Source organism: Felis catus, chromosome A2 (genome assembly GCF_018350175.1).
Source record: "Felis catus isolate Fca126 chromosome A2, F.catus_Fca126_mat1.0, whole genome shotgun sequence".
Lineage (NCBI taxonomy): Eukaryota > Metazoa > Chordata > Mammalia > Carnivora > Felidae > Felis > Felis catus.
In genome coordinates, this window is record NC_058369.1 from 15,106,614 (window position 1) to 15,177,084 (window position 70,471).

Consider the following 70,471-nt stretch of genomic DNA (forward strand, 5'->3'; position numbering starts at 1 on the left):
ACACCATTAGTAAACTTTCTCTGGTTCAGGGGGGCACCGGGGGCAAGGAGGCTCGCTGAGGCCTTTTTTCCTTCCAAGGAACGCCTGTGGCAGTGTCTCGGGGGGGGGCCTGAGTCTGTGGAAGCTCCCTTGTCAGGCGAGGGGAGCAGGTTGTGGGGCGGCTGGAGGCAGGGCGTTAAGTGTAGAGGGCTTGAACTTAGGGAGGCTTCCCAGGCAGGGTTCCCCAGGGGACCCTCCTGTGATAGGCGACCCTGGTCATGGGTTCGGGGCTGGGGAGGAGCAGTAGCCCCGGGGAGCGGGTGTCACAGTGCTGTGGGTGTCCCCAGGGACCAAGACCGGCCTCCCCATTTTCCTGGGATTATACACTCCTCGGAATTTTGATAGAACCCAAAGGAGGTGTGGAGATGAGTGATCCGGGACATCGTCCAGGGAAAGATCTGACTCAGGAAAACACGGAACTGTGGTGCCGGGTCTAGGGACCCACGCAGAGCGCCCTGGGAACCGCCGTCTGTAGGGAGGCAGGTGGGGCGGGTGAGGGCAAGTGACAGAAAACTCGAGTAAACTGGTTTACAGCAAAGGTGGATGCGGGCACGAGCACAGGGGGTAACTGGCTTGCACGGTCCTCACGGCTGGAATGCTCCCCCCTCCCCCACCCCAGACCTATTCTGTTGTTTTACTTTCCCTGCACATTTGCTGGATTCTCTCACGGGCCCCCTCCCTGGACCTTGAGAAGGCTCCCCCTCCCCCCTCCCCCATGCCCCGGACCTTGAGAAGCTCCCTCCACTCGCAGGACCTTGAGAAGCCCTTCCCCCCCGCCCCCCCCCTCGCTGGGGACCTTGAGAAGGCTGCACCCACCTCCGGCGTCTCTCAGCTCCAGGTCTCCCGGCTCTTTCTGACTCAGCCAAAGCTGCCTGGAGTCTCACTGTGCGCGGGGGCAGTGCCGGAGGCCATCCTGGTGGCCAAGGGTGTGCAGTGCCCCCACCCCCCCACTGCAGTCCCACAGTGGGGCTGGTCTCGGCAGGCTCCGGCAGACCCACCAGAACTGGGGAGTGCGTCCTTCTCTGGAGGATGTAGGGGGCTGTCTCCCGAGGGAGAGGGAGAGGAAGCTGGGTGGTCAGATGAGCAACCAAAAAGCTATCCGGGAAGGCTTCCTGGAGGAGGGGATGTCTAAGCTGAAGAGTGAAGAGAGAAGTTCGGGTGATGATTGCAAGACCGGTTGGGGGAAGAAGCACCGGCCGGTCCCGGAGGCAAGCCACAGCACACTCGGGGAACATGTGGTACATGTGGCAGCGTAGTGAGAGGTGGCCTTCCTGAGGTCAGGGGGCCATCGCTGAAGGCTGCCTTTGCCAGGCCAAAAGCCTATCGTCTTATCCTGAGGACACTGGGGAGCCATGGAAGGTTTTTAAGCAGGGAGTTAATGTGGTCAGATTCGCTTGAAGGAAAGACAGCTCTAGGGGCGCCTGTGGCCAGTTGAGCATCTGACTCTCGGTTTCCGCTTGGGTCATGATCTCACCGTTTGTGAGTCTGAGCCCCGAGTTGGGCTCTGCGCTGATGGTGTGGAACCTGCTTGGGATTCTCTCCCTCTCTCTGTCCCTCCCCTGCTCTCTCTCTGTCTCTCAAAAATAAATGAATACATATACATATATGTATATACATATATATACATATACATATATACATGTATATATACATATATATACATGTATACATATATATGCATGTACATATACATATATATATACATGTATATGCCCCCCAATCCCTTCTTTCTTAATTGCTTGCTGCACAAAGACCAGGTCTTCTCCAGTGAGTTGAAATGGAGCATGGGCATGGATACTGGGATAATTCACATCCACAAAACGTTTTGGCCTGAAATGTTGAAACAAAACAGGCCAACCTCTGCCTTCCCTCACAAGAGTTGACAATGAGGAGCGTCTTCCACTTACTCAGCTGATGTGGTCTTGGCGTGAACCCCAGGAAGGGTCGAACAAGCCACCCAAACCTTCTGCCAGAGCTCATATCTTTTAAGGGACTCTGGAGTCAGTTCTAAGGTCTCCTGGGATCTCAACTCTCGCCTTCCTTTACCTTCTGTCCCCTTTACCCCTGAGACTAATCCTTGAAACTGGGCTAGAACCTTTCTGGGCTTCCTGTAATGGACATTTTCTTTCACCAAAAAATGTTTAAACATTTTTATTTATTTTTGAGAGACAGAGAGAGACAGACTGTGAGCAGGGGAGAGGCAGAGAGAGAGAGAGAGAGAGAGAGAAAGAGAGAGAGAGAGAGAGGGAGACACAGAATCCGAAGCAGGCTCCAGGCTCCGAGCCGTCCGCACAGAGCCCGACGCGGGGCTCGAACTCACGAGCTGTTGAGATCATGACCTGAGCTGGAGTTGGACGCCCAACTGACTGAGTCACCCAGGCGCCCCATGTGATGGGCATTTTCAAGGGGCTACGCGTGGCCGTGGTGCTCGGTGGCACCTGTCAGGCAGGCAGGGTAGACGCACAGCTGGGATACGTGTCCATCCTGGACAAGGTGGCTCACTGCCCCCTGTAGGCTAATTAGCTTCCCACCTAGTGGCTGCTTGCCCTCCTGCAGGGCTAATACCGTGTTGGGGTCTCGGTGTCTCGCTGCGGAGGCACAGCTCAGCAGCGGCAAGAGCCAGATGACCTTTGGGAAGCAGAAGGCCATGCGTAGACCCCATTTCTGCCACGTGACTACTTGTTCCCGAGCCCACTGTACAAACCCTGGGTGGTCAGGGACAGGCACCCCCCCCCCCCGAGGGGAGGAGCTTCCTCTAAGGAGTCACCCTGGCAGGTGCAGGGGTTTCCGGAGAATCAGAGGTCAGGTCTTTCAAGCGTCTCTACCTGCGCCCCAACCGGGTTACCGCTCTCGGACGTCAGCCTTCACCCAGCTACTGAAAACCAGGCAGAGAGAGGGGAAGGGGCCCGCCTGGGTCCCCTCAGGAGCTCATAACCATGCCAGCGCTGCTCGTCCTTCTTCGGGGCTCTACTGCGTCACAGCGTGGGGGCAGGGGAGGGGGCGCCCCTGATTCCGAGAAAAACAAACGCCCTCAGATTCCCTTAACTAAGACAGACTACAGTTCCTGCAAGGAATCGCCCACTCGGGAAGCCAGGGAAACCCACGTGGTTCTGGGAAAACCATGAAATTGGGTCCCCCGAGGCCAGAAGCCATATAAATACCTCTGGGGACCCCAACAGGAGGAGCTAGACATCTCGACCCCGGGAGGGGGCACTCCCTCCCTCTGGGCCTGCCCTCCTCTCTTCTTCCGTTCGTTCGCTTGGCTTTTTACTGTTCCTACTGGAGGGTTAGGAAATTGGATAGGCACAACAAAGAACTGTGACTCCTGGGAAGACGTGCCATCAGAGGCGAGGGCGCTTTAGTGCATCTCCTCCTGCCCTTCCCCTCCCCACGTGGTAAGTATGACGAAGCAAAACGTGTCTGTCCCCCCCCCCCCCACCCCAGGGTAGTCTCAGCCATCGTCTTCCACTTTCTGTTCCACGCAGCACTCACGCCTGGCAAAGTGGCCTCTCTTTCCGGTCCTCTTTCTGCCAAGGGGGAAGGCCGCAGGTTCCCGTGTGTTGAGAGGCGACGACCAAGCGTCCACGCAGGTTTGCTAACTTGAACCGCCTCCCTCCAAACCAGCTGGTGCCCTGGGAGCCTCGGCCGAGCCTCAGAGGATTCATCACCCAAATCAGGCGTTTTGAGAGAGAAAGGGAACTTATCATACTGACCCCAGGAAAATACATACACACTGGGCACCTTCCGGGCAAACCAGGGCTCGAGCTCCGTGTTTACCCAGCAGTACCCGATTTCCCGGTTGGCTCTCCTTTCTGGGGAGCACAGCTCCCTTGGTGAGAGATCCCAGAGGGGGAAGCAAGCGACGTCAGGATCTGAAAACCAAAACCCAACCTTGAATACCTTACACAAATGATAGAGTTTTGATTGATCTGGGCGCAAGCTTAACGCACGTCGCTGAATTATTGCACAGGGACGATAAAAACCAGCAGGGAAGGGGCGCCTGGGTGGCTCAGTCGGTTAAGCGTCCGACTCTTGATCTCGGCTCAGGTTCATGATCTCACGGTTCATGGGATCGAGCCCCTTGTCGGACTGTGTGCTGACAGTGCAGAACCTGCTTGGGATTTTCTCTCCCCGCTCTGTGCCCCTCCCCCATTCTCTCTCTCTCTCTCTCTCTCTCTCTCTCTCTCTCTCCTCTCAAAATAAATAAATAAACATTAACAAAAACCCCAGAAGATAATATTGTGGAAATACCAGATATCAGTAGTGAAGGGAAAACAACAAAAAAGAAAACGTTGAAAACCTCTTTCTTTCCTTTGACGGATCTGAGAATGACTCGGGACCCCAGCTCATCACTTGTGAACCGTGTCCCTCTGGGCACATGGTTGAACTCAAGGCTGTGTGTGGTCTTGGTACCACTGGGGCCTCCCTGCCCCCCCCCCCCCCCACCATCCCATTTCTTGAATGAAAGCATCTAGAATAGATCGGGCACACGGCACCATGACCACCCTTGCAGCTGTAGGGATTCTCAGTAGGGATTTCTGAGCCTCTTTGACAGCTTTCGCCTAACGGGCACGTTGTGTGGGTGCACGTATTTTCCTAAGGCGCTACTCCTTAGCTCTGACCAGATTTTCAAAGGCGTTTGTGACCTCTGAAATGAGAGCCCAGGCTTTGGAGTTTGATGTCCCACTTTACTTTAAAGCCTAAATTCTTGGGGCACCTGGGTGGCTCAGTCAGTTGAGTGCCTGACTCTTGATTTCAGCTCGGGTCATCCTCTCACGGTTCGGAGCATCGAGCCCGGCGTCGGGCTCGGCACTGACAGCAGGAACCGCCTGCTTGGGATTCATTCTCTCTCTCCCTCTTTCTCTGCCCCTCCCCCCCCCCCCCCCCGGAAAGAAATAACCATTTAAAACTTACATTCCCTATTTCTATGAAAGAGGTGCAAGGTTGAGCTGTCACCTAAACTCACCAGCAATTAATAGGGCCCTGTTTGGATTCACAAAAGGAACCAAAAAGGAAAAAGGTGGACGCAGAGCACCTGTACCCCCCTTTCCCCAAGACAACCGGGCGCCAGCTGGAGGAACGGGAAGGGACGGAAGGGAAATGGCTAGGTCACCGAGTCAATTTCCAAATACGAGCAACAGAAACACCAACTGGAAGTGCATTAAGCAATAAAAGTAGCCAAGCTCGGATGTCTCCAAGGGTGAAAAGTCAGCAGCTCAGCGATACTACGGAAGACCCCGGCTCCTTTCCGTCCTCAGCCCCGCCCGCTTCGCCCCCAGGACGGCTGCCTCAGTTCCAGCGGCGGACCGGCAGCAACCGGTGATAACAGCAGTGAAACACCGCCCCGAAGCTCCCCAGAACCCTTCACTCGTTTCTCGCTGGACGGAATCACCTTGCGTGGTGCCGCCTAAACCGGTCACAGGCGAGGGGGACAGAGCTGCCAACGTTGGCTGAGTCTCACGGATCAGGTAACTCCCACGGAGGGAGGTGGTTACCGGCACCGAACTGGGTTTCCTGGGAGGAGTGACTGGGCAGGCGGCCCCGGGGGCGGGGGGGGGGGGGGGGGCACAGAGAGACTCGGTTACTGGTCTTTGGGTGGTGGGTGAAAGATGGGGGCATGGAGGGCGTGGCCAAGGAAGGGGAGGAGCGAGATGGTGGGCCAGACAACTCTCCCTGCTCTTAGGAGGTCCTGGTTATTTCCTTACAAACCCCAGGGCAGGGCGAGGTTGCGGAGGGTGATATCTGAGCCGCTGAGCATAAGCTGTGTTGCGTTTGGCAGCTTCTCACCCGGGGAGACTCTGTCTGCATGGCCTCCTTTAACACGCATTTTATTTTTTTTTTAACGTTTATTTATTTTTGAGACAGAGAGAGACAGAGCATGAATGAGGGACGGTCAGAGAGAGAGGGAGACACAGAATCCGAAGCAGGCTCCAGGCTCTGAGCGGTCAGCACAGAGCCCGACGCGGGGCTCGAACTCACGGACCGCGAGATCATGACCTGAGCCGGGGTCGGACGCTTAACCGACTGAGCCACCCGGGCGCCCCTAACACGCATTTTAAAACCAAGCGGTATTGCAGATAACCCATTGTGGTTTTTTTTTTTTTTTTAATGTTTATTCATTTATTTTGAGAGAGAGGGGGCACGCACAGGGGAAGGGCAGAGAGAGGGGCAGAGGGCGAGATCCCAAGCAGGCTCCGTTCTGACAGCACAGAGCCTGACGTGGGGCTCGATCTCACAAACCGTGAGGTCATGACCTGAGCTGAGATTAAGAGTCAGACGCTTAATCGGCTGAGCCACCCGGGCGCCCCAGAAATAACCCTGTTGTTCTATGTTCTGGCCATGGCTGCTCCCACCCAGCATCTCTCGGATACGTGGGAGCTCGGATCTGTACGGGGTGGGGGAGGGATGAGTTTTGTTTGGGGGATGGGCTGGAGGAGACACAGGACGTTGGGAGGGATGCTAGGGAACTTGTTCTTTGACCCGGGAGAGAGAAAGGGATTCAAGACTGAAGCTGTTCAAGGGGGAATATTTGAGGCCTTGGATCTAAACACAACTGTCTCGGGGCCAGGGGGGAAAGGGCCCTGGCTGGCCTCTGCTCCGAACCACTGATGGCCCGCCCGTGGCCTGCACCTTGGTGTCTGATATGGGGCAGTGGCAGTGGGGAGGCCCCCAGAAGTGGGGAGGGGAGGGGAGAAGTCACAGCATGTTAGCAGGCCCGGAGGACACCCCCACGGGACGCCTCGTCTCTTACGTAGTGGTTGTGGGACAGTGGCTGGAACTTGGTGCTCCAGGGCTGAAGCCACGGGTGGCTGGCCGGCCACCTCCGTCCCTTCATGCGGCCTCTCCCTGCCGTCTAGTTTCGGCTTCCTCACAGCATGGTGGTCTCAGGGCAGTCAAAACGCTTGGAGTTGGTCGGAGGCTTCGCAGCGAGGACGGCAGGTGGAACACAGCAGAATGTGGATCATCTCTTACGGCCCAGCCTGGGAAGTCTCACGTAGCATCACTTCAAGGAAGCACACCATTCACTGAACCAGTCACAAAAGCTCCCCTCATGTCAAGGGAAGGGGAATTAGACCCCACCTCTCGATGGCGGCGGGGGACAAGATTCTAGAAGCACGTGGGGGGCGGGCAGGGGCGCGAGACGTTGTAGCAGCCATCTTTGGAAAACACAGCCACCACCGCGTCTTCCGTGCGGGGCGAAATCTTCTGAGCCTTCCTCCAAGGCCTCTTTTAAGACAGCCTCAGTCGGTGACTATGCTCCTTCCTGATCAGCATTCAGCCACCTTTGCTACCTGCTTGAATCTCCGCTCCTCCCCCGGGCTCATTTCTTCCTGAACCCTGTTTAAGATGCAGCACCTCAGACGGAAAACCTCTCCAGCTCTCCAGCTCACCCTGCTGGGTGAGCCTTTCCCCAAAAGGGGTTGAGCTAACAGTTCTCAAGAAGGAAGGCAGTGCAGAAATCCATCAGCACGCTGACGGGGATGCAGGGCGGCCCCGGGGACACTTGGCTGATGGGAACATCCTGCGTTCTTTGATCTGAGCATTGCACACACCAGTGAGATACTTAATTACACGGGGGCTGAGCAGACGGGGAGGAGGACAGGGAGAGTGGAAAGCTGGGGGCGAACCCAGGGAGATAAAAACGACTTGGAGACCAGCAAAGGCTCTCAGGCTATGTTTTCCAAGCCCGCAGGCATGTCAGGACTGTCCCAAGTCGCCTGTAAGGGAATCAGTGCCAGTTGTCACGCAGCCCGGTTAAGGATAATAATATGCAACAGGCCTAGAATCGGAGCCTTTAATAATAATCATTATTATAATTACAATAAATGTTCTTATGTTATCAACAGAAAATAGGTCCTGTTTAGAAGCCTGGAGAATGATGCAAAAGGGAAGGTGGGGATGGGAACCTTCAGAGGCAGGACAGCAGAGGGACAAGGGCGTTCCCATGTGGTTGTTAAGGAGAGTGGATTCATGGGCAAGCGAAGTGCTTCTGGCCAGGAGAGACCTGTTCATGGAATCACTTAGGTCCCCTAAGGTGACGCTGTGCTGCCACCCTCTCCTCCCTGCGGGTATTTATCTTTTTTTTTTTAGGTGGCAGTGAAATTACAAGACCCCACATGCCTTTTACTTCCTTGTAATGGCAGCCAGAGAAGGTGGGACTCAGACCGAGGCATGAATTCTGGCTCTGTCACCCCCGAGCCGTGTGACTTTGGGGAAGTCACTTAACCTCTCTGCATCTCTGCATCTCCTCATGGAAACTGTGAGGGGGTAAACGTTGTACCCACCTCTGTGTTCTGATAAAACGAGATAATATGGGGTCGCCTGGGTGGCCCAATCCGTTAAGCGTCCGACCCTTGATTTCGGCTCAGGTCATGATCTCACGGTTTGTGGGTTCGAACCCGCATCGGGCTCTGCGCTGACAGCATGGAGCGTGCTTGGGATTCTCTCTCTCCCTCTCTCTGCCCTTCCCCTGCTTGTGCCCGCCCTCTTTCTCAAAAATAAATAAACTTGAAAAAAGGAGATGATACGAATAAAGTATTTGGGAGAGCCTTGGATCCAATTGGTGCTTAATCAGGTCTGTTCTCTTCCTGGTTCCTCATCATTTACCCACCAAGCATCTTTATTTCATTGTGCAGACAGTCTCGAACTGATTTCTTTTGCCAGGTGTGCATTATTAAAGAAGCAAGGTGTTTATAGTCAAAACATGGTTATAATAAGGGCCAGGTAATTATCTCTCTGGGGGATTCAGCAAAGGAAGATTCCTTTCCAGAGTCGTCTTCTTATGTTTGGGCTTTCCAAACCAACTTTTCTGCAAGGGGGGAGTCTTCCCCTGGTGAGTTGAACGTCCACCTCCTCTCCCAAAGAGCAGATCTAGGCCACGAGTCAGGGACGTAATCCACCCAGCATCCTGGCTTTGGTTTTTGGATCCAGGATCGCAGATTTCCTAGCCGGTCACCTGCTACCATCACAGGCTCAGGAAGGGACGTCTGGCAGTTTTGCTGTGGAGTGTCGGTTGGCGAGGCACACGGAAGCCTTGGAGGGCGGACTCTCAATTCCAGCCCTTTAGGAACACACCCCAGAGATCACCTTACTCCCTGGAGAAAAATGCCCTCTGCATCCCTTCTCAGGCAGATATGCCTTTCTCCTCTGGGGGTACCTGGGACCCCGAAGCTCCCCCCCTGGGCATCGACACCCTGATGATTTCTGCCGGGCCCCACGCCCTGCAGACACAGCCACTCCCCTCCTGCTCACATTCCTAATTCCCAGCGGCGAGCTGGGCCCAGAGCGGTGCTCACTGGGTATTTGTTGACCGGAATCAAAGCGAGGCAAGGCAAAACCTCTAGCACTCTTCCAACCCTGATATTCCATGATGAATTTTTAAAAAGTGCCTACCCAGTGAACCTCATTTTCAGAATCTAATTAAAGTCTAAAATAGATGTTGTGGAGTTCGAAATTTCACATTACAACTCAGATGTACCTACAAATGTGACTGCGAATTTTCTCTCGAAATGATTCATTCTGCTTTGAAGCTTCATTTCTTTTCACTTAAAATTGCCTTTAAAACTAACAGCCTCTGGAATAGGGAAGGGTTGCTTAAACATAACACAGAAAGCACTAAGCAGAAGGGGGAAATTGCATAAATTGGACGGCACTAAAACGGAGAACTTTGGGTCATTAAAAGACGCCCTTTGCGGGGTGAAAAAGAAGCCACGGGCTAAGGGAGGACATTTGTACTACGTATATCCAACAGAGGATTCAGAGTCCATAAAGAACTCACATACGTCAATAGAAAAAATTGACAGCTCGATAGAAAATAGACAAATGGCTTCCACTGGCACCTGACAAAAGAGAATATTCAAATATTCAGTAAGTACACAAAGGGGGACTGGTCTTAGCTCCGGCTGCCATAGCAGACTGGGTGGCTTAAACAATAGGAACTTATTTGTCGCGGTTCTAGAGGCTGGGAAATACAAGATCAGGGCGCCGGCTGATTTGGTTTCTGGTACCAGGTCTTTTCCTGGCTTGTAGATGGCGATCTTGTTGCTGTGTCTTTACGCGGCAGAGGGGGGGAGAGAGAGGGAGAGGGAGAGGGGCCCTCTCTGGTGTCTCTTCTTCTAAGGACACACGAATGCCATTGCAACCAGGCCCCGTCCTGATGACCTCACGTAACCAACCTCGGTGACCTCCTTATGGGCCCTCTCTCCAAATACCGTCACGCTGAACGTCAAGGGACGTGTGCATCTGGAGGGAACGCAGTTCAGCCCCATTCAAGGCTCGACGGAGAACTCTAAGGAAACAGCAGCCTACATCCACCGGAATGGCTAAGGCAAAAGGCGACAATCCCGAGTGTTGGAGAGAACCTGGAGCATCAGCGTGTCTCCTGCCTTGCCCCCGGGAGGGCGAAGTTGGATAGCTCAGCAGAACTATTTGTCACTGTTTGCTGTAGCTGAACGTGCACAGACCATTTGGCCCAGAAATGCCACTCCTAGGCATATGGTGAACCATCATGGGTGCCTATGTTTGGGGAAATAAATGTACAAGAATGATCATAGCAGCCCTGTTTGTAATCGCTGGAAACCAAAAACGGCCCACATGCCTTTAGTGGTTACAGCGACACTATTGGGGGCTGATCCGTGCCCCCCACTCCCGCCCCCAATTCCTGTATGGAAGGTTCTAACTCCAGTAACTCAGAATGTGATTGTATTTAAAGAGAGGACCTTTAAAGAGACGGTTCCAATGAAAAGAGACGGGTGGCATGGACCCCGTGCCAGTCTGCCTGGTGTCCTGGTGAGAGGAAATCTGGACACACAGAGATGCAGTCGTGTGGGCGCACAGAGAAAAGCCTGTGAGGACGGGGCGAGAAGGCGGCCATCTTGCAAGCTGACAGGAGAGGCCTCAGGAGAAACTGGCCGTGCGGGCACCTTGATCACCGTCATCCAGCCTCCAGAATAGATGGCTGTGGTTTAAGCCCCTCCCCACCCCCCAACCCTGGTCTGTGGTATTTTGTTACAGCAGCCTGAGCTGACTGGGACAGGCACACTCGCTTCACTAGAAGACAACACACGGGCAATGGGAACGCAGGAGACGTGATGCGTCCAGCACCAGGTGAGATCCCACACACGCGATGGGCACCTCCCACGAACGTGATGGTGGGCCAGGGGAGCCAATCACGAAAGAATACCAAGTACACCTTCTGTGGTATAAAGTTCAAAACTGGGCAGAACCAGTCTATGCGGTTTGAAGCTATCATATATCATATCATATCATATCATATCATATCATATCATATCATATCATATCATACATATCACACATTCGTATCCTACATACAAAAATGTGTACAACTGACTTGGGGGTAAAGCCTGCAAGGGGAATTAGGGAGACACTGGGTGCGGGTAAGTCCTGATTCTTGATCTGGGTGCTGATTACATGGGTGTGTTTCCTTTATCATGAAAATGCACCAAATTGCGCACCTATGATTTATGTCCTTTTCTGATCCTTGAATAAACACTTTACCAAAAGCTTTGTATACACTATGTCCTTCAGCCAATTTAGAGCACACGCTCCCAAATAAAGCCCTTTGTCCTCAGGAAGGCATCTTCCCTAGTGTTTTTCCTCTCGATATGAGAGCAGTTGAGGAGGGTTCTGTAGGGTTGTCCTTCTCTGCAGGCTCCCACTGGTCTGGGTTGAGGGACAGCTCATCTGACCCATCTTTGGGTATTGGCTCTTGGTACCGCATCCCTGCTCAATTGTCTGTGGCTTGTGTCACCTGTAGTCTGTTTTCTCAACATGGGCAACACCCTGGAATTTCTTCCGGAGAGATGGGTTCAGCCCCACCAGCATGTGGTGTCCCTAGAGTCACGCAGTGCATAACCTACACAATGGTCCATGGCAGCCCTGATCCTCATCTCACTTCCCGGGGGTCCTGTGGAGCCTGTGAGACCTAGACATGCTCTCCATTTGCCCCCACCTCACCTCTGCCTTCGCCTACTGTTACCGCTGGGCCTGCTTCCCCCTTCTCTATGCCTCACAGAGACTTGAAGGTAGGCATTCCCTGGATGTCTTCTGGAACGGGCAGGTGTGGGGGGAGCCAGGATGAGGAGGACGATGGCTGTGAAGTTGGTTCCGTCCTTCTGGGGGAAGCCAAGGGGCTGAGAACAGCAGGGGTAAGGGACAGAGGGACAGAGGGAGAGAGTCATGAGTCTTAGCTCCTGTTTCCCCTGAGGCCTGGCAGGTCCCACCTCCTGGGCCTGAATTACTTAATCCAGAAAATCCCCCTTTTGGCCCAGGCTGGTTTGAAATAGCTTTATGCCCTCAACAATCAAAAAAGTCCTGACTCATACATCCATTAGTGTTTTTTTCCCCCCAAAAAAGCAGACTTCCTCCAAAGGTGAATTCAGACGTCTGGCTCCAGGAATGCAGAAGCATTTGTTCAAGATTTAACAGAGTGAGTCGGGTTGGGCCACCTCTTTGCCCACTTCCCTTCTGACCATCCAGGTCAGGGGTTAAGCCAGGCTCAGCCTCAGCCCGAGTTCCCCGATCCACAAATGTTAAGACAGGGAATCCAGCTGGTGTTCAACGAATATGCGTTGGCTCAATGAACAGCTCGAATGAACGTGACATAGAAATACCGGGAAATCTACTCACCGACCCAGGATTTATCGTCTTAGGCGCTGCTTGATCTTACGGTGATGATGAAGCGTTTCTGGGAATATGGGGCTGACAAAAATTCAGGCATTGGTGGGAATGTGGATTAAACCGTTTTGACGGCAGAGGCAGATCTAGTTTGCAATATTTCCCCATGGTTACAGCTGTGGATCTTGATGACCTGACTGTTGGCAGAAGCGCAGTCTTTCCAAGAGCCGCTGCGAGAGTCTTTTCGGGAAGGCCGTGTCAAGAAGCCACAAGGACGTGCCACCACAGGAAGTGACGTGCCCCGTGGAAACATGCAACAGACATCAGTGGAGGAAGTCACGTCTCTGGAGTGATGACGGTTATGGGAACACGTGGAGATGGTTCTAGAAAGCAGGAGGCAACTCTGCCTGCCTCCAGAGACAGGTAAGGCTTCCCAGGTCCCCCAAGTCCCCGCAAGGACAGCCTTAAAAGACAAGGCTCTGCTGGGCACAAGGTGCCCACTGCCATTCTCATGGGAGGGGTGAGTGGGTTTATGTCTCCTGTATACTCCCTCTGCAACCCCAAATGTTTTGAAGGCTCTGGTTACACGCCTGTCCACTCAGCAGGTGCATGGGGTAGTAGGAAACGACTTAGCACACGAGTATTCCCCCTGAAAATGGGTGAGGGCCTACTCCCAGGAATATCCACTCTTGCAAAGGGTATCCGTTCAACTTGGAGGGCTATGGATTGCTAAATTAGATCCCAAACGGCTTTCACAGATTTATGCTCTCACCAAATGCGATGCAGCACATTCTCACTGGCGTTAGATATGAAGATTTTAACACTTTTCCTTATTTGATAGGTACAGAGTGATATTTATTGTTGGTTCGTGTCTGTATTTCTATTTTTATTTAAAAAATTTTTTAATGTTTATTTAGTTTTGAGAGGGAGACAGAGCATGAGCAGGGGAGGGGCAGAGAGAGAGAGAGGGAGACACAGAATCCGAAGCAGGCTCCAGGCTCCGAGCTGTCAGCACAGAGCCCGACGCGGGGCTCGAACTCACAACCTGTGAGATCATGGCCCGAGCCGAAGTCGGACGCTTAACCGACTGAGCCTCCCAGGTGCCCCTGTATTTCTGTTTTTAAATAATGCAGTGGGTAATGTTTTGAACATCACCTACTATATATTCATTTCTCCATAATCCGTTCTTTCTCTTCTTACAGGCTTGTGCCAATCAGCATGGGCCAGGAGGCAGAGGCAAGACTCTCCAAGGCAGAGGAAGGTGGCTACAGTGTGAATCAAAGAGGCCATTTCTCTGCTCTGAGTTTGGAAGCAGTCTTAACATCTCATACAAGACGCTGGTCTTGCAAGTCAGACTTTTCAGAGAGAGAAAGGGTTTTCTTAAAACTCCCAAGGCTGGAGTTTTCACACATCAAAAGATCAAAGCTCAGAAAAGTTGGGCGATCGTTTGGTGAATCATAGAGGAGGGCAGAATGCAGATAGGACAAAAGGGAAGTTTCTACCTCACAGGAAGAAGAACAGGTATCTTGTGACTTGGGGAAAGAAATGAGAAATCGGGCAAGAAAAGGCAAGCGGGGTCAAGTTCTGAGTGTGCTGGTTCCCCCCACTCTACCCATTGGGATCAAACCCCAGTAGGGAAGGGAAGGTAGAAACACCCAGTAGTTTTAAGCACTCTGAGAACATCAGGGCTTGTGCCCCCCAGTCCCTGAGTGTAGCCTAAGGAGTCTTCTCTTTCAGAGGAGCCCTGGGGTCAGCCTGACATTGAATCCATCATGGCGCCCAAGTCATGGAGTAGAAATGGTTGAGAGAGGTGCTTGGAATGCTGGGTGTGAGATTAGAATCCCTGGTTCATGACATACGGTCCGGCACGAAATGTGGAGGAGGTCCAGAAGTTCCTGTGTGCCACAGGAAGACCCAAAAAGTAGCTGGGGTGCTACCTGGTGAGTTCACTAGGTTGTCACCATGGCAAATGGCAGAGTGACCAAAGCTGAAGGATGGACTTCTCAAACTGGGGATCAAATGGGGATCAGGCCTCGGGGAAGCAGGAGCCTCAGGGAGAACCAGGTAAGACCACGGCAGCCGGCCAGAGCCTCCAACCTGCAAGCATCATATAACTGAGTCAGAAGATCTGAAAATAAGGAACTTTCCCTTGCAAGAAGTCGCCATCTTGGAATGGCGAAAGGAAAAACTTTGTAGTTATGGAGAAACCCAAAGATGAAGTAATTATCCAAAAGGAGATATCCACCAGGAGGCTCTGAGATACCATAATGGCAAGAACAAGAATCTTTTGCCTGCGGTGATATGGGGCCTCTGGAGCTGATTTGGATTTTGTTGGCAGTCACATTACGTGCACTTGGGCAAACTCTACCTCCACAGATACTCATGACTTCTTTAGTAAGATACTTCATTTTTTTTCCAGTTGTAATGGTGATAGGGTCCTATTCTAGAGAGTTTGGGGAACAACACTGTAAAGAAGAAGGAAATAAATGTCAACCCGTCATGTCACAGAACAGAGATAACCACTGCTACCATCGTGGTTTATTTCCTTCCTGTCGGTTTCTATGTGTGTTGTGTGTGTGCGTTATTGTGACTGCACATTTGTACATCTTGTATGTGGACAGGATTCTTTAACGCATGAGGCGCTTTCGCTTGTGGGAAGGAATGCCCACCACTTTGTTACTTTATTATCTTCAAACCATGAACAATTCCAAATGTCCGCAGTAGTCATTACCACTGAAATGGAAATGTAAGAAATTAACAAATTTGATTTCCCCCAATGCTTAAACATTGAAGTATGACCAATTACACTTCCCTAGACATTTGATGACAAATCTCCAATACGTCAAATGAGCTCATGTGCTTTTAAGTGCCTTAAAATGGGGACAGAACATGACCACAATTTGACAAGGATTTCTGTATGGAACGGTGCTTATACTCACACACTTAACAAAGGTGCCAAGACCGTGGATTTATAGCCTCTCTTCATCATCATCTTCTTCCCGTGTTTATCTCTCCCCAGGGGCACAACTTTCCTTCCCTCAGCCTACAGAGCTGGGTGACTGTGATGGGACAAAGGACAACGGGTCAGGAACTTTTCAGATTACTGATGCCGACAGCTCTGTTATGGTTTGATTTATTGTAGACCTTGTCTTTGCCCCCAGAATGACACTTGCTCTGGTATGTTTCACTCCCTAGCCTGACCTGTTATGATCCTGTTTTGCAATTGTCCAGGGGAAGGGTGGTTGGTAGGGGGTGTTGCTGGCCTGATTTAGATAAAAATCTGTCACACTGGGAGCGCCTGGGTGGCTCAGTCGGTTGGGCGACCGACTCCGGCTCCGGTCATGATCCAACAGGTCGTGAGTTTGAGCCCCGCGTCAGGGTCTGTGCTGAAAGCTCAGAGCCTAGAGCCTGCATCGGATTCTGTGTCCCCCCTCTCTCTCTGCCCCTCCCCTGCTCATGCTCTGTCTCGTACTGTTTCTAATAAATAAATAAATGGTAAAAAATAAAAAATTAAAAAAAACCTGTCATACTGAAACTACAGTTTCTCATTCTCATTGACTATTTGACATATAATATTGACATTCTTGTTTTTTTCTCCTAATATCGTTTCATAATTTTAATGGCTGCATATCATCTGCCAGGATGGATGTGCCATCATTTAGTTAACCCGTTTCCTTAACTGTTGAGCATTTACATTGAACTCAGTTTGGTTTTCATTAAACTCATCTCCCTTTGAACAATGCTTGCTCGTGAATCTCAGCGCACCTTTCTGGTTTCTTGGGTTAAACTCATAGAAGGGAACCTCCGTGGTCGATGGTTACGAAGATATTCAAGGCTTTTGTAATGTAATGCCAAATTGCCTTCTAGAACAGCGCTGTAGGCCTCATTGTCGCGTGTGGGTCCCACACAGAATAGGAGAAGGCATTGCCATCTTCCTCGGAGCCAGGGGAATAAAGACACAGAGCAGGCTGAGGGGAGAGTTACTCCTGAAGGTTCTGGGGAAGGGCGGTCCATGCCAAGGTTCCAGATATCACCCGCATCACTCACATACGGTAAGGACAAATCTCGATCCAGCTTGACAAGGCCAGGCATCCTTAAGGGACAGTGGGAAAAAATATTTGGAATCAGGACTGTTCCAGAAAAGCTGGAACATACTATCATTGGCTCTTCATACCTCCATTGTCCAATATGGCGGCCACTAGTCACACGTGGCTATTGAGCTAGTGTGACTAAGGAATGGAATTTTAAATCTATTTTTTCAATTTTAGTTAACTTAAAAACGGATTTTTTAAAAGATTTTATTTTTATGCAATCTCTACACCCAACGTGGGGCTCGAACTCACAACCCCTAAGCAATCTCTACACCCGATTTGGGACCAAGAATTCACAGCCCTGAGATTAAGAGTCCCATGCTCTACTGACTGAACCAGCCAGGAGCCCCTAAAAATCGATATTTGATTCAGTTATTGAAAACCTTTTAGGTGTGTTTGGAACAACCCCAGTATGCGAATCTGTTTTTTAAACCAATTTTGTGAACCGTAACTAAATACCGATCAATATTTCCAAAGAAAACTTAACATTCAAACTGGGATGTGCCGAAGTATAGAATATACACTGCATTTCAAAGACTCAATATGAAAAAAAGAATATAAGCTACCCAATTAGTAAATACTTTGTATATAATTATTTTTATTTTTTGTTAATGTTTATTTTTGAGAGAGAGAGAGACAGAGAGAGACAGAGCGCAAGCAGGGGAGAGGCAGAGACAGAGGGAGACACAGAATCTGAAGCAGGCTCCGGGCTCTGAGCTGTCAGCACAGGGCCTGACGCGGGGCTCGAACTCACAAAGCGTGAGATCGTGACCTGAGCCGAATTTGGACGCTTAGCTGACTGAGCCACTCAGGTGCCCCTAGAAACTTAAAATCACACTTGTGGTGTGGATTATATTTCCACTGGACAGCTCTTATCCAGACTCTTTTATATGTAGGGACTTGATATTTAGAAAAGTCTTAATCTTGGGGCCAGCAAGAGGGTCTAAACCCTTAGGCATCTTAAACTTTGCATTCAGTTAATTTTCCCTCTTTGCTTTGGCTGCTGGGAAGCTCAGTGCCAAAACTGCAATTTTTTACAAATGTTTATTTATTTTTGAGAGAGAGAAAGAGAGCATGTGCGAGTGGGGGAGGGGCAGAGAGAGAGGGAGACAGAGGATCCCAAGCGGGCTCTGAGCTGTCAGCACAGAGCCCAACTCGGGGCTCAAACTCATGAACCATGAGATCATGACCTGAGCCGGAGTCAAATGCATCACCAACTGAGCCACCCAGGTGCCCCGTGTTGCAATCTTTGTCTAGCAATACCTTAATATACTAAGTTTCCTTCTGGATATATTTACTGTTGACCCTTTTTTCTCGTTTGCCTCAATTCCAACAATTCATCATTTTCATTTCTTTGTATTGTCCGTAATTTTGAATCCTTTATGGAATAAGACAGGTTCACAGGACAATGTTGATACTCTCTGCCCAGATCCTTCCGGTCCCCTTTTACTGGTGTGTGTGTGGTGTGTGTGTGTGTGTGTCCCTATTGCCACTTCCAACAGCCAATCCCTATGCCTTTTCTTTGGACACCCAGTCTTGGGCTATTAGGGGAGGTATTGCCTGAGAATTCACACCCCTCTGGGGTGACCCTGAACCAGTGACTTGTGGGGTGTGAGAAGGCACAGGTCTTGTGTAGGTGCACTGAGGGTGCGCTGTGGGAGGGGGTTCCGAGGGGCCACTTGCACTGTCCAGGATGGGACCACCCTGAAGCCACCCTCCACGGGATTCTGCCTGAGATGGCACCCCGGCAGGGGCTTCCCTGAGGGCACATCCCTCATAAATCACTTACCCGCTAAGCTCATCTCAACGTCTGTTCGGGGAGCCTGACCTAAGACAGCCAGTGATACGTTTTTAAATGTTAAAATACATTTGAAAAAATACCAGGCTCTGTTGGTTTGAGGGATTTGAGTTGGTTTGCACAGCTAATTAAGTAAAAAATAAAGCCAGGCTCATTTTCCTTGGCACATCAGCTGGGCGCTGGAACTTGAACAGCAGGGAAACAGGGGTGGGGGTCCCTGTAAGTCACGGATGGTCACTTCCTCGGGGGCTGGAACCATCTCAGACAATGGAGAACGGGCTTCCCATGCTTCCCCGCTGCTCCTCCCAGCAAACAGGTGAGACCAGAGGCTGGAAGGGGGGCGGCTCGACCGAAATCACTGTGCTGCCCACCCTCCAGGTCCACCACAGGCCAAGGGGAAGGAGGAAGCGGGGTGGGGGTGCCTGTGTCCCACCGTGCAGGGCGTTGGATGGAGATGGGGTTTGGTGCTGACCCGCGTGACCACAGAGAGGCTGCCTAGAACACTGCCCCATCCTGACAGCTTCAGAGAGAAACGCACTCTGCCCTCCAGTGCTAACAGCTGTGTGTGTGTGTGTGTGTGTGTGTGTGTGTGTGTGTGTGTGTATACATGCGTGGGCAAGTGCACGCTCTTCTCAAACAGCTCAGAAGCCCTGGGAGTTCTGAGAGACCTACTTCAGGTCCTGCCTTCTGTGCAAAGGCAGAAGGGGGACACGTTGGTGAGATCTCATCACCACCCCTGGCATCTGGATTCTCCGGGTGCTAGACTCCTGGGCAGGGCGCCCCCTGGTGGTGGGTGCTCTACGCGTTGGGAGCTCTCTCTCCTCCCCTTCACTTTTGCACAGCTGGTGTCAGGGAGGTGGGGGCTAAAAGGGTTGGGGGGCCTTGGGGGCTGGACATTTACCCTCTGCAGCCCCAGACTTCCCAGGCAAGCCACCGCCTTGGGCTCAGGTGCTGGCTTGCTGTGATTGAGGGCTTGGCTGGGGGCACCGGAGCCAGATGCTAGAATTCAAGCCCCAGCGTCACCACCTTGGGACCCAAGACAAGTTACTAAATGTCTCTAAACCTCAACTTCCTACCTGTAAAGGGAAACCAAAGGATCTGCCTCCCTGGGTTCTTTGTCAAGAGTCAATGGGATGATGCGTTAACTGAGTTTGGGCTCCCCAAAGCAGATCCCAAGAGACTCAGATGTAAGGAGTCTATTTGGGAGGGAATCTCAGTAAATACCGCTTAAGGAGAGAGCAGGAGTGGCGTATCCAGCTCGTGTGTGCCGCCACTGGGGCACCGGGCGCTCCGTCCTTCTCAGCATGACGTGGCCTGGAGGGAGCTGGGCGTTTGTCTGTCTGCAACGAGTCCCAGCCGTCTCTGCTTAGAGCTACTCCTGGGGAACCTTAATTCCTCAGCGCCTCCGGCTTATCTGCTGCACGGACACAAGATAGATTCAGAAATGACAGCATTTGGAAGTTGGGCCAACACGCATGGAGAAGTGCTGCGGGTGGGGGGGACCGCCAAAATCTTCTACTTGCATATTTTTATGTCCTCAGAACAGAGTGGGGCACTAGTAACATCTCAATAAACAGTCGCCGTTAATAATAGTACACATCAGGGGGCGCCTGGGTGGCTCAGTCTGTTACGCGTCCGACTCTTGGTTTGGGCTCAGGTCATGATCTCACGGTTCGTAAGTTCGAGCCCCGCATCGGGCTCTGTGCTGACAGCGCGGAGCCTGTTTGGGATTCTCTCTCTCCCTCTCTCCCTGCCCCTCCCCTGCTGGTGCTCTCACTCTCTCAAAATAAATAAACGTAAAAAACAATAAGAGTACGTATCAGAGGTCCAGTCGTGGCCCCTTTCTCCACAAAATGCAACGTGGTTGATAAACCAGAAGGGGCAACAGGTACACTGTGTGCTGTGGGGACGGCTAGGTGCCAGAGACCCTACGAGCAGGTGTTCGATGTCTCCCATTTTATAGACAAGGAAACCGAGGCTCCCAGGGTGTGGGATGCTAGTCTAAGGTCAGGGGTCAGGTGATACCAGCCTTGGTCTCCGGTGGGCGGGTACTGCTGGCCCCTGCTAGTGCCAGGATCGGAGAGAGTTTTCATCCTGTGCCTGAATGAATACGCTTTCTCTCTGAGCCCAGCCGTGACTGTGCAGAAATTTGTTTCCATCTGTGAAATGTCAAGGCTGAATCCTTTTTGTTCTGCCCTGGGTCTGCACCGGTAAAGGACTCCGCCCAAGCCCCACAGCTGCCTCTAGCCCCCAAGACTCTTTGGGAGTCTCTTGGAATCATAACAAAGTAACAAAAGGAATGATTCTCTTGGGGGGGGGGGGAGAGCCAGGGAATAGGTTTAGCATTCTTTTTTCCTGCACCACTCAGACCCGGGAGGAGAGAAGAGAAGAGGGAAATCGTGGAAACAGGAGAAGGTTTCCTTCCCACTCTCACTCGCTCACGGTGGTGCCTACACTGAACTTGGGAGCTGGCTTGCCCACGGGGCAAGAAGGAGCCGGAATCCCAGCGGCCCATTGTCTGCATCACGGTCAGGAAAGGGTCTCTCCTCTCTGAAAGCTACAACCCCTTGTCAGTGCTGGGGACAGCAAGAGGAACCCCGGGTCCCTGCCCTGCTGTATTCTTACCTGTGGGTACAAATTTGTGCCTGTCGGGGTGGGTGGGTGAGGCTGTCACCGGGGAGCGGGATTCTGTAGCACTCTGCTAGGCGGAGGACAAACTCATCTTTTATGACCGTGTCATCCCCAGTGCCTCCAGAGTGAGCCAGACAGACTCCAGGCAGCAGGAGAGAGGGTGCTTTCGAAAGGTCAGGGACGACCGCTCTGGGTTATTTTCAAACACCAGCGATAATAGACCCCACTCCGGGAGCCCGGGAGGCTCAGTCGATTAAGCGTCCGACTCTTGGTTTCTGCTCAGGTCATGATCTCACAGCTTCACGAGTTCGAGCCCCGGGTCAGGCTCTGCACTGACAGCTCACAGCTTGGAGCCTGCTACGGATTCTGTGTCTCTCTCTCCCCCTCTCTCTGCCCCTCCCCTGCTCTCTCTCTCTCTCTCTCTCTCTCTCAAAATGAATAATAAAGCCCACTCACTGAGCCCCCCTCCATGCCAGGCAATGCCCGTGGGCTCTTCAGAAGGAATCCATCCCGGCTCTTCCGTTGCAAGGTAGGCGTCATGTTCCCCATCTCACACGTGAGGAAACAAACCTCAGGGGTTTGATGCAGACACAGGCAGGTCCCAGCTCCTCTGCCTCCTTGGGAGGTGCCTGGGGGTGGGGGGAGCACTGGATCTCCCAGCAGGTGACTCCAGTGCTGGCGGGGCACGCGTGTGTGGGGTGGGAGGGGGGTCTGTGGCATCCGGGGCGGAAGGCAGCGGGGAGGGGCCCTCCTGGGTGTCACCCACAGCTGTCCAGAGCTCCTCCGGTCCCAGTGTGGGCGCTCAGGCAGCCCCAGGTGGGAGGCACACCTGTGTCTGCCCCCAGGTGCTCTAACCCAGGTGAGGCTTCATAGAGCAACTGGGCCAGGGTGGCTCTTGTTGCTTTGCAGGTGCCTACCTGGAGGGCTGTCGCTTGGCAGTAGGAATGCCAGGTCTCACAAAGGTGTCTGCGGCAATTAAAAAAACAACAAACTGGGGGCACCTGGCTGGCTCAGTTGGAACAGCATGTGACTCTTGATCTCAAGGTCGTGCGTTCAAGCCCCTCTTTGGTGTAGAGATTACTTATAAATAACTAGGGGAGTGCCTGGGTGGCTCGGTCGGTTACGCATCCGACTTCGGCTCAGGTCGTGATCTCACGGTTCGTAGGTTCGAGCCCCGCGTCGGGCTCTGTGCCGACAGCTCGGAGCCTGGAGCCTGCTTCGGATTCTGTGTCTCCGTCTCTCTCTGCCCCTCCCCTGCTCACACTCTGCCTCTTGACTCTTTGTCTCTCAAAAATAAATAAACATTAAAAAATAAATAAATACTTAAAGTTTAAAAAGAAAAGAATTCAAGAGCCGATAGTCTTTTAAAAAAACAAAACAAAACCCCGAAGGTCATATGGGCCACAGAGGGGTTCCACACAATATTCTCCGGAGCCTGGGCTGGAAGGGGCCTGGAAGGAAACCACAGGAGTACATGATTCTTACCTGTAATTCGAGCCACCAGAGCATTCTGGAGAGCTTGCTGCGGGTACATCTCTGGGGCACCAGGATGGCAAAATTCTGGGATTCTTACTACATCCAGGGAGGTTACATCCTGTTGTCCCCCGGTGAGTTTTGGAGCCACACACTTGGCCTTAGTCCTGGTTCTGTTTCCCACCGGCTAAGTACCCTTGAGGAAGGGACGTAAAGTCTCGGAGCCTCTCCTTCCTCATCATCACAGGGTGGGAGGTGAGGCTGGCTATCGTTGGGGAGGGAGAGGACTCACTTCCTTAGTTCTCAACCCATGGCAGTTATTACTACCTTTAATTTTAATTATTTGGCACAGCAGTTAAACGTGGGCTTGTCAGATAAAATACAGGGCCTCCAGTTAAATTTGAATTTCAGATAAACAACAAATAATTATTTCACTGCAAGTATGCCCCAAATATCGACTGGGATATACTTATACTAAAAAATTATTTGCTGTCTATCTGAAATTCAAATTCAGCTGGGCACCCTGTATGTTCCTTTGCTACATCTGGCAACTGGAGGACTTGGGCAAGTTACTTAACTACTCTGGGCCTTGGGTTCCTTATGTGTAAATCCAGGGAACACTAGTAACTTCCTCGGAGGCTTCTCCTGAGGCTAGATGGGAGCCTGGGCGCCTGGCCTAGCAGGTGCCGTGGGATGAGGGTTAGTGGTGCGTGTTGCGGGGGGAAGGGTGTAAGGCAGTCGCCGGGGCCTTCCCCAGAATCTCCCGCTAGCCAAGTTCTGGGGCCAAGCCCGTCCTCTTTCCGTGGGGGAGGGGAAGCGATTACAGTTGGCCCTCTTGTGTGCCTGCTGCCCCTCTCCCATAGCCCCCAGGTGCCCCACCTCCTACCATGTGTCCCCACCACCTTGGTCTTACCTCTACGGCCCCGCCACCTTCCTGCCTGGGCCTCTGCCTGTTCCTGTCCCAGACACCAGACTCTGGCCCCCACAGCCTGCCAGGAATGGGTGTCCCCTCTGGGTCCTCTGCCCCCACCCCCACCCCGATTGTTTCCATCTTTCATCCAGTACTCGATACGACTCCTCGCTGTGGAGGGTGCGGGTCTCTCCTGTGCCAGGCCCTAGGCCACGTCTGCTGTGGTCCCACAGGACCCTCTGACGCTGGGTCAGTGCGTCAGCATCACAGGACCCTCCCTGGAGCAGCCAAAACACTGTGGTGTTTCCAGTGATGGAGAGGAGAGCCACCTCCCGGATGGCAGACTCTGGGGAGATAGGATGTTATTCGTGACCAAGAGGAGGCTTCCCTTATTTCAAATGTGAGCCCAAGAGGCCCATTTTCAGGAGAGGTTTATATGTGGCAATACCTTCTACGGGTCCCTACGGCACTTTTCCCTTCCGGCACTTTTCTCGTATCGCATCACTTGATCATTGACCTAGAGAGTCAGAGGGACGATTTTGAGATTCATTTCTTTGGGGCTGAACTTCTAAATTCTTTTTGACACTTCAGTTTCCAGATGTTTCTTACCATCCCAGTTTCCCGAGCCCCACGCTTGGTTTTAATGTTATTCTTTGGGGGAGATCCAGGTTCCCTACATTTTGTAGGTCAGATCAAATTTCCCACTGGATGGCCGTGAAGCTCCCAGCAGGTATCTCGTACTGCAGAGATACTCCAAGCTTAGTGGCCATAGAGCCAACCTGAGCTTTGCCTGGTAGTCTGCCTTGAGAAAAGGTCAGACCCTGGGACTGGATTCAAACGCGAGGGGAAGGCAAAGCTATTTCTCTCATTCTTAAAAAAAAAAAAATTTTTAGCACTTATTTATTTTAGAGAGAGATGGAGAGACAGAGCACAAGTGGGGGGTAGAGGAAGAGAGAGAGGGTGGTGACACAGAATCCAAAGCAGGCTCCAGGCTCTGAGCTGTCAGCACACAGCCCGAGGCGGGGCTTGAACTCACAAGCTGCGAGATCATGACCTGAGCCGAAGTCAGACGCTTAACCCACTGAGCCACCCAGGTGCCCCAAGGCAAAGCTATTTCTAAAGACCGGCCCAGAATCTTCACAAAGGAAGATCTATGAATGCCCCGTAATCGCATGAAGAACTGCTCAATCTAATTAGTCATCCAAGAAATGCAAATTAAAACCATGATGAGAAAGTGCTATACATCCATTAGAACAGCTAAAAATAGCACCAAATGGTTATCTGGCATCTGGCAACACCAAATGTTGGAAAAACGCAAACTCATATATTGCTAATGATACTGTTAAAGGATACAAAAATTGGGGCACTTGGAGGCTCAGTCGGTTAAGCGCCTCTGTGCTGACAGTGCGGAGCCAGCTTGGGATTCTCTCTGTCTCTTTCTCTCAAAATTAATAATAAATCAACTTAAAAAATGACACAGAAACTTTGGAAAAAATGAAATTCTTATAAACATAAATATGACTTCCAATTCCACTCTCAGGTATTTACCCAAGAAAAAGGAAAACATATGTCCCATACGTAAATTTTCATGGCGGCTTTTTTTTTTTTCAACGTTTTTTATTTTATTTTTTGGGACAGAGAGAGACAGAGCATGAACGGGGGAGGGGCAGAGAGAGAGGGAGACACAGAATCGGAAACAGGCTCCAGGCTCCGAGCCATCAGCCCAGAGCCTGACGCGGGGCTCGAACTCCCGGACCGCGAGATCGTGACCTGGCTGAAGTCGGACGCTTAACCGACTGCGCCACCCAGGCGCCCCTCACGGTGGCTTTAATAAAGTCACTCAGAACCAGTAATAGCTCCTGTGTCCATCACCTGGAGACTGGTCCGGCCATTCCGGTAGGATGGAATACTGCTCAACAATAAAAAGAAACAACACTAGTGAAATGTGTAGAAACATAGTTGAATCTCACAGATGTGCGGAGCGAAAATAGGCATACACAGAAGAGTCCACGGTATGATACATTTATATGAAATTCTAGAAAAGGGAAAAACAACCAATGGCAAAAGAGATGGGAAACAGTGGTTCCTCTGTGTGTGTGTGTGTGTGTGTGTGTGTGTGTGTTGGATGCACATGTGGTGGTATGGTTAAGGTTAGAGACACGAGGGCACTTTTTGAGGTGATGGAACTGTTCTGAATCTTCTTAGGGTCTGGGTTATGTTGGATGCATTTGTCAAAAGGGATTGTATACGTGTGATCTCTTGCATGTACGTTATACCCCAAGCAAAACAGAACAATACAAACCCCTGTGCCTTCCATAAGTAAATTAATTACATGTAAGAAATAAAAAAGAGAGGGAGAGAACACATTTTAAAACCTTTTCACCTTTAAATTGGATGCCCAGCATCACTTACCCTATCCCGATGGAGAAGGCTCATTTTAGTCTTGTAGATATTCTTGTCAATCCTGTTTCACAGAGGAGACAACTGGGGCTTGCCAAGATTAAGTGACTTTTGCAGAATGTTGGTTCCAGCCCCCACCCACGTCTGTCTGACTTCATAACCCGTGCGGGCCACACTCCTGGGCTCCCACGCCGGGGGCTGGGCACACATACCCCATGGTGCTTGGTGGTGTCCCCGGAGGAAAAATAGCTTTTACTCTTTGATGATAAAGTTAAATAATTTGCATTTTATGAAAACAGTCTGTGGTGTAGCAAGCAAATGTTGCATACATTTTTAAAAATAAAAGACAATATGTAAAAAATTGCTCCCTTGCAAAAGGTGGTAATTAGGTAACATCAGATGCCCCACAGTGGAGGGAAGTTCTCCATTGTGGCCCGAGAGGCCTCTGTGGACGGGTTTGAGAACTAATTCGCTGCATCATTATACCATAGTGCCAGTGTGTCTGGCCGCCAGCTTCTGCCTCTGTTGGCCTGCGCTGCTCGCTGAGCAAGCAGGCTCGAGGGTGATGCTCAGGGTCATGCACACCTGAAAGAGATGTGCTGCCCGCCCTTGGTGCAGCTCAACACACTGGGTTCCTTGTAATCTACCAGGTAGACAGAGAAAAGGACACAGAGCTTCTAAACATTCTGCATAAAGCTTCGCCAAACTTTAAGATTATATCGTAGGAGGGGCGCCTGGGTGGCTCAGCTGGTGAAGCGTCTGACTTCGGCTCAGGTCACGATCCTGCAGTTCATGAATTCAAGCCCTGCATCGTGCTGGCCGCTCAGAGCCTAGAGCCCGCTTCAGATTCTGTGTGTGTCTCTCTCTTCTCCTCCCCTGCTCGCTCTCTCTCTGTCTCTCTCTGTCAAAAATAAATATTAAACAACAACAACAACAACAAATTTTTAATGTTTATTTATTTTGGGGAGACAGTGAGACAGAGTGAGGGAGGGGCAGAGAGAGAGGCAGACCCAGAATCGGAAACAGGCTCCAGGCTCTGAGCTGTCCGCACAGAGCCCGACGTGAGGCTTGAACCCATGAAGTGTGGGATCGTGACCTGGGCCGAAGTCGGGCGCTTAACCGACTGAGCCACCCAGGCGCCCAAAAAAATTTGTTTAAAGATGGTATGGTAGGATTGGGGTGCTTGGCTGGCTTAGTCAGCAGACGACGTGACTCTTAATCTCAGGATTGCAGTTTCCAGCCCCACGTCGCGTGTAGAGATTCCTTACAACCTGGGAGCTGAGAATAATTTTTGCATTTTTTAAAAAAATTTTTTTTTCAATGTTTATTCATTTTTCGGACAGAGAGAGACAGAGCATGAACGGGGGAGGGGCAGAGAGAGAGGGAGACACAGAATCGGAAACAGGCTCCAGGCTCTGAGCCATCAGCCCAGAGCCCGACGCGGGGCTCGAACTCACGGACCGTGAGATCGTGACCTGGCTGAAGTCCGACGCTCAACCGACTGCGCCACCCAGGCGCCCCAATTTTTGCATTTTTAACAGATGAAAAAAAAAAGAAAAAGAATTTGCGACGTGAAATTTATACGAAATTAACATTTCCGTGTTCATAGAGTTTTACTGGAATGTAGCCACACTTACCCATTTACATATGATTTATAGTTGCTCTGAGCCTGTGGGACTCCCCTTATACGCAAGCGTTGAACGCCAACAACCCTTGAACGCAGAGGTGAAGGCAGGCACCTTACACTTCGTGGGGGAGTGCCAGTGTGACAGAGCCCACAGCCCCTCCCTAGCACAAGTGCAGGACATCCGGGGGGCAAGGCCAGCCAGCTAGCCAGCCCTCAGCTGAGACAGGCAAAGGCCCGGAGGTCAGCGCACAAGTGGGGTAGGAGTTTGAGGGTTGACAAGCCGGTCTGAGCTTCACCCGCTCATCCTGCCATTGCTGGGATGAGACTCAGGGGCCAGGTAGGGTATGCAGTGAATCCTGTGGGTGCCTCCGCCCAGATTCCCTCTGCAGGCCTTCGTCCCTCTCCCCCAGCCGCTGGGAAGGTGGGGTGCTAACACTTCTCAGCTGCTCCCCTTCTCTGGAGAACTGGGCCCGGCTAAGTAGGAGCTGCCAGGGAGGCTATGCAGCCCCTGTACCTGGACCTTGGCCAAGTGATTGTCTGAAATGGGACCACAGAAGACCAGCCCCAAGTGGGGCAACACTGTGGAACGATTCCTCTTCCAGAGCTGGTCCAGAGCTGGTTCTAGAGCTGATCAGGCCAAAGCCGACTCCAGCTGAGACCACATCCCTGCTTTCCTCCTTCCCCTGCCCCATCCCGCTTCCCTCAGTCCCCTCCCCTGGAGGACACCCCTTAATAAATCTTGGGTGTGAGTCTTTCCATCTCAGACTCTGCCTCCAGGGAGCCCAATCCTAGACAAGATTCACCCCAGAAGACCTTAACACAGTCACTGGGAGTGGTGCTGAATACATTTTGACCCATTTATTTATTTATTTTCAAAGTTTATTTATTTTTGACAGAGAGACACAGAGAGAGAGAGAGAGAGAGAGAGATAGAGAGAGAGAGAGAGACAGAGCAGGAGTGAGGGAGGGGCAGAGAGAGAGGGAGACACAGAATCCGAAGCAGGCTCCGGGCTCTGAGCTGTCAGCGCAGAGCCCGATGCGGGGCTTGAACTCACGGACTGAGAGATCAGGACCTGAACTGAAGTCTGACGCTCACCCGACCGAGCCACCCAGGCGCCCCAACATTCTGACCCATTGATGGTTCCTGTTCGTGGCCGATTCCACCCCCTCCCCCGCCTCTGGCTCCATCTCAGTCCTCTCCCCGGGTGTTCTGTCTTCAGCCCCCATCCCTGCAGGAGGCCCATCTGTGTATGGCTTTACTTGGCCATGTGGAGCAGCTTTGGGGGGCAGCATTCTCCAGGAGCAATATCCTTCCTGCTTATCGAATCTCGGAATTCGTTTGCGCTCCAAAGACATCAAGTAAACCCAGACAATACGTGGCGGGTCTGTGGTTACGACCCGAGGAGATGAATCGCATTGTTCATCCTCTAAAGTTGTGTTCCTTATCAGCCCCATCCGGAAGCTCAGACACAAAGCGGACACATTTCTCCAGGAGGGGTGGGAAGTTCGGTCTGGCTTTGACATGTGTCTGCGGATGATAAATTTGGGATGAGAAAGAAAGCAGGCCTCCCCCACCACCATGCCTACACCCCATCTCCATCAGGCCTTTGGCCCTTGGATACGTTTCAATATCCTGTGCGACCGATTTCTGACCCACCTGTTAGGAACACAGTCTTTATGATTCATTGGCCCTGAGAAGCCCCTCCATTACCTTCTGCAAAGGCAGGGGACCACCAAAGAACCCCTCAGCAAAGCTCTAAGAAGCAGGCACCCTAGGGCTAGAATATGTATAGCAGACGCATTTGGCCATTTGTCAATAAATATTAACCACGGTCGCTTGGTGGGTGCTGGTGTTATTGCCGATACGGAGTCATTTCTCTTGTGAAGGGTAGTCTCTCATTTTTCTATGGCGCAGGACCTGTAGAATAAAAGTTCTAAAAACAGTTATGTCCGGCACAATCCCATTTTTTAATATTAAATAGTTAGCCATGGATACAGGTGTACAAAAATAGACAGGAAGTAGGTGCCCCAAAATGCTTGGCGGGGCTTCTCTTGGGGGGGGGGTGGAAAGACGAACTCTCTCTTCTCTTTCTTGTTTACTTATCGACCTTTCTGATGCTTCTACGACGAATATACATCGTCTGTGTTCAAGCAAGGGTGCAAAGATGATGCTCTGCGGCAAAGCGTCTTTCCTTTTTTGAAAGTTTTTATTTTTTTTTAAAGTCTATTTATTTTGAGAGAGAGCCTGAGTTGGGGAGGGGCAGAGAGAGAGAGAGAGAGAGAGAGAGGGAGAGAGAGAGAGAATCCCAAGCAGGCTCCCCGCACTGTCAGCGCAGAGCCCGACGCGGGGAGCGATCTCATGAACTGCGAAATCGTGACCTGGGCCGAAATAATCAAGAGTTGGACGCGTAACCGACCGCGTGTCCTCAGCGGCACGGAAGCTCAGCCAAGGACTTTAGGAGATAGTTCTGGGAATACTCAGGCAGTGAGAACACCAGGAAAATGTCCAGGGCGCAGCCAGGAGAGGCCTTGAATTGTCCTGGGGGAGCAGCAGGCATGTGACCAGTCTTCAGAGGACCACAGGGCATCCCCACCTTCCTCAGAACGCGCTCAGACCCTGTCCTGTCCTGGGTGCGGCAGAAATCACCGAGTGTCAGCACCTGCGTGGGGGCCCCGGGACTCGGCTGATAGCTGGAAGAGGGGGTGAGAGAAGAAGGTGCTTCTCAGGAGGCAGATAAAGGAGCGGGAGGCTGAGGACGGTAAGGCGTCTGCTGTTAGGGGAGCCCTTGGCTTTGGAGAAAACCGCAGGGGCCCAGCAGTGACGGACCTGCGAGATGGGGCAGCAGGAAAAATGCCGTTAGTAGAGGGAGTTAGAGCTGATGGGGGTGGGGGAGTGCAGGCCCAGAGAAGAGTGGGCTCCTGAAAATTTCTGAGAGCTAGGGGACCTGTGTCCTCGGGATAGGAACCCAGGGAAGATGGAGAGCGGGAGAGTACGTCCCAGAGACCAAGACCTTGCAAGGAAGATCTGGTTGCCCTGGGGGGAGCTGAGTATGAGCCAACTGCACGAAGCAGTTTGCCCTAAGACCACAGCCTGAGCAGGGAAGAGCCAGGAACAGAAAGCCATGCCCGGTCCGTGCCTGCCCACGGCGAGTGTAGTGGGGAGCCTGTGCTCTGCTACACTGTGTGCTCCCCAGCAGTCCTCCCACCCAGAAGGACCAAGTAATGCCCCGGGAGAGATGCCCCACAAGAGGCACAGCAGAGCCAGGAAAGGCCAAGGCGCCCGCTCCAGAGGATGCGTCTTCCCAGTGTTCCCAAGGGAAGGTTCAGCCATGCACCCAACGTCTGTACTTGTTCTTAACTCTCCCAGTCCTCACAGCTTTAAACCTCTTCTCCTAGCTGGGAAATGGATGGTTTCTCCCCAGTGACAGGAGAGAACCGGCCCAGTGAAGACCGACTCCCTTCTTGCCCCCAATGTCACTGAATTAGCCATTTCTGCGCAGTGGGGGAGGGGCGGGGCCAGGAGAGAGCAGGTGCCTGCTCTGACCTCTCCCTTCCTTTCTCCCCACTTTAATCCTAACCTTTCTCCCATCCTGCTCCCTAGATGACTCCTACATCACGGGGATCCAGAGTGTATTTTTGTCCAAATCTTCCAGACTGAATTCTCTGGGGACCCACTTTGCCCAGACATTGGAACAGCCACCAAGCTGATGACCTCCTTCGCTTGTAAAATCCCTGGGGGGCAGTCTAGCTGTCAGTGTGGGCAGGTGCCACAGGAGGAGAGTCAGCATGGCACTCCTGGGGTGAACTCTTTGTCTGCCGAGCGAAGTCCCGGAATTCTTCTGGGGGGCCTGTAGGTCACAGTGGTGTTGGGTGGTGCTCGGATCAATGCTGTTCCTGGTACCAGATTCTCCTCTCCTCTGGGGACTGGAAACACGATCTCGTGGGCTCCCCTCTCATTGGGTGGGGCCAGATGACTTCTTCCAGTCAGTAGGGTAGGATGTGACTTCTTGGATGGAGCATTGAGTTGCCTGTGTGAGACCCTCCAGAGTTTCCTCCCTCCTAACCAGATGATGGGGCCCTATTGTCAAGTCAGGGTCACCCTCAACCTGGATCCCTGAGTGATTCCAGTGGGCAGAACCCCTGCCCACTTTGACCGTGTGGCATGAGCAAGGAATACGTTTTTCTTGTGTTAAGCTGATGAGATGTCGGGACTGCATACTACTGAAATATAACCCGGTGTGTCCTGAGAGATACCATCATTTGAGAGAGAAAAGGAACAGGCTTTCTTCCGACTTGTGAATCTAGGAGGTGCAATGATTAAGCAGGCATTGATTGGAATTAGGGGTTATTTCCCATATCACCCCTGATTGTGGACATTACAGAACTACCCAAACGGAAGAGAAAAACTACAGCTGTGTGACCTGTGTAAAAGGAATAGAATGGTAATGATCTGTTCCTCAGATGGTCCTTGTTTATTTTTTAATGTTAATTTTTGAGAGAGAGAGAGAAAGAGAGCATGAGCAGACGAGGGGCAGAGACAGAGGGAGACACAGAATCTGAGGCAGGCTCTGGGCTCCGAGCTGTCAGCACAGAGACCGACGTGCGGCTGGAACTCAAGGAACCGCGAGATCGTGACCTGAGCCGAGGTTGGACGCTTAACCCACTGAGCCACCCAGGCGCCCTGGATGTTCCTTGTTTCTAATGACCAGGTGGCTGGAACGGTTCCACATCTCGTTAAGTACAGTGCCCATCACAGGCTGGGTTCCAGGAGAAGCGGGCTGGGAGCTAGAGATCAGTGGGCAGGATGTTTGTTAGGGAGTGCTCTTGGATTGACAGCTGTGGGAGGCAAGGGATGGGAGGAGGCTGGAACAGCCAGAGGGGAGAGGCCAAGCCTCAGTGGAGTCTCAGCAGAAGCCTCCGCCAATCCAATCCCGCCAGGAGTTCTGAAGGTGGGAGGACTTCAGAGCTTCCCCTAGAGGGCTGGATGTTCACGTGGATCAGATGGGTCCCTGGATGTGGTGCCCCAGGAAGGGGGTGTGGCTTTGAGCCGGGTGGCTGTCTTCAGCTGAGGCAGGCCCTAGGGGAGTCAAGGGTGTTCAGATCCAGGCCAGGGGGGGCTCTCACGATGAACGTGAGGCAACTCAGTAGGGCAGCCCATAGCAGTGGCTGGAGTTTGGACGGTACACATCCTCTTTACGGGTAAAGTCTCTCTCAAGAGAAGCAAAAATAACTGGGAGTGATGATTTATTCTGGGGGCTTAGCTATGTCACTAGCAGCCCAAGCTGTCCCCAGGAGGCTTGAAGAATGGGCTGGAATCTGGGGATTGTGGGCATACGCGCACTGGCTGATTGGCCTTTAAATAAAACGCATACGTGGAAGTGTTTCACTACTGAGACTATGCAAGCGAGACCCCCACAGACCCCACCGCTGTGCCTGCCAGGGCCTGACTTACTTTGCCCAGTGGGCAATCCTCACTAAAAAGGGACAGGAGGGACCCAGGCTCCATCCTTACTGTGTGGCCTCCTGCTTGGGGCTCTGGCTCTCAGAGAGCCGCCAAAGTCAGCATGAAAAGGAGCCAAGCAGTCCATCCGTTTTTTTTTTTTTTTTAATTTTTTTTTTTAACATTTATTTATTTTTGAGACAGAGAGAGACAGAGCATGAACGGGGGAGGGGCAGAGAGAGAGGGAGACACAGAATTGGAAGCAGGCTCCAGGCTCTGAGCCATCAGCCCAGAGCCTGACGCGGGGCTCGAACTCACGGACCGCGAGATCGTGACCTGAGCTGAAGTTGGACGCTCAACCGACTGAGCCACCCAGGCGCCCCCAGTCATCGGTTTTATACATGTATAATATACACATATGTCTACATGCACGTGCAGGCTCTATGGGCAATTCTGGAAATTGCCAGAATTACTATTGCCAGACCTTCCTTTAGGAAGGTCTATTGTTGCAGCAATAGATATCAATATTCCAGCCCTGCCCTAAGAAAGTATTCATTAGGGCCCATCCTATGTATGTATGTATACAGAGTGTGTGCATATATTATACATATATATGCATAGCTTTTACGTGTTTTTATTTATTTGGAGAGAGACATAGTGTGAGTGGAGGAGGGGCAGAGAGGGAGGGGGACAGAGGGTCCCAAGCTGGCTCCGTGCTGTCATCGCGGAGCCTGATGCGGGCCTCAAACTCACGAAATTGTGACATCATGACCTAAGCCGAAATCAAGGGCTGGATACTTAACTGAAGGTTTAGTCTCAGGCCTGCCTCCACAATCATGTACTTGTGATTGAAGGCAAAATGCTGAACCTCTTTGACCCTTAGTTTCCATCTTGGGAAAAAGCAGGGAGAGAGAGAGAAAGAGCATGTGTGTGTGTGTGTGTGTGTGTGTGTGTGTGTGTTGCCAGGAATCCTCAATGTGACTTCGAGAATTACAAACACCGTGATTATATGAAAATTGACCAGGGTTAGCAGTTACTGGTTTTCTCCTGTTAGATACCCCAGGGCTGAAAAAAGAGGGCAACTCGCATACCCCCTTGACTTTGGGGCATAAGAAGATCTGCAGTGACTTGTGAGGCTAATGGGTTTGCATTACGTTGAACTTCAACATCTGGATCTGGAGTAGGGGAAGGCCGTCACCCTCACCCCCTTCTCTCGTGGCTGGCCTCGGCAAGAGATAGCCCTGGATCCTGTCCTTCAGATTCCTGTGGAAAAGGGGGAGGGGGTCTCATTTCTTTGACATAATAGATACATCTCAAGATTAGAGGAGGCTACATCTTTCGAAGGTTCCCTTCCACTAGCATAGGGCAGTTCTCAGACTCGAAAGACATCAGGACCCCTTGGGAGTGCTTGTGAAAACACGGATTGCTGGGCCCCACCCAGAGCTTCTGATTCCGTCGGTCCTGGATGGAGCCCTGATTTAAATCTCTGACCAGTGCTCAGCTGATACTCATGGTGCTGGTCCAGAGACCCCACTTTGAGAACTACAGCTCTAGGAGAGCAAGGGAAAGTAGCTTTGGAAATCTTTCTTTAAAAGGCTTTTAAAATGGTTTTTGCGTCAGGCCACTTTAAGGACTTTTCATTTATTCTGCTTCTGAAAACTGGGAAGGATCTGAAACCACTGTCCAGCAGTCACCGAGCTTACCTTAGGGGGAAAAAAAAATCTTATTAATGCCAACATAAAGCCTCAGGTTTGCAAACTAGGTTTTGGAATGTGCTCATATGCTAAGGTTTACACATACGAAAAGGACCTGCTGCCTGCTTTTTAAAGTGAGTCATTTCCGTGAAGGATAGATACCTGGTTCAGGGGAATGATTGATTTTACCATTTTGGTATTTTACTGGGTGTTTCGCAGATGGTGAGGCAGGGGACAAAAAGGCAAATGACAGAAAACCCTGTGTGCCACCATGACAAACATCAATGAGGCTGAGGGGTGGGGTGGGGTGGGGGTGGGTGTTGGCGGGCAGCTGGGGTGGAAGGTGAAATGTTAGGGTAACACGGTTAGTTTCCATCTCCCGCCTCTCCCAGCCAGGCCAGCCAGGCAGCAGGAGCCCCTCTCTGACTTTGGAGAGTCCCTCCCTCACATTTCAGGGCAACATCTTGTAATTCTTGGATTCCTCTTCCTAGATCAAATGAAGAAAAAAGCTACATACGCATCTCTGGAGGAAAATGTCTGTATTAAAAGCCAAAAAAAAAACCACAGAAGTACAAGAAACGCCCACCAGGCCACGTCACTGGATAGATCGACTTGGAAAAGGTTCATAAAGTTCATTCTCAGCGGTAACAATATGTGGGTGTGAAATCCTTCCCATGCCTCCCCCCTCCCCCACCTTTAAATAAATTAAAAAAAAACAAGAAACTTCAAATACTAGGTTTGGATACAAAGAGCTTCTCTTCCTACAGCAATAGCAATTTGATTTTGTTTTGTTTTGTTTTTTTACTAAAACTTTCATTTAAAACAGTTATTAAATATATAAAACAAATACACAGGATTTGGTCATTTTCTGCCATGAATATAGGGCACGTGGGTGCGGGGAGGGAGGGCAGGGGGATGCAACCGAGGGGAAAGGGCCCCATTTCCCTCCTCCGTCTGCCGTCTGCCGAGCTGCGCGGCTCCCACCTTGCAGCTGCCCCCTCGGAACCAGAAGCGCCGCCCGCGTCCCGCTGGGCCACCCCGCTGGGCCCCCTCCGGCGGCCCCCTCCCCGGAAGAAGAACTAACGGTCACGACAGCACGAAGCACACCGGCCGAGCCTCCCGGCGGGAAAGGCACCCGAGAGCGCGGACACAGGGCGGGCGCGGGGAGGAGCGGGGCGGGTCACTTGGCCGCCGCCCCCGAGGTGACGGCCGCGGCGGCGGCGGCGGCGGCGGCGGCCGCGGCCGCGGCGGCGGCGGTGGTCCCAGCGGGCACGGCGGCGGGGGCGGCGGCGGCGGCGGCGGCGGCGCTGGCGGTGGTCCGGCGCTGCTCCATGCCGTTGGGCAGGAAGCCGGCGATGATGGGCACCGGCCAGATGAGGGCGGCCACGCTCCACACGACGATGACCAGGGTCATGAAGCAGGCCACCAGCGTGGACTCGATGGGCTTGCGGTTCAGCCGCCAGCCCGGCTCGCCCTGCAGCTCCTCCAGGCTGAAGTCCAGGCAGCAGAAGTGCAGCGGCTCGCCCTGCAGCCACAGCGGCCCGGGGGGCTCGGCCGCGGGGTAGGCGGGCAGCGCGGTGGGCGCCCCGGCGGCGGCGGCGGCGGCGGCGGCGGCGGCGGGCCGGAGGCGGCCGGGGCGGCGGCCGCGCACCCAGCCGCAGCCCACGCACAGGCGCAGGTCCTGCTGCGCGCCGCCGGCCGCCAGCCCCAGGTGCTCGATGAGCAGCGGCGGCCCGACGCGGTGGAAGGCGGCGGCGAAGAAGGCGCGGCCGTGCGCGTTGGTGGAGAAGAGCAGCAGGTCGCACTGGAAGCCCCGCGGGCGGCCCCAGCGCACGAGCAGCGAGCTCAGCATCTGCCGCTGCACGCTGATGTTGCACGGCGCCGCCGCCGCCGCCTCCTCCGGGCCCGGGCGCTCGGGGGGCCCGGGCGCCGCGGAGGCCAGCAGCCGCGGGGCGGCGGGCTCGCCCGCGGACGACGCGTTGACGGAGGCGTTGGGGGGCGCCCCACCGAGGCCCGGCGCGTCCGCGGCCCCGCCGCGGGCGGGCGGCAGCGGGCAGGCGGCGGCCAGCAGCGCGGCGAGCGGGAGCAGCATGGCCTGCGGCGGGCGCCTACGCGCGCGGGGCGGGCGGCGGCTGCATGGCGCACGGACGACTGGCCGGCGAGCGGACGGCGGGACCGCGGGAGCTGGCGGCCGGGCGGAGTGGGGGCGCGCCCGGCACCCGGCAGCCCGCGGGGGCGGCGCGGAGGAGGCGGCGGAGGCGGCGGCGGCGGCGGCGGCGGCGGCTCGCTCGGCACGGGGATCCCTCCCCGGCCCGGCTGCGTCTGGGGTTCCCCGCCGCCCCCGACGCGGGGGCCCTCGGACGGCCGGGCTGCTCTGCAGGGCCCGGCGCTCGCCCGGAGCAGGATTCCCCGGCTCGGCTCCGCCTCCCGCGCGCCCCGCCCCGCCCCGCCCTCCGCCCGCCCGGCTGCGAGACTCGGGGGAGGGCGGGGTTCCACGCGCCGGGCCGGGCGGGACGCGCGCTGGGTGTCGGCCTGGGACCCTGCCGCCTGCGCGCGGCCCGGCCCGGGGCGGAGCGGAGGGTTGCGGGAGCCGCGCGGGGCGGGGGTGGGGGGTGGGGGGGTGGGGAAGGGGGCGGGGACGGTTAGCCCGGCCGCGGGGCGGGGAGCTTGCCCACGCGTGCGACTCCGGGCGGAGGAGGCGCCGTGGGACAACTGCGTCCTCGCATCCCCTGGTCACGCCGAGGGCTGAGCCTGCGAGTGCTCACCTGGACCCCTCTTGTTTTACAGAAGGGGAAACTGAGGCCGAGAGACGCCCCCCCCCTTCACCCCCCCCCCCACCTCCCAGGCCACCCCACAAGCCAGGAACAGGACTCCGGGCCACTAGGCTTTCTGCCTTTCCACGATGTCTCTTAAAATCAATCTCAAATCTGCAGTTTCTTTTTAATACGCCTCGGACACGTTAGACCCACTTGGTATTCTCAAAGCAGGCAGAACCCGGAGGAAAACGCCAGGAACTCCATCCGAGTTTCGGGTGGGGATGGGCTGGCGGCAATGTGAGCCTCGCGGCTCCGAGGGAGGGGTCCCGAGGGGTGTTTCAGTCCCAGGAAGCCGCTGCTCCCGTGCAGGGCCCCCACCTGGCCGGCAGAGGAGCATTTGTCTGTACAATCCGTGTCAAGGGACAGTTCATCCCGTTTAGGATAGACAGTAGGTTGGGAGAGGCCTGTCAAGAGTAAGGAGCCACGACCAGTTATATTTTCAGAACACTTTCCTAGTTAATTTGGCTCTTACACTTGGCGGGAAAATCACTGATGCCCTCCAAGAGAATGACCTATGGTTTAAAGCCATCGTGCTCCCTGAGCACCAACTCTTTCTGAGGCTGGAAGCCGTGGAGGGACCCACCGGCAGGAAGCAGTCAGCAAAGTGGGCCTCACGGAGGTGAGTTTCCTGAACGGAACTATATTGCTGGGCGTCATGGCTGATGACATTTCTGGAAGCCGTGCGTTATTTCTAACAACGAGTAAAAGCAGGTTGAGAAAGATTGTAAAAACAGCCTCAAAATATCTGAACCTACCTGGCCTCTTTCCAGCTGGGCAAGTCATTATTCTGACGTGGCCTTGGTTTCCCCATCTGAACAGTGAGGTCGCGGTACCTGCCCAGCAGGGATGCTGGGATAAATGCACCCAACCCAGTGGCCACCTGTCTGTCCACAGAAGTGCTTCCGTGTCCAGTGGTGGCTGCTGTGATGTCCTTACTATTAGTCCCGCCAGAACTGGCTGTCTGGAAGGGTCCTTGGTTTCTATAGAAATGATACATTTCCCCGAGGGACTAGGACTCCCCTTTTGTTTAAGCCCTCATCACTTTTCTGCTGGGAAGTGATGCTCCCAGAGAGAATGATGTGCATTTTCATGCTTCTATTAAAAATTACTCTTCCTTTAAAAGCCTTGCATGTCAGGAACTCTTTTGGCTGCCTTTGGGGGACTGAGCAAGGGGGGCCTGGGAACAGCCCCAGAACGTCAGGTGATGTGAGGGCCGAGAGAGGCCCAGTCTTCAAGGGGTGCGTTCTAAGCTTGGCCACTGTGTACAATAGTGGGTGACGCTCTCTAGGGTTTCGGCCAGAGGTGGGGGCTCCCTGGTTTTGTCTGTGCAGCAGAGAAGGCGGCAGCAGAGGGAGAAGACAAAGATCTGCTTGGGGGGGGGGGGAGGGCAAGCAGTTTGCTGCAAAGTCATATCACCGTAGCCCCGTGTTCTGGCCACCGGCCTCCTGGCCTCGTTTCCAGCACATGCCACAGAGGTCCGACACTCACCCTCCCTCAGAGGGACTGAAACTCTAGATTGATCTGCCTTCTTTTTGAAAAAAAAAATTTTTTCAACGTTTTTTATTTATTTTTGGGACAGAGAGAGACAGAGCATGAACGGGGGAGGAGCAGAGAGAGAGGGAGACACAGAATCCAAAGCAGGCTCCAGGCTCTGAGCCATCAGCCCAGAGCCCGACGCGGGGCTCGAACTCACAGACCGTGAGATCATGACCTGGCTGAAGTCGGACGCTTAACCGACTGCGCCACCCAGGCGCCCCTGATCTGCCTTCTTTTTGGACAGTGGGAATTGGGGAAGAAAAGGCAAACAGTGAAGTTAGTTTCTGTCCTGTTGACTGCTGTGTTACCAGCAATGAGAAGAGGGCCTCACAGGGTAGGCAGAGGCTCAGAATTAGTGCCATGTCACCTTGTGGAGGTGGGGTTCCAAAGTCTGTAGGTGAGTTAGAGGATCTGGTGCAAATCTCTTTTATTTTGAGAAAAGTTGTCAGTTGAGTTTCTTTTTGTCAGATGCGTGTTTTATAAACGTATGCGAATATGTTATAACCTGCCTACAATATGGCAGATAGTCTGTGCTTATATTCACGGCTTGTATTCCGTGCCACACTCTTTCTTGTATTTGAAATTAGCTCAAATTGATTTGTTCTTGATTTCTGTGAGGATTCCGTCTTTGGATATTTATGTTTTCTAAGGGGGTGAAAATTATTTTGGAAACCAAGCCCAAAGTGCTGTCTTATACACACAGTGATTTCCTTCCTCCAGTCCTTCAGTTCAAGTTCACAACATCCTGCTATGATCATTATATATAATATATATACACACGCATATATTGTATATAATGTGTATGTATATACATTATATATAATGTTTTTTATTCTCGAGAGAGAGAGAGACAGAGTGTGAGCAGGGGAGGGGCAGAGAGAGAGGGAGACGCAGAATTTGAAGCAGGCTCCAGGCTCTGAGCCATCAGCACAGAGCCTGATGTGGGGCTCGAACTCACGGCTGAAGGCGGACTCTTAACTGACTGAGCCACCCAGGCACCCCTGTGTGTATTTTTTTTTTTTTACTTAACAGAGGAATACATTGTTTGGCTTACACCCCTAATTCATGATCAGCTATATAGTATTTATATATGAGATAATATGACTTTGTACCATTTGTGATAATATGGGTATGTAACATATATAAACAATAATATGACTTTGTGGCATTAAATAAGGGAAAATGTCATCTGTATGTTTTGTTGCCTTTACAGAATAATAAAAGAGTTACATATTTAAAAACATTAAAAACATATAACATATTGTATCATATGTTATAAACATATTTAGTAGATTGCATTGCAACTGCATTGTATAAAGGTTGGGAATCAGCAGAGGAGACAATGAGAACCCAAGCTACCTGGTCTCTACTTTTCTGTATGTGCATAATTCTCCTCCTCCTCCTCCTCCTCCTCCTCCTCCTCCTCCTCCTCCTCCTCCTTCTCCTCCTCCTCCTCCTTCTAAGTGTTTATTTATTTTGAGAGAGAGAAAGAGAGACAGAGCACAAGTAGGGGAGGGGCAGAGAGAGAGGGAGACACAGAATCCAAAGCAGGATCCAGGCCCTGAGCTGTCAGCACAGAGCTCCATGCAGGGCTTGAACCCATAACCACGAGATCATGACCTGAGCCAAAGTCGAATGCTTAACTGACTGAGCCATGAGCCATCCAGGTGCCCCATAGTTATTCTTTTCTGCGTTTTGCATACTCCCTAAAACATGCAACAATTACTTCTGAAAAAAAAAAAAAAGAGAGAGAGAATTATAGGCGTGCCTGAATGGCTCAGTGGGTTAAGTGTCTGACTCTTGATTTCTGCTCAGGTCGTGATCTCCGGGTTCATGGGATTGCGCCCCATGTTGGACTCTGCACTGTTATCAAGGATCCTGCCTGGGATTCTCTCTCTCCTTCTTTCTGCCCATCCCCTGTGCATGCATGCTCTCTCTCTCTCTCTCTCTAAGCAAATAAACATTTAATTTTTTTTTTTAACGTGTATTTATTTTTGAGACAGCGAGAGACAGAGCATGAACAGGAGAGGGGCAGAGAGAGAGGGAGACACAGAATCTGAAACAGGCTCCAGGCTCTGAGCTGTCAGCACAGAGCCCAACGCAGGGCTCGAACTCACGTGCTGTGAGATCATGACCTGAGCCGAAGTCGGACGCTTAACCGACTGAGCCACCCAGGCGCCCCATAAGCAAATAAACATTAAAAAAAAAGAGAGAGAATTGTATTAAAGCCTCACCCCCTTTTGCAACTGTTACTGTTTTCCTCTCTTCCTTCAGCCTGGCAGGGACCCCAAGGGCCAGCCAGGGACATAGGGTGTGTAACACCCCGTTGCTGACGGAGTGAGCTGGTGGGTTAAGAGCGCTGCCTGAGCTATAGGCAGAGACCTGCTCATATGCCGCGTGGTTCCCGGCCTGCTCTCCAATCCATCTCCTACCCCTTTCCGTGCCCCTCACCGGCTCTGTTCCAGGCGCACTGGCTTCCTTGCTGTTCCTGGGACGTGCAAACTCAAGGTCTTTGCCCCTGCTCTTCCCTCTGCCTGGGCGGCTGTTCTTTGTGACACTGCCTTTGCCGGCTCCCTGTTTCCCTCGGCTCTCTGCTGCGATGGAGGTTCCTCGGCGAGGCCCTTCTCGACGGCTCCTGTGAAACAGCACCATTGCCACTGTCCCCGTCACCACTTCCTGTGCACTGTTCCGCGTCTTCCTAGTACTCACCGCCAGCTGACATACTCTTCTCGGTTTAACGTCTCTTTATTGGAATGTCTACCCCCCCGCCCCCAAAGCAGGGCTTTCTCTGTTTTGTTCGGGGGAACAGTAAGAGGTTCGGCGATAGTTGGTGAATGAGTGAATTCCAAAGGCTGCCCGTCCAGCAGGTGGGATGTGGGTGGCGGTCTAGGGAGTTGAGAGGGACAGAGCCACACCGGTTCCCCAGCAACAAGACTGGTGTTTCCCGACCAGCCTGCAGGCGGGAGGCCGCCCACCAGGCCCTGCCCAGGGCTGGTAGGAACGTTCCAGATGGGCCCAGACCTTCCTTCTATCGATGTAAGGATGAAAGGCAAATGAGCCTCCTTCCATCCCCCCCAGGTCCTGTAATTTATAGAAAACAAACGGAAGACTTTCAGCCATCCTCTGTTTTGTTCATAAAATACCGACAGCAAGTTTTTCCACACGGACCGTATTGGTAGAAAACAATCACCGAGGACTTCAAAGAAAATAATTAGTAATGCGGCACGGTAATTTCATTTTCTTCGTTTCCTCTGCCCCTCCCCGGTATTAGCTAATTTTTCCTTGTACCGCCTATGAAGTAGGACCTAACAAAAAGATCTCTTTGGGTTATTCGAATTCCTTTTATCCAACGACCTCAGAGTGTTGCAGGTACAGTGATTCGTGAGTCCTCCCCTATTATGCGGGTGGAATTAAGATATTATTCCCACACACTGTAGACTGCGAAATAAGCAAGAGCCACAAAAGCGTCGTAAAAATAGGACAGAGAAGAGACAGGCTCAGAAACCAGCGGCTCAGCCACATCAGAGTCACTGGGGAAGGCCTTGCTACTTTGTTGGTGTGTGTTGGCGGGGGGGGGGGGGGGGGGGGGGACACTCAGCGAGTGGTGGGAGGATATTTTCCACGCCTGCCTCCCTGAGAAATCCCATTCCTCGGATGGGAAACTCGAGGACTGGTCACAGGGGCAGCTGAAGAGCGGGCCTCTGTCGCGGGCCCCCTGGGGGAGCCCCGGAAGCCCCCCCCCCCACCCCCTGGTGTTCGCCGATAAGATCCTGACCATCCTGTGCCCTCTGCTTCCGTGCAGCTCCGTCATCTTTCTGGGCACCTGAGCCAGACCTTCAGGGTGTGGGCATTTATTCTTCCCGATCGCTGTGGTCGGAAGGGAGATTTATGTCCGCCTAGCCCCGGCAGCAATTATAGCCCGCACAATTCATTTGGCAATTAATCATAGGCGGCCCCGGGACACGGCTGCCGTAGCCCGCTTCAGGCTGTTGGTTGGACTTAACTCTGTCTCGTGCATTTGTTGTTTGCTGGTGGGCACCCTCCGTGCATGGTGGGCAGGGCCACTGCTGGTATCTCTTTTCTATCCAGGGACCTGAGCATCATTCTGGGTTTCTGGGGAGATTCCAGCAAAGACTTTTTGAGGAGAGAAGGAGCCGCTGCTGTTAGAAAAAGATGAAGAGGGGCGCCTGGGTGGCTCAGTCGGTTAAACGTCCGACTTCGGCTCAGGTCACGATCTCACGGTATGTGAGTTCGAGCCCCGCGTCGGGCTCTGTGCTGACTGCTCAGAGCCTGGAGCCTGTTTCGGATTCTGTGTCTCCTTCTCTCTCTGACCCTCCCCCATTCATGCTCTGTCTCTCTCTGTCTCAAAAATAAATAAAAAAGTTAAAAAAAAAATTAAAAAAAAAAAAAGAAAAAGATGAAGAGTCTAAGAGCCACCGGGAGGAGGAAAACAGTGCCCAAGTGGTACGTGTGTAGAAAGATTCCAAGGGGAAAGATGTGCCTGCTGAGTGAACACCTCTTCTGGGCTTGGCCTCGCATTGGCACCTTCACCAGATGACGATTGTCCCTTAACAGACACTTGTTGAGTGCCAGGCACCGTGTCAAGTGCTTGAAATGCATCCTCACCACAGTCCCCCGAGGAAGACATTGCCATGGCCATTTTCCAGATGAGGTAAACTGAGGCTCCAAGGGATTAAGTCACTTGGACAGAGTCACACAGTGGTGGAACAAGATTCAAACTTCGACCGTCTCGTTCTTTTTTTTTTTTTTAAGTAAACTCTGCACCCAACGTGGGGCTTGAACTTGGGGCTTGACCCCAAGATCAAGTGTTACAGGCTCTACCCACTGAGCCAGCCAGGCGCCCCTCGTTCATCATCACAGCCCTGCTCCGTGGCCTCTGCCGTCACCAGCGACCTCGGGAGTTGGAGGGCATCGTTGTGTTTTACTGATGGGGAAGCAGGTGCAGGGTGGCTGGGCCGCTGGCAAAGCCTGGCCCGTCTACATCTCTTCAGCCTTCCAAGTGCATCTACCCTGCATTCACTCCCGGCTCATATATCCCACCGACGCTGAGATGCCGGAGGATGTCCCCCCAGTCTGGTGCATCCCTAATGACGAAGCCCTGGATTATGGTTCTCCAAATCCATTACCTCCAGGGTGCCCGGTAGGGAGCAAGGACTCGGCGAGCGCTGGCTGGGAACCCGGGCTTCGGCAGGGACCACTTAGCTGGGCAGACGTCCAGCCTGGGGCTCCTGAGATTACCTGGGAGCCTTTGGGTTTGACATCGATGGATTCTTACATAGTGTATTTATGAATGACTCAGGGACATATTTAAGAGAAAGATGGAAAAGACAAGGGATACGGACTAACCCACACTGAGGGCAACGATGGAGTAGTTTCCGTGAAAACACCCAGCTTCCGGGATCGGTATCTGTCACAGGAACCTAACTGATGCTCTGTCTCTAGAAAACATTTTTCGTTAATAAAAATAATTTTGCAGGGAGAAGACAATGCTTAAAGCAAGTGACATTTTGGGGTTCTCTTATCCATCTTCTAAAAAGTTGGGATGTCACTTAGCCCTGATAGTCATGAATTCTGAGGGTTTCAGTAGGGAAAGCCTGGGGGACTGAGCTGGGTCACCGGCCACTAGCGGGTGTCATCTGGGATTACGTGGTGCTTCTAAACACCGCCAAACACTCCCTTCAAGTAGAGTAATTAACATTCCATTTCTAGAGGTAGGGAGGAGCTGGGGGAAGCAAGAGCCCATTTTGAGAGAGCCAGGCACAGTGGAACACATTTATCAGACTTTCATGCCTTCTAACCGCACCCTTCCCACGGATCTTCTGGCCCACACATGCTTGGGGACATCTGTCATTTGCCTGGGCACACTCGGTCATGCAGGGGTCTTGCCTGGCATTCCCTTTGCGTTGAGGTGGCTTCTCCTCCTGCTCTATCCGTTCTTTTTATTTAGTTTTTAAAGGGGCGCCTGGGTGGCGCAGTCGGTTAGGCGTCCGACTTCAGCCAGGTCACGATCTCGCAGTCCGTGAGTTCGAGCCCCGCGTCGGGCTCTGGGCTGATGGCTCAGAGCCTGGAGCCTGTTTCCGATTCTGTGTCTCTCTCTCTCTGCCCCTCGCCCGTTCATGCTCTGTCTCTCTCTGTCCCAAAAATAAATAAACGTTGAAAAAAAAATTTTTTTAAATGTATTTATTTTGAGAGAGAAAGGGCAAGCGGGGGAGGGGCAGAGAGAGAGAGAGAGAGAGAGAGAGAGAGAGAGAATCTCAAGCAGGCTCCCCACTGCCAGTGTGGAGCCTGACGCAGGGCTCGATCCCACGAACTGTGAGCCGAAACCAAGAGTCCAACACTTAACCGACCGAGCCACCCAGGCGCCCCTATCCGTTCTTTTTCTACTGAGGTGTCTAGATTTTCTATTTGAGAACCTTGTGGCTGTGAACGTGGCTTTTGGAGCCGGGCAGACCTGGCTTGGACACACTCCTCGACATTGCTGTGTCTCAGTTTTCTTGCCTGTGAAATGGGCCTAATATTTGTTCTCTGGTGCGGGTTAAATGTGGTCATCGTTGTAGAATGATCAGATCAGGGCCTGCGCAGGGTGAGTGTGCAGTGAGTGTGGTCAGCACTTTTGCTTTGGCTCCTCCTCTGTTCTTACGCTACTGTGAGAATTGTACGCCTGCACCTGTAGGGTCACACTGTGTGTGATGGGGGAGGGTCAGGTCCAGACTGAGAAGAAGCTAAGCTGCTGGCTACGTGGACCGTCCCCGGCAATGAAGCACAGCTGTAATCCAGTGACCACGAGGACAGGAAGGCCTCCTGGAGGCCACCTAGTCCAAAATCTTCATAGATGGGGAAACCGAGGCCCAGAGTGGGGTGCTGGCCTGGCCAAAGATCACACACCGATTGGCCGCAAAACCAGGGCTGGAAGCCAAGCCTTGTGGCCTACTGGGCATCAGGCATGACACCTTTTTCTGGAAGGACAGCCCTCAGCAATGCTTTTAGAGCCGCACTTTACAAATGAGGGCCCGTTGCAAAGTGAGAGCAGAGAGCCTTTCTAATTTACTTAGAGAAGAAGAGGAAAATGATGGGCTTGATAATTGCTAGAGTCGCACTTCTAACTCTATTTACAGGGTGGAAGATTGATTGCGGGGGCTAAGAACATCGGCAGGCTCGGCAGGCTTCTGTTCTGATGCAATTAAGCTTTGCTCCTTCCAGCTCTGCCTAGGACCTGGGTCAGGCCCCGCGAGACCTGGGTGTGAGATGGAAGCCCAGTCTGGACCTGCTCCAGCCTTGAGTCCTGAAGAAGTCCGTGGGAATAGGCAAGAACTTGGCGCCCATGGTCCAAGTAAGGCCATCGGGGCCGTTGGGTCATGCTTCCTGGTACCTGGGCTGCTGGCCAGACCCTCACACGGTATCAGAATCCCCCCGCCACTACCTGCTTGAAGCTGGGCGGCTCCAGGACCACCCCGAGCTGGCCGTGCTCCGTCCTCACCACCCAGGCTGGCCCCCTGGGTAGCAGCCGCCGTCTTGATTGCGCCTGGGTTTCCTCTGCGCTTTGCACTTCGGCGATGTGGGCTGTGAACCTCTCCACGGAAGACCCCAGTGCTACTCTGGAGCTGGGCCTCTTTTCCCAACCCTGTCCACCCTAGCCAAGCATGGCTCAGCCCATTTGTTTGCTTTTGTTGTTTATGAGAGTGGAAAATTGGAAACCAACCAAATGCCCCCAAATAAGGGATGGTTATGGAAATGTAGAAATGTTGACCACTGTGAAAGGGTATGCAGCCGTGGCAATTCTTTTTACGAAGAGTCTTCTGCTTAGCATGACATTGAGACCGCCATGTTGAACTGGGCACCTCTCATGGCGTCCAAGGTGTGTGGAACTCCTGAGCCCTTATGGTTGCTCAGAACCCCCAAATGGTGAGATCATGACCTGAGCTGAAGTCAGATGCTTAACTGACTGAGCCACCCCGGGCACTCCCAGACCCTTCCTCTCAATAAGGTGGTTGAGCCCTGGTTTTTGCCACTGGATCACGTCCCTCAGCTTCCATACTACAACCACAAATGGCTTCCCAGATCTTGACTGTGCCTGAATCTCCTGGAAGGCCCCATCCTAGCATTTCTTGTTCAGCGGGGTGGGGGAGGAAGGAGGGAACCTGACAATCCACATCTCTAACAAGGTCTCAGGTGATTTCCAGATGATGGTGACGTCACTGGTCTGGGACCACACTCAGAAACACTAGACTGTTTCTTCTGAACATGTGGAAGATGCTCCCCGAGAGGAATTTTGGTGAACAGTGTTTCCTCCATCTTGTCATATATTATTATATCATTATTGGAGGTAGAAAACATTACATAAAACGGTTTATGCCTGGGGCATCTGCTTCCTGGTTTCTCCAGCGAAGCAGAGAAGGGGATCCCAGCCCACCCATCAGCTGGGCTTGCTTAACCAAAGATGGGGGACTGTGGCTTGCAAAGATGATTTCCAGTAATGGATCAGGGCAACTCCCATGGTTTCTGGACCAGAGAGGGTGGCAGCATTGGGAGCAACACTGGGGGCAGGGTTGAGCCAGCAGGGGCTGGAGACCCAGAGCCCCAGAAGCCAGGTCAAGGATCAGTCAATACCCTGGCAGCTGTAATTGGGTACCACTGTGCCAAGGGCATGTCAGAGATGGCCAAGGGCACAGTTGACCTAGCTGTTCCCGCTGCCAGGGCCCTTGCTCTCTGTTGGGTGAGGAGAGGGGGGACACATGCAAATATGAAGACCTTAGGCTATAGTAGTGACTGGGGGAGAAGCTTCAGAGGACCTGGTTCGAGTCCCAGCTCTAGTATCCACTGATGAGGCTTTGATCTTGAGCACATGAAGGCACCTTCCTGAGTGCTATGGACATCTGGGCCTGTACCAGATGTCCTCTGCTCCGTGAGATTCCCTGGGCAAACGGGTCCTTAGGGCTGGCATTTCACTTCTCCATTAGACTTGTTTTCTTTTTTGAAGTAGGGACAGAGGGCCAGCTCAGATGTTGCAAGTACTTGGACCAGCCAGGACACCTTGGTTTTTACAGCCTCCTTGGTCATGAAGGGTGATCAGACTGTGAGAGACCCAACACCCTGTCTTGGCCCCTGGGGTGCTCCTTTTACTCTGACAGACAGGTGGAAGCAGGATGTTGGGGAGCACAGGCGTGGAGAGGGGTGGCATACCCAGAAGTTGGGGGCGCCCTGCCCAGCTGGGCCTCATTCGGCCCCAGCGGCTGCACGTCGTGGATCTGAAGGCACAGGGATCAAAGCACCAACAGTTCTGGCTCGGCCTCTCTGGACGCAGCCCTGACTGCTCACCACGGCTGTGGGGGTGCCTGGGGGGGCTCAGTCGGTTGAGCGTCTGACTTGGACTCAGGCCATGATCTCACAGTTCGTGAGTTCGAGCCCCGCTTCGGGCTCTCTGCTCTCAGCGTAGAGGCTGCTTTGGATCCTCTGCCCTGCTCATGCTATCTCTCTCAAAAATAAATACACACTGAAAAATAAAACCAAATGGGTGTGGATTGTGAAAGGAAGGGAGGCTCTTGACTGGGAGGGCATGGAGGGCAATGTGGGAGTACTACTCCTGGAATCAGCCCAGGGACTTGGCTTTGCCTGCTGTGGTATAAGGGGTTTGGGGGCCATTCCTGTGGTTGCCCCACATTCTATAATCAGACTGGTCCCAGGACTTAGGTCTCATCTGCCAACAGGCTGGTCGTGCCAACCTCAGGCTGGTCCCCTTCTCTGGCCATATAGGGCCACTCCTGTGACGTTGGGGCAGCCCCAGACTCAGGATTTGTTTCCCTCTCTCCCTTGCTCTGTCTTCCTTCCCGGGGCCTTGGGATTCTCCGGGCCACAGCTAACTGAGCACTCCACACCCCATTGAAAAGTCACCACAATAATTACCAGATCATTAACAGGGGATTTTGAAAAGGCACTTCAAAGCATCTTTCCCGGAATTGCTAAGACAGGTGTAAAAGTCTATCTGGGCCAAGAACAGTCAGTTTAAAAGGATGTTGGGGACCAAAGGGCAGGTGTTAATTAAACTGGGCTGAGCAGCCGCAAGGCTAGGTAACTTCGGATCTGAGCACGGTGACAACCAGGCTGTGGGGGCAGGGGGGAGGGACCTGAAAGTTTTAGACAAAACACAAAACGTACAGACTTTTTCCTCCATCCCTACTTTATTAAGGAATTTGGCCTTAAATCTGAGGTCTTCTTTTGAATGCCTGGTGCCTGCTTTGGCAAGGTTCGTATACAATAAATATAAATAAACCTGCCTGTGATGCAGCCTTCGTTGTTAATTTTCCTAATCGAAATTATTGAAAATCAAATGCCCAAATGGCTGGGAATACGGTGCACAGATCAGCTCTCCTTACGGTAAAAACCCTATAGGGGCACCTGGGTGGCTCAGTCGGCTGAGCATCCGACTTGGGCTCAGGTCTTGATCTCTCGGGTTTGTGAGTTCAAGCCCCACATTGGGCTCTGTGCTGTCAGCATGGAGCCCACTGCAGATCCTCTGTCCCTTCCCTCCTTCTTAAAAAAAATGTTTTTTTTAAAATGTTTATTTACTTTTGAGAAAGAGAGAGAGACAGACTGCAGGCAGGGGAGGAACAGAGAGAGAGGGAGACACAGAATCCGAAGCAGGCTCCGAGCTGTCTCGAACTCACGAACCGTGAGTTCTTGACCTGAGCCCAAGTCAGACCCTAACCAACGGAACCACCCAGGCGCCCCTGTCCCCCTCTGTCTTTATCCCTCTCCCTCTCTCACTTGCATGCTCTCTCTCACTCTCTCAAAGAGAAATAAACATTAAAAAAAAAAAAAAAAAACCCTAAAGGAAGGAAGAGAACAAATGTTTGTGTCTCAAACGGGCGGGCTCTTAGGAATACCCACCTTAGCCACCCACTTTCCCGAAAGCTTAACACGAGCTCCTGCCTCATGACAAGCCTGAAGATTGTTCGGGTGGATATAGGACCCTTCCTTCCCCGGGAACTTTGTTATCAGAGACCCTTGCCCACTTCCCACCGATCTGTAATCTGTACCGCAGGGGCCTCAAGGGCAGGACTTCATGGTCTGAGCCAGCGAGCTTCGTTTCTGGCTGCCCATCTGAATCCTACTCACGCTGACGTTGGAACTCGCCCAAGACATATGGAACCAGAATCTCTGGGGCTCCATATTTTTAAGCGGCTCTCAAGGTAATTGTTGCACAACCTTTAAAGTCTGGTGTTTGGGAACTTCAGGAGTCAAAAGTACTTTCTGTGAGTTTTTTTTTTTTTTTCTTTTTTGTATAGTCAAAGCTACTTCCCAGCGCAGCTGCCTCAAACCGTTGCCTTTGGGTCTTCAGCAACACGAGCTCCTTGAGAGGGCTGGTTGGCGAGACGCTATTTCCTAGACACCAGACAGAAACATGTAAGCCAAGCACGGGAACGTCTGGGCTCGTGGTGACCATCTTCGGCGTCACGCGAGAGCGTCTGTCTGGCACCTCGTAGGCTGCGGAAACAGGCGTGAAGCAGCCAGCGCTTCTGGGGGTTTCGTATCTGGAGTGTAGCAAATGCTACCTAGGACATCGTGCTATCCGGGTGCGACTGGCTAAGGGGCAATTGTGTCCGTTTGTCCACAAGACCACTCGTGCTGTGTGGTCCTAAGTGTGCTGGTCGACCACACGCCCACCCCAGATTCTCTGGCTGACTCCTGGACCTTTGGCTACAACCACAGTGGGAAAGGGAGGTACTGGGTGGCCCCGGAAGGGATGAATGAATGAAAGGGTAGAGCTAGGGAGGAGAGTGTCACCAGCTACGTGAGAATCAACAGCTTGGAGACCTTCTATAACTCCCAGATCACCCTGGGCCCGCCACCCCCCCCCCAAATCCTTCAATGTGCTGTCATCAGTTTGTCATTTAGGATTTTATTAAAGTCACCTGGAAAACCTGGTCTTTTATCTGAGGCAAGCTGACGTCTCTGACGCGTCTCTGGGCGTTCTGGGGGCCCTCGATTTTCTTGCCTGCCTGTGGCCCCGATTCCTGTTGGATACCCAGGTCTCCGTTCTGTGCTATTGTTCTTCCTGTAGGATGTCACCCCACCTCGTTTAGTCACCCGATCTCTTCTCACTCCAAAGTCCCGTCTTGGGCTCAAGGCTTGGGTGGAGCTGACTCCCAGACCCAGTTCAGCAGAGGCCAGAGACATTGAAAGCTCGCCACTGCCTTCAGCCTGGTTGGGATCCTTTATACGCACGCTGCTCCCCGTGCTATAAAAGCAAAGCGTGCATCCTTCTCCTGGCCCTTTGCCTCTCATCTAGCATCTTCTCACCCCCCAGCGGCCTCTGATGCCCCACTTGCCAGGGGCACCGCTGCCGGCCTGGGAGGGAGAGTGGAGAGATCATCTGAGAGAGAGGGGACAATTCTCCTGCGAATCAACACGATCTGGCTTCAGCATCAAATTCAAATGGCCAGAGATTAGATTCTGCAGGCATAAGCCAATTACATGCAAATTTTGGCAAATTATATGCAAACAACACACGTTGACTCTGCCCGGATTGCATCTGCTTAGAGCCGGCAAGTAGGGCTTGTTGGTGAAGTGCCTTCAAGATGCGGGGCCACAGGAGCCAGAGAGGAGAATGGTGGACTCTTCGACCCCACCTGCCTGCCGGGAAATCTTATGTGTGTCATCTGCTCAACTAACACTTCTGGAGTGGCTGCTGTGTGCCTGGCATGGTGATGGAGACAGTGCGATCAACGAGGAGCAATGCACCCCTACCCCCAGAACTTCTAGATAAGCCAGGACACAAATAAGGACGCTGAGGGGTTTTGCAATGGAAAGGCAAAGCTTTGGAAAGGCAATGATGGTGACGTGGACAGGATGCTTGGGGGGGGGGGGGACACAGAGCTGGCTGGCTTATCAGCCCGGGGGCATCAGAAAGCCTCCCGGAAGCAGTGATGCCCGAGCGGAGATTTGATGGATGAATAGGAGATACTGAGGGAACCAGGGGATTGCACTGGGCCACCCACAGCAGTGGGCGGATGATGTGGCACCGGACGGGGTGGGGGTGGGGGGTGTCGCGCATGAGGTGGGGTTGGGGAGCGAAGGGAGGAGGCTGGTGAGATTCGGGAGCTGGATCATCAAGGGTGTCAGCACTGAGAAGGTGGAGGTCTAGCCCGAAAAGTGAGAAAAATGAGAAAAAGAGATGTTTCAAGAAGCTGTCAGACTGCAGTGTGGGGTGTGGACTGCAGCCAGACCAGATGGGGCACAGCGGCCGGGTGCGAGAGCTCAGACTGAGCCGTGGTTGGGAGACACAAGGAGATGGAAATAATCAGGTACATTATATAGGGGTCCAAAATGGTAGGATTGTGTGACCAGTCCGTTGTGGAGGGTGGGGGTAGGGGAGCGAGCCTGTATGATTAGCAGGTCCGGGGCTTGGGTGATGGACCCAGACCGTGGGGGAAGACACTTCTGTCTCAGATATGCCCTGTGTGAGGAGCTGTAGGGGACTCCAGAGACCACATCCAAGATGCAGGATGCCTCTCGCCATCTTGGGTCAGGCTTTCCAGAAGCAAGTGTTTCATCTGAGTGCAAGTCATTGCATCACAGAGGAGCTCCCAGGAGCAACTGTAGAGGCGCGGGGAAGGGCATGGGAGGGGACAAGGGCTAACGGGACACCAGCCACACCCACGCGACAACTGCTTTGCCTCCACCAATCCCACGACCTATTTCCATTCCCAGTTTGCAGGTGAGAACGCACAGATGCCGAGAGAGACGCCTGCTCAGGGCCGCAGTGCTCATTTATTAGCCAAGGAACTCGGATTACCAGGCCCTTCTGACCCCACACCCCCCTCCCTGGACATCCACAACCACTGCCCCAGGCCTTCTAAAGGAGGCGCCACCCCAGCAAATGCCACCGCTGTCTTGGAAAATTTGCCGGGGCGAAGTCAGGGGGAGTATTTTAGGCTTGTTAGGGGGCCACTTAATTTCCTTTGGCAAGAAGGTGAAAAGAGCCTGGACCCAGACTGTGCAGGACAGACTGTCCTGGCCTCCAAGCTCCCCCCGGTCGGCGGGAGAGAGGGCTGGGTTCTGGCAGTTCCCGTTGCTAGTGGTTCCTGAAAGGGTAATTTTGCAAACAATGCTGAGAAGCTGATTGTGGCAATAAATTACCATGCTAAAAGGAATTATTTTTATCGCAGTGTTCTGGGGCCCTGAAGAATGCAGCAAACAAAGATAGGTTGAGTAGAATATTCTGTTGGTGTGGGCCGAGAGTGGAGGCACAGATGTGGGAGTGTGTGCGTGTCTGTGCGCGTGTGCGTACGTGTGCGTGTTCACATTCCTGCCTGCTTCCTAGCTTGAAATGCGTTAGGCACACACCTGTTCAACTTGTAAACTTTTTTTTTTTTCAACGTTTATTTATTTTTGGGACAGAGAGAGACAGAGCATGAACGGGGGAGGGGCAGAGAGAGAGGGAGACACAGAATCGGAAACAGGCTCCAGGCTCCGAGCCATCAGCCCAGAGCCCGACGCGGGGCTCGAACTCACGGACCGCGAGATCGTGACCTGGCTGAAGTCGGACGCGTAACCGACTGCGCCACCCAGGCGCCCCACAACTTGTAAACTTTTGACGAAAGCGAACGTACCCAGGGGCGCCCGGCTGGCTCAGTCGGTGAAGCGTTCAACTTCGGCTCAGGTCATGATCTCACGGCTTATGAGTTCGAGCCCCGCGTCGGGCTCTGCGCTGACAGCTCGGAGCCTGCTTGGGATTCTCTTGCTCCCTCTCTCTCTCTGCCCCTCCCCCCTCCAAAATAAGTAAATAAAAATAAATTCCAAGCGAACATACTCAGAGCTGAGCGGGCCCATGCAAGGTGAAGACACGCAGGTGAAGACAAGAGAATGTGACCAGGTCCCCCAGAGGGCCCTTCTGCCTCCTTCCCATCACTGCTCAGCTGGAGTAGCCTTCTCCAGACCTGTAACAGCATAGATCTGCTTTGCCTTGTTTTTGTGCCTGGTAGAAAGGAATCCCACAGGTACATTCTGAAAGGAAGATGATAATCTTGAGTCCCGTAAAGCAAATGATAGGCTTACTGTCGGGGATGCTTGTAATTTTGGGAAATCTTCCAGTGAAGTCTTTTGTAATTGGATTAATCGTCCTTGGCCCTTAGCCTTGTGCATGCTAAGGTTTCTTAATGCTGTAGGGTCCTGGAAAATGGCCCATGTTACAGACAGAGCATTAGGAAGGAATCACTAACTAGGTTTTGATGAAACAGGACCATCTCGCCTTTCCTTTTGTCTTAGATTACAGGTTCTCAACCCTGGCCGCACATTGGGACCACCTGGAGAGCTTTAAAAAATATTGACGCTGGAGTCCCACCCCAGAGGTTCTGATGGTTCCGTTTAGATCATTTTGGCCTTTTCTGCCCTCAGAGTTGACCTGGAGGGTGCGACAGAAAAAATTCTTCTGACACTTGTTGAAGATGGTAAGGCAGACTTTGTTCAGAGGGAGCAGTGTCAGGGGCTCTGGCAGTCGGGGAGAGAGAGACTGGGCTCCACTCTGAATACAACCAGGAGGAGTGGGGACTTACAGCCGAGGAGCAAGCTGGAGGGGGTCGGTGGGTGGAAAAATACTAAAAGTGTAGAGTAATTCCTTGCTACACTGGCCTAATGTGATCCTTGCTGAAGGCAGGTCGGGACGATCAGCTAACCCCTTATCAGACCAGGAATTTGCTCAAGGATCAAGGGCGATCAGGAGTTGAGGATGGGGGGAGTCTGGCTAAAAGGACTTGATTGCATTCTTGCTAAAATTGGGTCATGCAATGATGGACACAAACAGTCCAAAGTCAAGGTCTTGTTAGGAAGCAGATTCACAGAAGCCTGATTAAAATTTGGTCAAGGGTTATGATCTTAGTCGTGGGTTATGGATCTGGGTAGAGAAGGTCCTGGCTGACTCCATGTAGGAAACACATGATGCATTTGCTACAAGATGTTGAGTTAAGCCCAGACCCAGGGCAGAGGTCACTTCTCTAATCTCCTCTGGAGACATCCCAGGCCCCTCTTGACCAATAGTGTTGTGATGACAGGGGGTGGGGGTGAGGAGGGGAAGGAGGGCAAACAGGTGGCCTGGGGAAAGTGGCTTAGTATCTCTGACCCTCTTTTTGAAATTTTTTTTTTTCAACGTTTATTTATTTTTGGGACAGAGAGAGACAGAGCATGAACGGGGGAGGAGCAGAGAGAGAGGGAGACACAGAATCGGAAACAGGCTCCAGGCTCTGAGCCATCAGCCCAGAGCCCGACGCGGGGCTCGAACTCACGGACCGCGAGATCGTGACCTGGCTGAAGTCGGATGCTTAACCGACTGCGCCACCCAGACGCCCCTCTGACCCTCTTTTTGGATCTATAAAATGGGAGATAATAGTAATAATACCAAACCCACCAGTTTCCTGGGAGCCGTAAACAACATAAGGCAGTTAAGCCATTTAGCATCGCAATGGGCACATGGCGATGGGTCAATGAAATGTCATCATTGTTAAAAATGAAAAACAAAAAGCGATCCAACCAAGTACATTTGATGAGCCAACTGGCTTTATTAAATGAGTCATGAACGGGGCAGCAGCCCATCTAGCAAGTAGAGGGGAGCTCCAGGAGAGGAAAAACTTTCGAAGGCAGAGAGAAACCATTAAAACAACAACAACACAGGATGCATTGTTTTGGCAAGGTTGACCTCCTAAGGGAGTAGGGGTCTCTCAGACGATTGCCTGCAAGAAATTCCAGTGTGTCTGGTAAAGGGTTGCATTCCTGAGGGCACGGGACCTGCAGTTAGGCTAGGTGGTAATTCTTGGTTTAGTGACACTGGGCTTTAACTTAAGTGGGTCCATCATGGCCACACGGTTTTCTCTTTAACATCATCTTCAACACCATGATTGAAAGCTGCCTTGGAAAGGGTATATGTGACTTTCACAAGCGTCAGTCAAAATGCGCCCATCTGAGCTTGGCCAGAGAAAAACAGTGACATCATCTAATATTCTATGGGCCAGCTGGGCCTCTCTTTTCTGGAAACTAGTCCGGGACCTTCAGAGGCCACAACCATGAAGATGAACCGCTGGGACCGATTGTCTAGGAGGTGCGACCACCTCCTAGCAAGCGAGGGCTAGGCCGGCTTTAAAACATGGAGTGAGACAAGAGACGCGTCTGATGGCTCATTCTGGCCTGCGTGAGGCTTGCAAACTGGAGGCAGAGAAATGTTTCTCAAGAAAAATTAGTAATTCCCTTCTGAGAACACTGGGAAAGGTAATGGATTCAAGCCAGGACCCAGAATTTTGTGAAATCTCAAGAAGAAGAAAAACTTTCCAACGGCTGAAAATTCAAATAGCCACAGCCTCCAAGGCTCTATCTATATTCTTGGATTTCAATGAAATCAGGGCAAGGTGGACCCAAGGTGGAGAGAGTTTAATAGGGAGCTCGAGGCCACCTACTCACATTCCATTCCAGTGACGCAAAGGGGACATTTAAATCCAACCAAAAGGCAGGCTTCGGGCCAATGTCCAATCTTAGCGGGGTGACGTCCCCAGAGGGTCTCCTCTGGGCCTGTCGTTGTTCATTCTCTAGTTCTTGTGTTCTACAGAGCTTTAAAAGAATAGTTAATCCTTTCCTTTGCTATTTACAAGTACCCTGTTTGTGATATCCTGGGCAATATTATTTCCATTTATTAGATGTGTTGTAGAAGATACATTCATTTTTACCTTCTTTTTTATTTTTTTTTATTTTTAGAGAGAGAGAGAAGGTGAGCAGGGGAGAGGGGCAGAAGGAGAGAGAGAAAAAGAGAGAGAGGGAGAGAATCTTTTTTTTTTTTTATATTTTAAAAAATCTTTATTTTTGACAGAGACAGAGCATGAATGGGGGAGGGTCAGAGAGAGAGGGAGACACAGAATCTGAAACAGGCTCCAGGCTCTGAGCTGTCAGCACAGAGCCTGACACGGGGCTCGAACTCACAGACCGTGAGATCATGACCTGAGATGAAGTTGGATGCTTAACCAACTGAGCCATCCAGGCGCCCCCTACCTTCTTCCTTCTTTTTTTTTTTTTTCTAATGAAATTTATTGTCAAATTGGTTTCCATACAACACCCCGTGCTCATCCCGACAGGTGCCCTCCTCAATGCCCATCGCCCACTTTCCCCTCCCTCCCACCCCCCATCAACCCTCAGTTTATTCTCAGTTTTTAAGAGTCTCTTATGGCTTGGCTCCCTCCCTCTCTAACTTTGTTTTCTTTTTCCGTTCCCCTCCCCCATGGTCTTCTGTTAAGTTTCTCAGGATCCACATAAAAGTGAAAACATATGGTATCTGTCTTTCTCTGTATGACTTATTTCACTTAGCATCACACTCTCCAGTTCCCTCCACGTTGCTACATGAAGATACCGTCTTCCCTTTCAACAAAACTTTATTTTTTTCTTAGTATCTACCTCTGCCTCACGTGACTCTGAAGAAGATGATCCTGTCTCCAGCTTCCAGGATAGATCCTCATTTGATAACCTGCATCCTTCCCAATGAGTGCTTAGTTAAAGACACATGACCCCCTTTTGGCCATTGGGAAGCGAGAGGAAGTTTGCTGGGTGTCTCCACGAAAGTTGTCTTTGCTCCTAAGAAAGTGTCAGGCAATGGCGAGTTACGGTCCCTGCCCTGTAGCAGACAGAGCCGTCCTGTCCTCGCCGAAACCAAGCATGAGCTCACCTGGACAGATGCTGAGGTCCTGCCTGTCTCTCTGGTTTCCGTCCCTCTGTCATCTTTGCTGAGAGATGCCGTACCGTTCTCCAGTCCCACTGAAATATTCTGGTTCCCAGCTGCTCTAACCCAGCTGGAATTGACCCGTCTTTGCTTTGGACATCACGGTGGCATCTACATGCTCTTATCTTAGCCCCAAGGTGCCTCATTGCACAGTGATTTTACACATCTGTTGTAGCACGTGCTTGCGTCTGCAAGAATTGTGACTTAAATAATGAAGGAATCTGTTGCCCTGCTTAATGAGACGCTTCATGGCTGGCAACTCCAGGGCCAGTTCAACCATTCCGTCCTGCATCAAAGACCCTGACCCCTTCTTCCCTTGTGTGTTTCCTTACCATGCTTTGCATATTGGGCACGTTTCTTCCCATTGTCAAAAATGGCTGTCATCGCCCCAGACGCTGTGTCCTCGCACGGTGAGGTACAGAAACAGGAGAAGAAAGGGGACAGAAATCCTCACACCTTTCTCTCTCAGTGTTCAGAGAAGACAATCTCTTCTCACTCAAAGCTACCCAAGAATTTGCCTAAGGCCACAGAGCTGGTGATGTAGTGGGGCAGGGATTTAAATGTGATCCTAGACTGCCCAGTAGAAGTATAATACAAGCCACATATGCAGTTTTAATGTTTTAGTCGCTGCAGTTAAAAAGTAAAAAGCAGGTGAAATTAGTATATTTTATTTAACCCAATGTATCCAAAGATTATCTCAACATGCCATCAATCTACGAATTACTTTTTTTTTTTTAAGATTTTGTATTTTTAAGCAGTCTCTGCATCGAACGTGGGGCTTGAACCTACAACCCCGAGATCAAGAACCAGGCGCCCCTCAGTCTATGAATTACTAATGAGGTCTTTTACATTCTTTAATACTAAGTCTTTGAAAGCCAAGGTGACCTTTATACTTACAGCACGTCTCAATTCAATCACTATGATTTCCTTGGAAATACTTCATCTGCATTTATATTTCGTAAAATTTACATTGAAAAACTTAGATATAGATACCCAGGTTGTTCCAAATAGACCGAAAGGTTCCCAGTAGCAGAATCAAACAGCAGTTTTCACATTTATGATTAAATGGATCAAGTTCAGTAAAATTCAAAACCCAGTTCCTTAATCACACTAGCCGCGATTCAGGCACATACGTATGGGCAGCGCATTTCTAGAGCCTGTATACTTAAGCTCATGTTTATCAAATTCCCTGTGCCCTCGCACATGGCAATGTGTTAGTGGGTGTCCACTTATATTTAGGGGTGCGCAAGTTCTGTCACTAGAGGACTGGAGACCTGCCTTGTAGTTGTTGCTCTGTTTCTAATTAGCTGTGTGACCTCAGGTGAGTCCCCGTACTTCTCTGGGCTTCTATTAGCTCCCTTGTTAACGAGGGACTGTGATCTTAAGCATCTCTTCAGCTCTCAAATGATGCGTTGTTTCTCTCTCCTAGCAGGGAAGGAACGGGGACGCTCTGAAAGCCGCGGGCACCGAGGCTTACACGCATTCTCTGCAACGAAATATATGGAAGTTGGTGTGGCCGGTCTCTGGCATCTGCTGAAATGCTGTGGGCAGGCAGGACTCCAAATTCCAGGAAATATTGCTAGTTTGTTCCTTTTTATCCACCACCTTTTAAGGAAGAAAAATCCTATACGTGGACAGAACCCCCTGCATCGGTTTGTGCCGTGGCTCTGAGTCACTGGGGCTCCTGGACCAGGCTCTGTCCTTTTATATATGAAAGAAGGCGCTTCCAGACTCACCTCCTGTTAGCCTGTTTATACTGTGTGCTCCTGGCTTGTTATCAGCAAGGGGCTTGAAGTGTATCAGATGGCACGAAACCCCGATTATCTTTTAACCCCAGAGCTACAAAAGGATGGTCAGGGGATTCAGGTCAAACCAAAGAGCAGCTATTGAAGCCTGAGGCTCCGCGCTCCAACATCATGATTGGATTTAACCCGGCCCTTGCCTTTCCAATGGGGGATGTGGAGCTGTCAGTGGGATAAAACTTTAGGGCTCCGTGGGAAGCGTCCCAGCTCTCAAAAACAATTCCCTCGGACTGGTGACTTTTTACTACTATTGGCTCATTTCTGGGGGGCCCGTGATGTGGACGTGTTGGAAATAGCCTCCTTGCCCACAAATGAGGGAGCCTAGCCTCAAGTTTGGGTAATAAACTGAGTGGGAGAAGAGGGCAGGAGGGGCCGGCAGGAACCCAGAGGGCCCTAGAGGGAGATGCTACAGGGGGTCAGCCGTTTTACGTTAAGCTAATGCCACACGGGAGTTTATACGGACCGGGAAATACGTAAAGATCCTGTCTCAGGTTATGCTCTGCTTACGGGAGACAGGAGTGCGGGGTTCAGTTCCCTCCTTGCCTTAATGGGATGGATATGGGAAGGGACGGCTCATTTTCTCGTTCATCTTTCATCCATGTTAATTGTGGCAGATCACTTTCAAAGATGGACAGCACCGGTTGCCGCTGAGGGGTTCTGAAATCTCAACGTGTGGGAAAGGGGGCGATCCCCACACCCACAAGCAATTCCCCCGCACCCGCGAGGAGTCCCACAGTTCAAGTCTGGTCTGACACTATGTAGGCAGAGATTCCACAGGTGAGGGTTTGGTCCTCCCAGGCTGCCTCCCCTGCAGGTGCCGACAGAAAGTCCAGGTTGGAGTTTCCCACGGCCCCTTCCTGGCTCGACTTGGGTTAATTTGCTAGGGCAGCTCCCAGAACTCAGGAGACCCGTCTGCTCGCTAAATTACTGCCTTATTATAAAGGGCATTAAAGGATACGAATCAACAGGCAGATGAAGAGATCATCAGAGTGAGGTCCCAGACTAAGCGGTTTCTGCCCTTGTGGAGTTTGGGGCCCGGGAGGACAGCAAGTACAATCTTTCTGGTTCGCCGGCCTGGAAGCTCCCTAAACCCTGTCCTTTGGGGGGTTTTATGGAGGCTTCACTGCATAGGCATGATTGATTACATCACTGGCTATTGATTCAGCCTCCGGCGTCTCTCCCCTCCCTGGAGGTGGGGGTGGGGGTGGGGGAGGGTGGGGGCTGAAAGTGTCAACCTTCTAATCCTGCCTTTGTTTCTCCTGGCAACCAGCCCCCATTCTTAGGTGCGGTCCTAAGGTCACCTCATTAATATAACAAAAGACACCTTTGTAGCTCTCAGCACTTAGGAAATTCCAAGAGTTTTTGGTCTCTGGGCCAGAAACAAGGACAAAGACCAAACCTATCTTTTTCTTTCTTTCTTCTTTCTTTTCTTTCTTTTAATGCTTATTTATTTTGAAACGGAGAGAGTGAACAGGGGAGGGGCAGAAAGAGAGAGAGGGAGAGAGAGAATCCTAAGCAGACTCCGTGCTGTCATCGCAGAGGTCCAAGCAGGGCTCAATCTCATGAACTGTGAGAACAGGACCTGAGCCGAAATCACGGGTTTGGATGCTTAACGGACTGAGCCGCCCCGGCGCCCCCCACATGTATATTTCTTATTATAAATCACAATATCGCATCTGCGCGCCCCATGCATACGTCCACCCTTTCCATCAAGCGCTAGGTTTATTTTCCCCTCCGCTTGACGCCGTGGAGAGGCTGGGACTTGCTTTGACCAAGGAAATGTGGCAGAAGTGACATTGTGCGGGCTCCAGGCCCCGTGTTTAGGAGGCTGCGTCATGCTGTAAAGACGCTCCAGATAGATGACTGAATGAGAAGCCACATGGGGAAGGACAAGCATGCAGAGGAGCCCGAGGTACCAGACTCCTTCAGAGTGAAGCCTTCTGGGACCTTCCTACCCCACCGAGCTACCATCTGGATGCGGGTGCGTGAGCGACCCCAGCTAGTGCAGAGCAGAAGAACAACAGACCGGCTTTGAACACTGCACATATTCACAGAATCCAGAGAATCATGAAAAGTCTACCCTCTTTGTGGTTGTAAGCCATGATGCTTTGGGGGAGTTTATCATCCAGCAGTACGTAACTGAACGTTTACTGTATGTTTTTGGCAGCTATATGTAAGGGGGTTCCCTTTTACCCCAATTTTCTAAAATGGATTTTTTTAAATAATTTTTTTAAGTTCATTTATTTCTTTTGAGAGAGAGAGAGAGCGGAGGAGGGGCAGAGAGAGAGGGAGACACGGAATCCAAAGCAGGGGCCAGGCTCTGAGCTGTCAGCACAGAGCCCGATGTGGGGCTTGAACCCACGAACTGTAAGATCATGACCTGAGCTGAAGTCAGATGGTTAACTGACTGAGCCACCCAGGCACTCCTAAAATAGATTTTTGATCATAAATAGGAGTTGAAATTTATTTAAACTTTTTTTTTTTTTCAACGTTTATTTATTTTTGGGACAGAGAGAGACAGAGCATGAACGGGCGAGGGGCAGAGAGAGAGGGAGACACAGATTCGGAAACAGGCTCCAGGCTCTGAGCCATCTGCCCAGAGCCCGACTCGGGGCTCAAACTCCCGGACCGCGAGATCGTGACCTGGCTGAAGTCGGACACTTAACCGACTGTGCCACCCAGGCGCCCCTCTGAAATTTATTTATTAAGTCACTTGTTTCTGCCTTTATTGAAATGAGCATGTGATTCCTTTTCTCCTTTAGTCCAGTCGTCTTTCATTTGCTATGAATTTTTTTTTGTAGTTTTTTGGCAGAGGTCTCACACATCTTTCATTACATTTATTCCTAAATATTTTATGTGTTTTTGATACTATTATAAATGGTATCCTAAAATTATTTATTTTCCAGTTATTTGTGACAGCATATATAAGTACAATTTTTTTTAATGTCTATTTTTGAGAGAGAGAGAGAGAGAGGTGGGCGCATAAGCACAGGAGAGGCAGACAGAGGACCCGAGGTAGGGTCTATGCTGACAAGCAGAGAGACTGATGTGGGGCTCAAACTCACATATTGTGAGATGACCATCAGAGCCAAAGTTGGATGTTTTATCCTACTGAGCCACCCAGCCGCCTCCAAATAAAATTGATTCTTATATATTGACCTTGCATTCTGTGGCTTTGCTAAACTCACTTATACATTTTAGTAATTTTTCAAAGATCCCTCAGGATTTTCTATATACACAATCATATTGTTTACACCTAGAGGTGGATTTACTTCTTCCTGTCCAGTGTTTATGCCTTTTGACTTTTCTTGCTTTATTGAAGTTGCTCTGACTTCTAAAACAGTGGTGAATAGAACTGGTCAAAGTTAATATCCTTGCCTCGTTCTTGCTCCTAGGGGGGAAAGTATTTCTTTTTCATCACTAAATACCATGTAAACTTTAGGTTTTGCATGGATGCCCGTTATCAAGTCGAGCAAGTTGCCTTCTAGTCATCATTTGCTGAAAGTCTTTATTATGAGTGGGTATTGAATTTTGTCAAATAGTTTTTCTTCACTAATGAGCCGATCGCGTATTTCCTCTCTTTTATTCTGTTAATGGGGTGCATTACAATGTGACGGGTAGCTTCTAAGATGGCCCCCAGAAGCCCCCTCCTCTTGGTACTCATGCCTTTGTGTAATTCCCTCTCCAAGACTGGGGCTTCTATCTTGGGTGACCTCTCTCACGTATCGCTCTGAGGAAAGCCAGCTGCCATATCGTGAGCCAACTGTGGAGATGTCCACACGGCATGGAACGGAGGGAGGCCTTAGGCCAATAACTGGAGAAGAACTGAGGGCTTGAGTCCAACAGCCCATAAGGAATGGAATCTTGCTAATAACCACATGGGTGATTTTGGAAGCAAATCCTTTCCCAGATCTTCAGATGAGACTACCATCGTGGCGAATACCTTGACTGTAGCCTCGTCAGAGACCCCGTGCCAGAGAACCCGGTTAAAGAGCACCTGGATTCTGCACCCACAGACATAATGAGAAAATAAAGGTTCATTGCCAAATTTGGGGGGTGATCTCTTTATGCAGCAGTAGATAACTAATATATGCATTGATTACTTCTTATTTTTTTGATTTTTTTTTCAACGTTTATTTATTTTTGAGGGACAGAGACAGAGTATGAGCAGGGGAGGGACAGAGAGAGACGGAGACACAGAATCTGAAGCAGGCTCCAGGCTCTGAGCTGTCAGCACAGCGCCCGACGCGGGGCTCGAACTCATGAGCCATGAGATCACGACCTGAGCCGAAGTCGGATGCCTAACCGACGGAGCCACCCAGGTGCCCCTGCATTGATTTCTTTTTGAATGTGAAATGAATCTTGCATTCCTGGGCTAAATAAACTCCACCTGGCCGTGATATCTTTTCCTTTTATATTTTGTTGGATTTCATTTAGCAATATTTTGTTAAGGATTTTTGTGTCTAGGCTCATGAGGGATATTGGTCTGTATTTCTTTCATAAGGTCTTTGGTCAGCTTTTGATATTAGAACCACGTTAGCCTCGTGAAATGAAATCTCTCCTCCTCTATTTTTTGAAAGGCTTTATGTAAGGTTAATATTTCTTCCTTAAATGTTTGCTAGAATCCACCAGTAAGCCTGCAGTTTTCTCCTAATAAGGCATTTTTTGCCCCTTTAATTACAAGTTCAATGACCTTATAGATAGAGGACTCTACAGATTCCATTTTTTTCTTAGGTTGTTTTTTCCCTTCTCCAGCTTTAAAGATCGAAAGCAAAAATATACGGGCTAGGGGCACCTGGGCGGCTCAGTCGGTTAACATCCGACTTCGGCTCAGGCCACGATCTCACAGCTCGAAGTCTCATGAGTTCGAGCCCCACGTCAGGCTCTGTGCCGACAGCTCGGAGCCTGGCGCCTGCTTCGGATTCTGTGTCTCCCTCTCTCTCTGCTCCTCCCCCACTCGCCCTCTATCTCTCTCTCTCTCCCAAAAATAAATACACATTAAAAAAATAAAAAATACATGGGCCGATTATCAACAGAAAAGGAACCATGGCATCGTAAGAATTCCGAAAGCAGCTGTGGCACCACGGGACTACACAACGTAAAAGGAGTATGTTGGGTGGAAATGCATTCGTAGAGAGGAGTTCAAGAGACCAAGATGGCGGGAGAGGGTAGCCTGGAGGAGAGAGTTCTGTTGGAGCAGAAGAGTGAGAAAGTTGCAGGAGTTTTAGGGTACTAGAGAGTGGAGAGCAGAGACTTTGATGAGGTGTCAGGGCCTACGTTGGATTCTCTGGTATCTGTGAGAGAAACATCATTAAAATTAGACTTCGTGTCTGTACCAAGCTGACGTTTGCTGGCCCTTTGGGACACCACCGCGAATGCTTGGGACATAGGGCAGGCGGGATGAATGCTTTGTGAGCATTACAAGTCCTTTGCTCTCTTTAACTTCCTGAACTTCGTTAGAATAACTTGTTCTCCAGGGGCGCCTGGGTGGCGCAGTCGGTTGAGCGTCCGACTTCAGCCAGGTCACGATCTCGCGGTCCGGGAGTTCGAGCCCTGCGTCAGGCTCTGGGCTGGTGGCTCGGAGCCTGGAGCCTGCGATTCTGTGTCTCCCTCTCTCTCTGCCCCTCCCCCGTTCATGCTCTGTCTCTCTCTGTCCCAAAAATAAATAAAAACGTTGGAAAAAAAAAAAAGAATAACTTGTTCTCCTCTGAACTTCTTTAAAATAACCTACATACTTTGCTCCCCTTGCTTCATAATATATTGCTCCAAAGCTTGGTGACACGCAAGAAGCACTTATAATTATGCTCATGGGGTCTCTGGGTCAGGAATTTGAACAGGATGTAGTAAGGGCAATGGCCTCTGCTCCATTGGTCTCAAAGTCTCAGTTCTCTCCAGCACCCCCTTTTCCTCTGCCCTCTGTGCCTTCCAGGCTCAGTCGGTTGAAAGTCTTTTAACTTCTTGAACACACTCTGCACTTCTCTTGCCGAGGTCCTTCCTCCACACACGTGCTTCCCAGCCCCGAATGTTCTTCTCATAGCTCCTTGGCTGATCAGTTCCCACTTTCTTTCGGGGGCTGCTTAGATGGGGTCCTCCCTGACCTTCTGCACCTGTTCTGTGTGCCCATCCTCTGGGCTCCCGTCGTTCTCTGTACTTCTCCATCAGAGAACACATCACGTGTAACTTCCTGAGTCTAATGTCTGACTCCCCAACCAGGGTGCCAGCTCCGTGAAGCCAGAGATGGCCTCTGTCTGTTCAAGTGCTGTCCCCAGCACCTGGCACAGGGCTCAGTTATCTGTTGAATGCTTAATCGGCAAGGCGGGCATTGTTACCTCCATTTTACAGAGGTGAACATTGGGTGGAAGAGAGCAAGAGCCAGCCCAAGTCACGGCCAGGTTCTTGACAAAGCTGAGTCTAAGCCACGCCCTGTCACACCCAACCTCACGCATCCTAGAAACAGATCAACAAGCAGGTTTGTGGAGACCCGCCCACAGCTTGGGGGCTTGGTACTCTGCCAGCTGTGTCCATCGTCTTTCCAGCCTGGACGTGCCAGGCAGCTGGGGCCAACGTAGGGAGAAGCCCTGGTTATTAACTTACTTTTATTCATTTGCCCATGAACCACCCAGCAGGAGATTGTGCCATGAACTTGACCTGGTAAACGCGCCAGAGAGATGCAAGTTCTATTCCCATGATTAAGGCTCCTTTACAACTAAGATATTGGTTGTAATTAGGAAATAATGCCTAGGGAGGGTGTTGGGAAAAGTGACAGGATGTAGAGACAATAGGCTTTTGTGAGAAGAGGAGAGGGTGGCAATTCTGTCTGCTCACCGTTGCCAGCATTCTTTTTTCCCCACAGAGAGCAGGGACAAATTGCTTTCTTTTTCTTTTTTTTTTTCAGTTTGGAAGAAAGTACCCACAAAGTACTTAAATCAGGGGTGACACAAGCCTGACAGCCAGACAACTGGGTCACCCTGTCTCTTTAGCAGCTGCCACTCATGGGTGTTGAATCAATACCATTGAACCCCCGGACTTCCCAGACTGGACACGTCCAGATGCCCAGCTCTGAGACAGGGGATGCTGGGAGGGGGGGTGGGCAGGGCTGGACCAGCCACGGCTGGACCTGTGAGACGGTAACCAAGCCATAGGGCACCCAGGGCCATGTGGCAGGATTCAAAACGGCAGCCCCTCAAGGCAGAGTAAGAGCAAGGTCCTGAGACAGAGAGCTCAGTGGGCAGATAAATAGGAAGAAAAAAAGCACTAGGTTACTAGAGGTGAGAAATCCAGATGGGCATGGGAATTTCTGAATTCCATGGCAACCAAACAACGAACGATCCTCGATACAGAAGCCAGATAGATCCTAGCCCACAGAGGAGCTTCCCATACACTTCCTTTTAAGGATGAAACCGTTTTAATACTTCGTAAATGACACACAGGAGCCCTTAACAAACGAAGCTGTACAAGTGGCCATTAAGCATATGAAACGGGTCTCAAGTTTTTGAGTCATCAGGGAAATGGAACTGAAGCCACCCAGAGAAACCATTTCATGCCACCGGCTGGCTCACCTCAGAATGGTACCACTTGCTGGGGGGGGGAAGGCAAAATGGTAGAACCACTTTGGAAAATGGTTCGACAGGTTCTTATAAAGGTAAACGTATCTACAACTAGATCCGACGGTTCCATTCTCAGACATTTACCAATCCCCCCCCCACAAAAGAAAACATGTCCACAAAACGATCTGCGTATGAATGTTTGTAAACAACTTTATTTATAAAGCCCCAGTCTGAAAACAACTCAAATGTCCATCAACATGAGACTCTATAGAGAAAGAAATTTTCCGTGTCATGAAATACATTCAGCAAGTTACAAGAGACAACTAATGGTGTATGCGACAGGGAGAATGAACCTCCCAGGCGTTACGCTAAGCAAAAGAATCCACGGTCGTCACTGTGTAATTCAAGGACAGTCCAAAACTAATCTGTGGGGGTGGAAATCGACATGTGGCTGGGGGTGGAGAAAGTTACTCGGGGGACATGAGGGAACTTGCCGGGCTGATGAAAATGTTCCGTATCTTGTTTTGGGTGCCGGTTCCAAGAGTATAGACAACTGTCAAAATCTATGGAGCCGAACACCTAAGATCATTGCACCTTGCTGTGTGCCGATTACATCTCAGTTAAAACAAAGTCATCCGCAAATTGGAGTCTCCAGGTCGAGGATGACAGATACAGAGCCTACCTACTGCTATTTCTGCTTCTGCTCCCATGGCAGACATTATTAATCGATTTCAGCATTCTGTGCCTGGGAAGTCAGTGGCGCTTCAACATACGTCACGGCGTGGCTGTGCGAGCGCCACCATCAGTCCACCCACCTGGTAGGAGCCAAAGCCAAGGGAACGATATTGCTGCTCCTGTGACCCTTGACTTGTTTCTCTGGTTTGGGGACGCTTGGGGACATGAAAAAAAATTTTTTTTTTGAATAAAAATGTAAATCCCATTACAGAGAAGGGTTACAGTAGTTCATATCCCACTTTCCTACTCCCACTGCTACTCCACTTGATCTTAGCCAGAAGGCCGAGAAGTGATTACTCCCACCGCTAGGGCCATGGGATGTATTTCCTTCTCTTCTGTTGTCCCAGGTACAAATCTAACATACCAGTGTGGATCCTGTTTCTCACTCTTCCGCGCATTTTTCTCGGTTACTAACGGCTTTTCATCGCTTCCTATTTTTTTAAATGGTGGCCTCGTTCTCTGAGGTGCTGCACTGTCATTTGCTGACCCTTTCCTACGGTAGCAACCACCCCTCTTCCCTTTTCATTGGTATGTTTTTGGGGGTAGGTTTTGGGTTATGGGCTATAGTAAACCTTCACCGAGTGCCTGCTATGTGTATCTTTATAACCACTGTTTGGGACAGGCACTAACTATGCTTTACAGATAGGGAAACTGAGGCACAGGGACATCAGGGTCACACAAGGCTACATCACCAGTATGTGGCGGAGTTTGGACTGAACGAGGTACCTACCTACTCTTTGAGAGTAGCAAGCAGGAAAGCCAATGCACTCCTCTCTGGAGAGCAGGGGGCCGCGGGGGGTGGGAGGGTGGGTTTGTCTGGAGGAAGCTGCTTCTCTTGGCCTACTGTCACCAGCCAGAGCAGCCCGTGGCCCCCTATCTGCTCCCAGCTGGCCCTCCTCAGCACCCAGAGGATGGCTTGATTTGTTATCGGGACGCATTCTATGCGAATTCACTCCAATGATTCCTATGGGCCACTGGGTGGCTCGAGGTTAACTCAACAATCCAGAAGCTTCCATCAAAGAAGTAGATGCCAGGAACATCCTGCCCTCAACGTCTTCCAGTCCATGGTTCTCCTCTGCTCAAGTCTTAGGGACAGAACTGTGGATGCTGTAAAGTATTATTTAATTATTGGGAGAGATTCAGGCTTGTTTTTTTGTTTGTTTGTTTTTAACTAAGCCTGGGCATTGGTTGCTCATGGGTTCTCTTGTGGCCTCTTTCTTAGCAAAGAAAGCACTGTGAGTAGCCGGGTGGCTTATTCTGAGCCCTTCTCACCATATATGAAATGGGCTAATAGTGCCCATCTCATGTGCCTGGCATACGGGGAAATGACTTAGCCTATGCTAAGCCCTGAGCTGGTAACTGGCCATTTCCTTGTTCTGCCCAGAGGAAAGGGCTGCTGCCCGACAAGCAGGCTCTTTTGTTTTCAGCAAAACTTCAACTCTTCCATCAAAATGCTTGCTGGGGCACCTGGGTGGCTCAGTCGGTTGAGCATCCGACTTTGGCTCAGGTCGTGATCTCACAGTGGTTTGTAGGCTCGAGCTCCGCGTCGGGCTCTGTGCTCAGAGCCTGGAGCCTGCTTCAGATTCTGTGTGTGTGTGTCTCTCTCTCTCTGCCCCTCTCCCTGCTTGCATGCGCACGCTCTCTCTCTCTAAAATAAACAAACAGTAAAGAAAATGCTTGCTGATTACAGCTTCTAGATCACCTTTCCAGTTAGCAGTGGAAGATACTGGCCCACCAGACGCTTACAGTCAAACAATTTTCAGGGTATGGTGGAATTATTTAGGGGTATTTGCCCTACCTCTCCCCCTTCTCTAAAACCTGCCCCCAGCTCTCCTCCCGTGGGCTGGGCACCATGGACTCAGGTGTCCACACTCTGCCCCTGTCCCCTCTGGCCAGGGCGGCTGGGCCACAAGGGTTACCCATATAACCAAACGCCGTGACATCTAGTGGCTTAAACGACGATTTCTTATCACTCACTAGTCTGTGGGTTGAATCGGGCTCAGCTGAGCAGTTCCTACTTAGAGTCTCTCAAACCATTGCTGTCAGATGGTGACTGGGGTCTTCAAGATGGCTCATGCTCACGGCTGGTGGTTGGTTCAGGCTGCTGGCTGGGAGCTCGGCTGTGGCTGTCAACCTGCGCGCCCACACATGGCCTCTCCACGTGACTCGGGGGCTTCTCGTGGGTCGGGAGCCAGGTTCTGGGGGCAACTGTCTCCGAGGTAAACTTTCCAAGAGACTCAGTCATGGATGCTTCAAGGCTTCTTCCTCTGATCTAAGGGGATGTACACTGAGAGGCATGGCCATTGGTGGCAGGAGGGACATTTTGGGGAAACCAGCTACCTCATTTAAAGGTTCAATATTCCCCAATGACATTGTCATAAATGGTTCTCTGTGCCTGATAATGTACCACCTACTTACCTGTTTTCTCATTTCATCCTTATAACGATCTTTGGAACTCCCACTTTCGAGATGAAGAAAGCAGTCACAGACAGGTTAAGTAACCTGGCCAGGGTCCCTTTAACTCCCCGGCC

General features: G+C 51.6%; 1 protein-coding gene and 2 long non-coding RNA genes across 7 annotated transcripts; 2 read left to right on the forward strand and 1 right to left on the reverse strand.

The window, feature by feature from the left end:
* The first annotated feature begins 4,997 nt into the window (after positions 1-4,997).
* Positions 4,998-16,069, forward strand: LOC123382874. 2 transcript variants are annotated; one of them, XR_006591971.1, is made up of 4 exons: positions 4,998-5,507; positions 11,053-12,487; positions 12,852-13,098; positions 13,878-16,069. It is a non-coding gene; the product is annotated as an uncharacterized LOC123382874 (long non-coding RNA). The 2 variants fall into 2 exon arrangements; XR_006591970.1 differs by having other exon boundaries at positions 11,053-13,098.
* Positions 16,070-35,262: 19,193 nt separating this feature from the next.
* TMEM158 (transmembrane protein 158) lies at positions 35,263-37,168 on the reverse strand. Its single transcript, XM_023248010.2, has one exon. The coding sequence runs from the start codon at positions 36,828-36,830 to the stop codon at positions 35,919-35,921; it is 912 nt and encodes a 303-aa protein (XP_023103778.2). The 5' UTR covers positions 36,831-37,168; the 3' UTR covers positions 35,263-35,918.
* Positions 37,169-37,564: 396 nt separating this feature from the next.
* Positions 37,565-51,305, forward strand: LOC109495126. Of its 4 annotated transcripts, XR_006591973.1 has the most exons (5): positions 37,565-38,173; positions 42,169-42,317; positions 46,227-46,966; positions 50,150-50,297; positions 50,394-51,305. It is a non-coding gene; the product is annotated as an uncharacterized LOC109495126 (long non-coding RNA). The 4 variants fall into 4 exon arrangements; XR_002739310.2 differs by lacking the exon at positions 42,169-42,317 and having other exon boundaries at positions 50,394-51,212; XR_006591974.1 differs by lacking the exon at positions 46,227-46,966 and having other exon boundaries at positions 50,394-51,061.
* Positions 51,306-70,471: the final 19,166 nt, after the last annotated feature.

Coding starts and splice junctions, on each gene's coding strand:
- TMEM158 (XM_023248010.2), bottom strand. CDS start 36,830: ATGCTGCTCCCGCTCGCCGCGCTGCTGGCCGCCGCCTGCCCGCTGCCG.